Source organism: Heteronotia binoei, chromosome 15 (assembly GCF_032191835.1).
Source record: "Heteronotia binoei isolate CCM8104 ecotype False Entrance Well chromosome 15, APGP_CSIRO_Hbin_v1, whole genome shotgun sequence".
NCBI classification, from domain to species: domain Eukaryota; kingdom Metazoa; phylum Chordata; class Lepidosauria; order Squamata; family Gekkonidae; genus Heteronotia; species Heteronotia binoei.
Genome location: NC_083237.1, coordinates 18,901,656 through 18,955,782, shown reverse-complemented (window position 1 = coordinate 18,955,782; position 54,127 = coordinate 18,901,656). Strand labels below are relative to the sequence as shown.

Below are 54,127 nucleotides of genomic sequence, written 5' to 3'. Positions count from 1 at the left end.
CTATCTGATTTCAGATATTGCCAAGCTTTAAGGGGAGGAGGGAAGGCTTGTACAGTGTGATTTTGCCAAATATCTAATTGAGTTTTCAGACAGACATTGTCAGGGGTCGTTTTGTAGAAAATAGGTGATGGAGCTCATTAGCATAACTCATTAGCATATAGGGTTGCCAAGTCCAATTCAAGAAATATCTGGGGACTTTGGGGTGGAGCCAAGATCAAGGCTGTGACAAGCATAATTGAACTCCAAAGGGAGTTCTGGCCGTCACATTTAAAGGGACGGCACACCTTTTCAGAGCCTTCCTTCCATAGGAAATAATGAAAGATAGGGGCACCTTCTTTTGGGGCTCATAGAATTGGACCCCCTGGTCCAATCTGTTTGAAACTTGGGGGGTATTTTGGGGAGAGGCACTAGATGCTATACTGAAAATTTGGTGCATCTACCCCCTAAAACAGCCCCCCCCGAGCCCCAGATACCCACGGATCAATTCTCCATGACTTTCTACGGGAATAAATCTCCATAGGGAATAATAGAGTTCCCAGCAGACATTTCTCTCCCCCCCCCCCCGCTTTCTGACGACCCTGAAGCGGGGGGAGGGTCTCCAAACCTGGGGATTGGCAACCTTATTAGCATATGCCCCCCCAGCCAAAAGCAACTTGATACAAGAAAGGAGAGCCCCGGGCGAGTGAGGGCTGCTTGGGCTGGCTAGAGCTCACCCGGGACTCTCCTGGGCCACCCACCCCCAGTCAAAAGGCCAGCAAGTCACCCGCTGCCCAAAATCACATAAGAAATGGAGAAAGGGTGACGCAAGCTTCTCTAGGGGTTAATGAGGGCTGCTGGGGGCGTGGCAAAGCCCCTGATGGCTGGATGGCTGCCCCCTCTCCTAATCCAGGAATTGTTATGCGGCTGCGCCTGCTATTCAATGGACAAGGTAGATGGAGAGGAAGAGGGGGAACCTTCAGAAAGGTTCAGGAACTGCGCTCTTGTGAGCTCCTGCTGAATCTGAGGCCTGGACATTGTACAGATCAGACAGCTGAAGCTAGGATGTAAAGCTCTGCTACTCGTGCACACACATGACAAGCACACACAGAGACTGTGACATCTATACAGGCAATGCTGTGTGTATGGGGGAGCAGGATCACACCAAGTGGCCTTGCTCCCAGCCTGTGCGGATTCAGTCTAATATTAGCTCAGAGCATTATTGTGTGGAAATATACACACCTAAGTTCTGTCCTGGCTGTAGGGAACAGTGTTTTTTCAGGTTTCCTGATCTAAAGGTTAGAGTCTACACACGCATAAAACTCGTATATAGGTGGGGATGGGTCAGTGGCAGAGATTCTGCTCCTTTCTCTGTTTGCATTAACCCTAAAGATAAAGATAGTCCCCTGTGCAAGCATCAGTCGTTTTCGACTCTGGGGTGACGTCACATCACAACGTTTTCATGGCAGACTTTTTTACGGGGTGGTTTGCCATTGCCTTCCCCAGTCATCTACACTCCCCCCCCCCCAGCAAGCTGGATACTCATTTTACCAACCTCAGACGGATGGAAGGCTGATAGGGTTGCCAAATCCAACCCCAGAAATATCTGGGGACTTTGGGGGTGGAGCCAGGAGACTTTGGGGATGGAGCCAGGAGACACTGGGGTGGAGCTAGGAGGGAGGGGGGAAACAGCGCCGGGGAGCGTGGCAAGCCGCCCCGCAGCTGCTGCCTCTGCTCCGCTCGCCGTGGCTGCTCCTCTGAGATGGGCTCAGCCTGAGCCCATCTTGGAGGAGCAGCCACGGCGAGCAGAGTAGAGGCGGCAGCGGCGCGGCAGCCTCGCCCGCTCCACCTCTGGGATAGAAGCAGAGGGGGGGGTGTGAAGGCGGCCCGGGAGCGTGGCCAGCCGCAAGTCCGGGTCCTAGAAGGGCCCGGATTCGCGGCTCGCCATGCTCCTGGCCTGCCTCGCCCTCCCCTGCACTGCTGCCGCCTCTTGGCTGCTCCACCGAGATGGGCTCAGCCTGGGCTCATCTCGGAGGAGAAACTGCGGTGGGTGGGGAGGGGGCGGCAGCGGCGCGGTGGCCTCGCCGGCTCCAGGATCCGGTGGCTTGGCGCCATTCCCCCCTCTCCCCCTGCTTCCATTTTTTGGGGGAGCGGGGGAAGAGGGTGGAAATCCTGGAGTCCCCCGCCAGGGCGGGAGGGTTGGGAAGCCTAAAGGCTGAGTCTACTTGGAGCCGGCTACCTGAACCCAGCTTCTGCCGGGATCGAACTCAGATCGTGAGCAGAGAGTTCGGACTGCAGTACTGCAGCTTTACCACTCTGCCCCATGGGGGTCTTCTGCATTTACCCTACATAGATATGTATTGGGTACTGACAAAATGGTTTGTGATATATTTAAAATGGGAAGTTATAGGAGTTGTTCAATTATTTTATCCTTAACAGGGACCCAACACACCTTAAACATTCAAAATAGGAGAAAATACAATTTAAGCAAAACAACACCGCAGTACATCATATCCTGACACAGTTGTAGACGTGCTCCCCAGCTCACTTAAGGTATCTGAGACAAGTCAAAGCAATGCATGCTATATGAGCAAAATAGACTAGCTTAATGAGAAACACAAATTCAATATCCCCCTTGGGATTTTTGGAAGCAGCCCAAATCTCTAATCTAATCTAGAGAGGCTGTCAAGACATCTGATTCTGAAATCTGCCACCTGCGGCATCTACTTTCTTAGAAATTTCCTGTCCATGTTCTGAATCTCAACATGACTGCCTGCCAGGAATGCTGCCGTTATACTCCACATGTACACCCTTCCCCAGAGCAACCTGGCAGCAAGCGCAGTCTGGAATGTGGGTGGAGGAACACTGATAAATCTATCAGTGGGGCAAGGGCCAATTTATGGCAGGCTTGGCAACTTTGGGTCCCACCACCTGGGAGAGGGCAGCTGCCTCACCTCAAGAGATCTTGACACCTGTCTTGTCAAGAAGATAAATTCATGGGGATAAAGCAATAGAACAAAATTTGAGTCCAGTGGCATCTTGAAGATGAATAAAGTTTAATTCTGAGTATAACCTTTCGTGTACATGCACAAAAAAGCTTATACATAGAATTAAGCCAGGGGTGGCCAAACTGTTGCTTGGGAGCCACACGTGGCTCTTTCACACACATTGTGTCACTCTAGAAGCCCCTATCGCACTGTTGGCCAGCTTGGAGAAGGCATATCTTTTTAAATTACTTTGCCAAGCCAAGTTATTTATTATTTCGCCAAGCCAAGTGACTTGCACTTAAAGTTAAAGTTGCTTTCTTTCCACTTCTCTCTTTGTGATTAACACATGGAATTCATTGCCAGAGGAGGTGGTGGCGGCTGCAAGCATAGACAGCTTCAAGAGGGGATTGGATAAACATATGGAGCAGAGGTCCATCAGTGGCTATTAGCCACAGCATATTATTGGAATTCTCTGTCTGGGGCAGTGATGCTCTGTATTCTTGGTGCTTGGGGGGGGCACAGTGGGAGGACTTCTGGTGTCCTGGTCCCACTGATGGACGTCCTGATGGTGCCTCTTTTTTTGGCCACTGTGTGACACAGAGTGCTGGATTGAATGGGCCATTGGCCTGATTCAACATGGCTTCTTTTATGTTCTTATGTTCCTCCCCTATCTATTTTCCTTCTTTCCTTCTCTCAAACACAGGATTGGATCTACATGTTTTTTGAGGGGAGGGGGGTTAAAAAATGATGCCCTCTTATGGGCCATTCTATCTTATGGTCCCCATAGAATTCAATGGATTCCATACCCAATTTGGCACCCCCCCTCTGTCAGCGCCCGGGGCAAGCACCCCCTCTGCTCCCCCCTAGATCTGGCCCTGCTCAAATATTTGACATTCATGTCTTGTTGTGGCTTTCAGACATCTGACATTTATTCTATGTAACTCTTATGTTAAGTAAGTTTGGTCACACCTGAATTAAACTTTGTTTGTCTTAAAGGTGGCCAATGGACTTAAACTTTGCTTGCTCTAAGCCTTAAGGAACATGTGTAATTTGGGCAAAAAGGTTTTGTGAGTGTACAATATTCAGCCCCTACAGTCTTCAGTTTCCTTTTTTTGATACTATGGTTCCTGGGGTGAAGGGTAGGTGTTAACTGAAGACCTGAAAGAGTTGGTAGAACTAGAGGACAAAACAGTTCATTCTTACTGTTTTGGGTCAGGATGGTTTCATCCATGAAGTTTCAAGGGGACTCTTTAATTTTTGTGGATATGCAACATTAAGTATTGCAGTTTAAACACCTGAGAATCTGGAATCCTTAAGGCTTCGAACAGGGAAAAGCCCTTAGCAGAACAATGTTTGATAACCTTCTCTGTATTCTGCTTTCCCCCACCTCAAGCCTTTTGCTTCTAATAAAGTAGTTTGGCCACTCCTGAATTAAACTTTGTTGCATATTCTGCTATCCATTTCCCCCTTTATCTTTTGTTCAACAGACTGAAAAAATGAAGAGATGCTCTTTGAAGCTTCTGTATCAAGGCAGTGCTGAGGTTTATGGAAAACACTCATATGGTGTAAATGTTAACCAAACTTATTCTACATGCATCTAAATAAGGTTTGCCTGAGGGTGTGTTCTGCAGTTTTGCTTTCCCAAGAATTATAGAAGTTGCAGCCCCCATATTTGATACATCCTGAATAAGTCTGATTAGATGTGGAGAAGAAAATGACTTAAATATATATACTCCATTAACATTTCTATCCTTTAGGGATACAGGTTTAAGAACTTAATACACTTTTAATACACTGTTGTTACCTGCCCAAAGCCCATTTGGGAAAGGGCGGGCTATAAATTGAAAATAATAAATAAAAAGCATGCTATTTTTATGACTGATACTATATTGCTAGGGATTGTTATTAGGGATTTCTTGTTTACATGCTTTGCCATTGCAAGAGCCCTGTGGTGCAGAGTGTTAAAGCTGCAGTACTGCAGTCCTAAACTCTTCTCACAACCTGAGTTCGATCCCCAGAGGAAGCTGGGTTTTCAGGTAGCCGGCTCCAGGTTGAATCAGCCTTCCATCCTTCGGAGGTTGGTAAAACGAGTACCCAGCTTGCTGGAGGGAAAGCGTAGATGACTGGGGAAGGCAATGGCAAACCACCCTGTAAAAAGTCTGCAGTGAAAACCTGAAAGCAACGTCACCCCAGAGTCGGAAACGACTGGTACTTGCACAGGGGACCTTTCCTTCCTTGACATTGCCTTCCCCAGTCATCTACACTTCCCCCCCAGAAAGCTGGATACTCATTTTACCGACCTCGGAAGGATGGAAGGCTGAGTCAACCTGAGCCGGCTACCTGAACCAGCTTCCACTGGGATCGAGCTCAGGTCGTGAGCAGGAAGTTTGGACTGCAGTTCTGCAGCTTTACCACTCTGCGCCTCCGGGTTCTTTTTGTTAATAACCAACTACAAAAAGAATTATGTTCTCAACTTGTAAAATTAGATTTTACTTGGGGCAGGGTCCATAATTTTGATTTTCAAAATTAAATAGAATTGAGCACCGGTTTGTTGCAAATGCTGCTTTAGTGCATAGACACGTTTTCTTACAGCAAGGAAAACAAGTACTGGATTTAAATACATTCAGGTGGGTAGCCCTGTTTGAAGCAATAGAACGAAGTTTGAGTCCAGTGGCACCATTTAAGATCTAGAGTTTAAATCTGGGTATTTCGTGTGCAGGAGGTGTGCAATGCAGACGAAATCTTATACCCAGAATTAAAACTTTCTTGGTCGTAAATGGTGCCACTGGACTCTAACTTTGTTCAACTGGACTTAAATGTCGCTTTGGATTATACCAGTTTTGCGTGGACTTTGCAACTGCCTTTTTTGGAAGCTAAGGGACGGCAATATTTCATGGGTGGGGTGAAGAAGACGCAGGGCGAGGGAAACAAGTCCTCAACGCGAGGGGGAGGGGAGTTAACGCGGCGATTTTATTTCCTTGATTGAACCCCACTTTCTTTCAACCAATGGTACGGCCCACCCGAGCCCCCTCCTCTCTCCTGCGTTAATTTTCCGAGCGCCTCAGGTGAAGCGTTAGGAGAGGAAAGCGCGGGAAGCTTTGAAAAGCGGAGGGGGACTGGCGCGAGGTGCGCCCGTTAGCTAAACCAAGGGGAGGGTTGAATTTGGCGGGAAGCGTGAGCGTTTGAGCAACTGCCCGCCTGTATCATGCGTCATTTCCAATTTCCGCCTTTTCTTGACACATGTTTTCCCTGGAATATATATAGATTTAAAAGCAGTATGTGAAGGGGGAAACCATAGGTGTAATAGCGTCTTTGGACAGTCCAGCCTTCCTTCCTCACAAGCCCACATCTTGCTATAAATATTTTTTTTGCAGTTGTTACACAGGAACAGATTGCGTCCAGAACCACCCCCCCCCCCCAAAACCCCCAACCCTGCAGGATAAATAATAATTGTAATATAACACCTAAGATCACGGATGAGGGGCTTCTGACAGTGGCGGGGTGCTGGCTGAAGTTGAAACAGGTGGTGAACTTTCATAAACCAACCCACAGCAAGAACACACTAAAATACAGATATCCTGGATCTTTTGTGTGTGTATATTCCCTCCCTTATCAAAATCCTAAAAAAAAAAAAAAATCTGCAAACCTTAGCATTAATATATCTTTCATTCCTTAGGTGCATGGTTAATCGTACATTACTGTCCCACAGGGAGCGCTTGTACATCTTTCTCACTGGCCCACCAGCATGTCCGTCTGTGAAGATATGCTTCTTTGCAATTACCGCAAATGTAGAGTCAAGCTTTCAGGCTATGCGTGGGTCACAGCCTGCTCCCATATCTTCTGTGACCAGCATGGTAGTGGGGAGTTCAGCCGTTCACCGGCAGTCTGCCCTGCTTGCAACAGTGCCCTGTCCGGCAAGTTAGATATTGTTCGGACAGAACTCAACCCTTCTGAAGAATATAAAGCGATGGTCCTCGCAGGACTTCGTCCAGAGATTATTCTAGACATCAGCTCCAGGGCCCTGGCCTTCTGGACATACCAGGTAAAGTTACTGGTTAATTTTGTTAGCTTTTGAGGTGCCAACAAGATTCTTTCTTAACTTCTTTAGATTTGGTTGCAGTTTTCTCACATAATGCTGTAGGGTGAAAAATAAAATAGCTCTTTGAAGAAGTGAGCAGTGACTTGCGAAAGCTTATCCCCTGCCACAAATGTTGTTAATATTGAAAGTGCTACTGGACGCTTGCTCTTTTCTACTGATACAAACAGACTAACACAGCTATTCATCTTGCTCTAGCTGTTTGGTGAGTAGAGGAGGCCTATGTGCGGAAATACACCTTCAGATCCAACCCATTATATTTAGTCATCTCTTATTCTGTTCTATGAAATCCAACAAGCCCATAAGCAAAGTCCTGTTTTGGTAATAAGCTCGGGAAATATTTATTTTTGCCACAAAATCCGAATGTACATATTATTCATTTCCACAAACCCGTTTTCACAAACCCAGACCAAGATCTTGATATCTCAAATTGGACCACTGGAAACCAGATTTTTTTCCTCTAGGCTGCACAGCAAATTTTACTGCAATTATCAACATCAGTTTTCATCTATGCTCATCCTTTATGGCTTCAAATGTAGCAGATATAGAAATTTTTTAAATCTACAAATGTTTTAAATCTACAAATGTGTACTATGAACAAATCAGTAAGGGATGGGGAATAGGGAAAGGAAAGGTCCCCTATACAAGCACCAGTTGTTTCCGACTTTGGAGTGACGTTGCTTTCACAACGTTTTCACAGCAGACTTTTTATGGGGTGGTTTGCCATTGCCTTCCCCAGTCATCTACGCTTTCCCCCCAGCAAGCTGGGTACTCATTTTACCAACCTCGGAAGGATGGAAGGCTGAGTCAACTTCGAGCCAGCTACCTGAAAACCCAGCTTCAACTGAGGATCAAACTCAGGTCATGAGCGGAGTTTAGGGACTGCAGTACTGTAGCTTTAACACTCTGTGCCACGGTGGCATTAAATTGTGGAAGTTACTGCCAATACCAGCCATGGTTAAAGGGATCCTCCAGATCCAGAGGTAACAAACCTACCAGTGTGAGGATGCAACATACATTGTATATACATACAAATGTGTATGTATATAACAATTGTTTAGATTTTTAACTGTAAATTATGAAATGTTAATTTTAATGTTTAATTTTAGATTTCATGTTAGTTTATATGTTGTAAGCCGCCCTGAGCCACCTAGTGGGAAGGGCGGGATATAAATCTTAGATAAATAAAAATAAATAAATAAAAAAACATCAAGGGAAGGCCTTGGCTTCTATGCCTGGTTTGTTGATCCCCCAGAGCAACTGGCTGCTTGCTGTATGAAACAGGATTTTGGACCATTGATATTTTCATGGTGAAAATAAGAACAGGTAATAGTTGTGCAACTGTTTCTTCTCTACAGCTACGATGTTCAGAAACATGTTCTTAAAATGAAAAAAGCAGAAATAATTGAAGACTGAATTCAAAAATTTAAGAACACCATTATGATCCCTGCTTTTGCTTCTGTCGTGGCAGGTTCATCAAGAAAGGTTGTACCAAGAATACACCTACAGCAAGGCTGAGGGCCACCTGAAACAGATGGAAAAAGTTTACACCCAGCAACTCCAAAGCAAGGATGTGGAGCTGACATCTATGAAGAGTGAGGTTTCCTCCTTGAAGAAAGTGCTGGAGGAATACAAAAAGAAATTCACGGAACTTTCTGAGAAACTCATGGAGCGCAACCGTCAATATCAGAAACTTCAGGGCCTCTATGACAGTCTACGCTTGCGTAATATTGCTGTAGCCAGTCAGGAGGCAGCTCATGAGCCTCCTATGATGCCTCAGCCAGCTGTCTTTGGTTTCCCTTTGGGTAAGGATTGTGGCTTCACAGTTTGGGATAGGGTTGCCAAGTCCAATTCAAGAAATATCTGGGGTCTTTGGGGGTGGAGCCAGGAGACTTTGGGGGTGGAGTCAGGAGACATTAGGGGTGGAGCTAAGATCAAGGCTGTGACAAGCATAATTGAACTCCAAAGGGAGTTCTGGCCATCACATTTAAAGGGACGGCACACCTTTTCAATTCCTTCCATAGGAAATAATGAAGGATAGGGGCACCTTCTTTTGGGGCTCATAGAATTGGACCCCCTGGTCCAATCTTTTTGAAACTTGGGGGATATTTTGGGAAGAGGCACTAGATGCTATACGGAAAATTTGGTGCCTCTACCCAAAAGGACAGCCCCCTCCAGAGCCCCAGATACCCGCGGATCAATTCTCCATGATTTTCTATGGGAATAAATCTCCATAGGGAATAACAAGAGTTCCCAGCAGACCTTTCCCTCCCCTCCCGCTTCTGACGACCCCAAAGCGGGGGGACGGCCTCTAAACCGGGGGATCCCCTGCCCCCACCTGGGGATTGGCAACCCTAGTTTGGGAGCTGAAGTGTTCTGTCATAGTCAGTTACAAGGTGTTGCGCTAAAATGTAATAAGCTTTTCCACACAGTGAAGTCTGAAAGTGCCTCCTTTTAACTGCCTCTGCTTCTTGTCTCCCTGTACTTCCATAACCCCCTTCACCTAACCTTTCTTTCTTCCTTCCTGTCCTCTGGTCCAGCTACCCTGCCCAGTCTTTTCTCTCCTGCCACTCTCACCCATCCCTTCATTGGCTTCCTCCTACTGCAGCAAATGTGGCTTCTCCATCCCTGTTCTTTCCCCACTTCTGCTCCCTGTCGTTTGCCTCTTTCTTTTGCAGAATTATTGAGTGCTGGTTTGTGTCCCCACACAATGCATTTTTTTTAAATGACCTATCTGCATGTGCAGATGGTACTGTTACTATTTTGGTGGCTTTTAGTCCCACAATATTAAAAAGTTGCATTTTTCTGAAACTTTGGGGTTTCCTCAGGTTTGCAAAAACCTGTGCCTTAGCCCTGGATGATTCTCTCTAGCTGATATTAAAAATATCACATGCAGGCACACTTTTAGATGCATAATATTATGTGTGTTAACATATTAGTATAACTAATAATGCTTTGTAGATCAAGGGATCTATCCTTAACAGGGCTACTCAGAAGTAATTCCTATATTATTCAGGGCTTACTGCCAGAAATGTGTATAGGATTGCAGCTTAATTCTCTCTGCCCCCCAAGATTAATCTCTCTCTCTCTTGCATGTCGTAGGAAATGCTGCCAGGTTCTCTGGGGATACAACACCTCACCAGGGCCAGCATGGTGAAGGGGACTTCCATTTCAAACCCTTCTTTGCTTCCTCTCCACCAGTGGGCGAGTCTGGCAACTGCTTCTTTTCTTTTGCTTCACCTGGCAATGATCTGGACCAGTGCCACGGAGGCAACAGAGCCTATAAAATTAAGAGAATGTAGTCTAGAATTCATATTGACACTTCATTAGACCTTTCTGAAGACAATGGACAAGAAGCTATTTTAATAGAGCTGAGAGTTTCACAAAAATTTGCAGCCCAGACCTAAGAGAAATCCAGTGGGTGCTAATTTATAACTCCCCAAATTGCACCATAGAAAACATCAAAACAAGGGGTTCTGCAAGAAGAACTGAAAGAATGAATAATCAGCCGCAACCCAATTCTGTTCATGACAGCTCTCTCTCTCCACATGGACACAACAACATCAGCCTATCTTTCTTGCTCTGGCTATGATCTTAATCTCATTGTATTTAAAAATGAAATGTGTTAAGAATCAAGTATCAGGGCTTTTTTGTATCCTGTTATATTGCAAGTTGTTATTACAACACATGATGGTTGTATCTGTAGTATATTGTAATATTTCCTTTCATTTTGATTGTTGCTTTGAATGCTCTTTGATGCATGTCATAGGGATGTGTTTTCCTCTGATTATGTGCATAAAAATGTTCTCAAGATTGCATTGTTTTGTTTATCACTTGTAGGTACAGGTGTGCAGGGGGAAATGTTTTTATTTGCCTATATGTTGACTTTGATCTTTGTGAATACATTTCCTTGGGTATGCACCACTGTATTCTTGTTTTTGCTACTGGGCTATATTTTGTCAGCTCTTCCATCTTCTGCTTTATCTCTTATATTTACATCCCATTTTCCAGGTAGATGGGTTTGCAAAGTGGCCTATATTTCAAATCAACAAAGACACACAATTGAAATAAGGACAGAAATCCTTTGAGAACTTTGTGGAGAATTCAGTCGATAAATAAATGCTGCTGTGGAAGCAACCTGTAGAACTCTGTCTGCCTGATGGAGTAACAGGGATTTGTCTCTGGAGAGAAGACAATGTGAGCTTATTTGGGGAGATGGCATTCTTCCATTACTGAACTGCTGAAAATAGGGAAGGTATTGTTAAAGGATGGCACCTTTGTTATTGTTCCCACTGCCAAATGTTCAGTTCTCTCTCCAAGACTCCCATTGCTACAGTTGCTGCTTTTAAACATTACACCACCCTATGCTGACTGTTCAATTAATTAATTTTTTTAACCCTATTCACTGCAGTGAACAAAATTATCATTCCTGTCTTTTAATGTTGCAATATGTATTTATATATCAGTATATCTAATTCTCAGCATAGCCCCATTGTGGAGAAATGTGGGTAAAATGAATAAATATAGCCAGGGCTTTTTTTGTAGAAAAAGCCCAGCAGGAACTCATTTGTATATTAGGCCACACCACCTGACATCACCATTGCTTCACACAGCTTTTTTGTAGAAAAAGCCCAACAGGAAGATATTTGCATATTAGGCCACACCCCTGACACCAAGCCAGCCGGAACTGCGTTCCTGCTCAAAAAAAGTCCTAAATATAGCTGAAGATTGGGGGGCAGATAAAAGGTGTAGGTTAATTGATAGGTAGGAAGGAGAGAAAGAAGCAGGGAAAGGTAAGGAATTTGGGAGTCACTTACATTCACCTTACACCATTTTCTTCCCCGTTTTATCCTTACAAAAACCCCATGGGGTGAGTTAGACTGAAACGGTGTAACTGGCTTGTGGACATCCAGCAAGCTTTCATGGCTGTTGAACAGTAGCAATTAGCCAAACCTGGGTGAATCATGCAAGTGGCATGGTATCTATCAGGTCATCCAGTGATTGCTGCCTGGCCTAGCCCTAATGTGTTCTCCTTCAAAGGCTTTCCCCCTGCTTTTTAGTAACAGAAACTTGGGCTTGAAGGCTGGCAATACTGTTGGGGTTGCCTAGCAACTCCACAATGGCCACTGAGAGGGCATTTGTTTCTTAAATCTACATGAACTACTATTACTTGGGGTGCTTTTAACCCCCTAATATATTTTTTCAACTTCTGTCTGTCTTCACTGTTCATCATTCCAGTCTTGGTATTTAAAGTATCCACAGATTTGGCCACATTTAGAATCAGATATATTTATTTAGGATTACCAGCAATTGACTGCAAAAATTCTAGCGAGGCTGGCTCTGCTGTCAAAAACAGACTTCCGAAAACAAAGCCTCAGGGCATGTACAGAATGCTTTTCCTTAACAGAGAAAACCAGCTTCTTTGTGTTTGTTTTGCAGCAGACCTTAGGTGTCAGAATATTGCTTTATTTTTTAAAAATGTCATGGAAGGTGGGGGAAACTACCTGAGTGGAGAGCTCAGCGAACTTTTCTCGCTGCCTCAAAGTACTACTACTCCATTATGATGATCTCTTCCTGAGACAGAGGCGTAGTGTGTCCTCCTGGCCTTTAGATGTCCTCGCAGGTGCGTCGGGTCTCTGGTTGCAGGGAAGGAAATCTCAGGAAGAGGAGGAGGGTGGGCAAAAATCATGGCCGAGGAAGAAGAAGATAACCCGCAGGCTCGGCAAAGCCTACAGGTACGGCGAGCCAAAGTTCTCCCCATCGAAATTAACCCCGCAACGAGAAACTGCAGCAAGCTGGGCTTGTGTTTTGCCCTGTGACTGGTTGTTTCGGCATTCACACGCGCAAAGATAGGGACGTTGAACCACGGGGGAGGAGTGGGCTGCTCCTTTAGCCTTCTTCGCCAGCTTCCTGCTTTACTCAGTGCTTTTTGCTTTGTTGGCTCCCAATGCAATGGAGGAGGGGCGTGTGGAAGTAGTAAAGGGACAGAAGGGGCATTTGCGGGGTGAAGATACCCTCGCGCCTGACTACTAGTTGTGGCAACGCGGCCCCTTGTGAAGCAGTTCACTGAGAACGAGGAGTAAAGCTGGGTTTCGAGCCGGGGTAGTACGTGAAGATCTCCTTCCGCACTGTGCAGTGTGTGATTCGGAGCCGTCTGCAGGCTGCTGTGGTTCAGGCCAGCCTTTTGAACAATGCAGCCCTGGGGTGGCTTATTCCAGGTGCAGTTGTTCGACAAGCTGTTGAATAGCGACAAAAAAGCACCGCACACATGCTCAGGTGCTCCCTTTTACTTAGCACATTTCAGAGCTTCTCTTATCCCTGGCTTTCCCTATAACTGGGTACCACTAGCCTGCCCTGACCATATCAATTGGGGTGCCTCATTAAGAGGACAAGAAAAGCCCCCTTGAATTATAGGAATGGCGCATGAGCGACCTTGAGCCAGTTGCTGACTCTGAGCCTAACCTACCTAAGAGGGTTGCTGTGAAGATATAGGCTGCCTTGGGTCTTGACAGGGAAGAAAGTTGTAGTATAAATGATGTAAATAAATAAATGGAGGGCAGCAATTTGTTTCATATTGTGGCCAGTCATTGCTTTCAGGAAGCCCCAAGAGAAGGTCATAGCTTCCCCCTGCTTGGTAGCTAGTTAGCAGTATCTCTGATTAGGGTAGATCCTGTCAATAGCCTCTGATTGTCCTGTCCTCTATGGATTTTTCTAGTCCTGCTTTAAGGTCATCTGTGCTATGGGACGATGAATAGATCCAGGTGGGCAGCTGTGTTGGTCTGAAGCCATAGAACAAAGTTGGTCCAGTAGCACCTTCAAGACCAAAAGTTTTGTTGAGAATGTAAGCTTGCGTGTGCTAGAAGCGCACTTCATCACACAATGAAATGGGGTGCAGTTAGCAGTGCTAAATATAGCTTGTGAGTAGGGTTAAGCTTGCCAAATTCTACAAAGTTAGAATCCAATGACAAAATAGTGAAATTAACAAACGGAAAGAATAGCAGTTTGGTCTGGATAGTATAAGTTGTGTGGGAAAACAGCAAAAAGGTAATAAACATGTCAGAATTGGAGATTGATGGTGAGAATGGCAGTAAATGCAGTCAGTTAATTGCTTATGGACAGTGAAGTCCATAAGTCATATATTGTATGAAGAAGTACACTTTTAGTGAGTGACTCCAAGTTATGGTGTTAATGGAAAGGAAGGGGGAAAAGATACCTACTTCTACTTTCTGTGCATGGCACAGTTTTATTTACACTATCATGTACCTTCTTAGTTCCTTTTAAAATTTTTCTAAGTCTGATTTATCTCAAATATCATTGAGAGTCACTATACCAGGGGTGGGGAACCTTTTTTCTGCCAAGGGCCATATGGATATCTATAGCATCATTCGCGGGCCATAAAAAATTATCAACTTAAAAAACAGTACTCTGCCGAAGGAGAATGATTCAGGCCAGCAAAATTAATGCAAATAATTGTTTTTCTATTTGAAGTCATGTGGGGAGAGCCTGATCTGGTGCACACACACACACACACCTGGCCTGCCCCCCTAGGCAAATGCGTAGGTCCAAGGCTTTTTTGTAGAAAAAAACCCCAGCAGGAACTCAATAGCATATTAGACCACATCCCCTAATATTAGCATATTAGGTCTCACCATCTGGGATAATCAAGTGCAAACTGAACTGTGACAGTAACTTTTCCAGGCCCTGCAGCAATTCTGGCCGGCCAGCCAGGCCCCAGGGAGGCTGCCACATAACTCAGTTCGATCCAGCAATCCCCGAGGGCCACATCAAGTGACCTTGAGGACCGTATACGCCCCTCAGGACAGAGGTTCCCCACCCCTGCTCTAAATAGCTAGATAGTGATCTGACTCTAGAGTTTATACCCCTGGCTACAATCTTCTTTCCAAAAGAATGGAGTATGTTAACTTTTCATGCCAGTGAACAGGTGTATTGACAAGATGTGGTTGACATTATCTCATAAGTAAAACAGGAATCGGGTGGCACTTTGGAGACTAGCAAAATTCGTTCTGGCATAAGCTTTGGTGCATTAGAGCTCACTTCATCAGGAATGTGAAGTGTACATCTAACAGGCTGGTATATATACACAACAGAAAGGTGGGGGTGGAAGCTGGTTCAAAGCAAGATGCAATGTAAAAAGTAATCATTTCATTTGGAGAGGGTGTGAGACTCCTAAATGTTGGCAAAACATAACATCTAGTGCAGGGGTGGCCAAACTTGCTTAATGTAAGAGCCACGTAAAATAAACATCATATGTTTGAGAGCAGGAAGGGAAAATAGATGAAGGGAGGGAGGATGGAGGGAGAGGTGGAAAAAAACGCAATTTTAAATGCATTCTCCAAGTCGCCAACTGGCTTGGTTTGGAGAAGTGATATAAAATGTCTTCTCCAAGCCGGCTGATGGGGCGGTGGAGGCTGCAGGAGCCACACAATATGTGTGAAAGAGCCACATGTGGCTCCTGAGCTGCAGTTTGGCCACCCCTGATCTGGTGGAAGGTTAAATGTGAAGCAGATACAGTCACAAGATGCAGGGGGTAGACTAGGCAAGATGTTGATGGTGGAGACCACTGCCAAGTGGCAGCCAGCTTATACCTGCCCTGTTTGGTTTCCAAGGCAAGAGACCTTTAGAGATGGCTTGCCATTGCCTGCTTCTTCATAGCAACCCTGCACTTCCTTGGTGGTCTCTGATCCAGGGTTCACCAGGGCTGAACCTCCTTAGCTTCTAAAATCTCATGAGAATGGGCCAGTCTGGACCATCCGGGTCAGGGTTAGAGCAAGATATTAACATCTGGAATTCTCTAATGGTAAGATGTCTTGTTTGGGCAACTTTCTGATAGGAGCTAGTTGACCAGCTGTACCATTTCCGAGACCATTACTTTGAGAGCCACAGTGTAGAGGATGCTGGGAAAAAGCAGCAGGATGTGCGGGAGGAGATGGAGAAGACTCTGAAGGCGATGGAAACAATAGAAGGTAATTCCCATGAAAACTTTTAACTCCTTTTTTGTGTTCTATCCAGCCTCTTTTTCTCTCACTTTGCCTAAATATGTCTCATGGCTTCCTCTGAACCGTCCAATATGTTTCTTTCTTTGTTATCCATTAAAGTTAACCATGGTGATAATATCGGACCCTTTCAGACGTTGAACTTCCTGTGGGACAGGGACAGGGACAGGTTTCTGTTTTTGTAGCAGGAACACCTTTGATATATTAAGCCACACACCCCTGATGTAGCCAATCCTCCAAGACCTTACAGGACTCTTAGTAGAGGGCCTACTGTAAGCTCCAGGAGTATTGGCTACATCAGGGGGCGGGTAGTCTACTATGCAAAGGAGCTTCTACAAAAAAACCCCCTTGGACAGGGCTTAATTTTTTTTTTTGCAAGGAGTCACAAATCATGCTTTTCTGAATGTTGTTGTACTTAAAAAAAAAATACAAGTTGGACAAATGTTGTGTTGTGTTTGATGATGTACAGAGTGACCAGTAACAATGTGAAAGGTGGCCTGGGGAGTTGCAGCTCCTGGGACCCTTCAGGGCCTGACCAAGCAGGCTCATTCCAGTCTCCCCACCAAAGGCATTCCCTGCAGACTCACACCTGAACACACGAAGCTGCCTTATACTGAACCATACCCTTGGCACATCAAGCTCAGTGCCATCCGTTCAGATTGGCAGTGGCTTCACAGGGTATTAGGCAGAGGTCTTTCACATCGCTTGCCACCTGATACTTTAACTGGAGATGCTGGGATTGAACCTGGGACCTTCTGCATGCCAAGCAGATGCACACCTACTGAGCCACAACTCCTCTGATGCTGGGCTCCACAGAGTCTTCACCCTTGCAAAAGTCTCCACATGCTTAAAATACTGTTTTCTTCTCAGTTTCTTGTATTAAGAGCATAAGAGAAGCCATGTTGGGTCAGGCCAATGGCCCACCCAGTCCAACGCTCTGCGTCACACAGTGGCCAAAAAACCCAGGTGCCATCAGGAGGTCCATCAGTGGGGCCAGGACACTAGAAGTCCTCCCACTGTTGCCCCTCCCAAGGAATATTGTGTGGAATATGGAGCAGACTTGCCTGGTTGTTTGTTAAGACCGAACTTTGTTGTTTGTTAAGAGTGGACTTGCCTGGTTGTTTCAGCAGGATCTGCCATAGCTTGTGGACCAACAAAGTGTGAGCTGAGGCCTGCATTGCCATCTTTTTATCTCTTGTTCTTAGTTTTAAAATATCCCTTATTCCAGTTAAAGCTTTGGAGTGCATAATGGAATGTTGTGTGTGATTCCTCTGCATTACTTTTTACAGATTCCCAGTTCTGAGGATTTTCTACCATTTGGGGTACTCTGCTAAATAGCCTCAGCTGTCCATTTAACATGCACGCACATGAGGAAAATGCCTGAATGTGTTGTAGGGGGCATGTGCTGTGTGTAAGAATTAACAACTGCTTACCACCTTTAGAGATGCTCATGACCTGAGTTAGATCCCAGGTGGAAGCTGGCTTTTCAGGTCGCTGGCTTGAGGTTGACTCAGCCTTCTGAGGTCGGTAAAATGAGTACTCAGCTTGCTGGGGGGAAAGTGTAGATGACTGGGGAAGGCAATGGCAAACCACCCCATAAAAAGTCTGCCATGAAAACGTTGTGAAAGCAACGTCACCCCAGAGTCGGAGACGACTGGTGTTTGCACAGGGGACCTTTCCTTTTCCTACCACCTTTAAGGAGGGCCCTGCTGTGCTCTGGTGGGTGGAGTTCATTGAACTGGAGTGCAAAGATAGTTTTTTTTCCTTCCTTCCTCGGCCAGGCCTGCAGCAGGGACAAGCCCACACACTGATGCTGAAAGGGAAAGCTCTGAATGCGTCTCCAGATTACAGCGCCCAAGCTGAAGAGCTGCTCTCCAAAGCGGTCAAGTTGGACCCAGAGCTGGTCGAGGCCTGGAATCAGTTAGGGGAAGTTTACTGGAAAAAGGGTGACGTCCCTGCTGCGCATACCTGCTTCTCTGGAGCCCTGAGCCATGTAAGTCTCCCATAGTTCCTCCGTGTGAGAGGAAGGGTGGTGGGTTTTTGGTTTGAATGACTATCTGGTGGTACTTCTCAATTTTTCGAAAGGTTATTTCCATCGGTAGGGGATCAGACAGATACCATTGCACTTCAGTGGAAGGGCATCTCCCCATAAAAGTACTTTTTGGGAAATGGGCAGGGCTGTGCTAGTGGTTTTGGTGAGATTTTGGCCTATGCATAGATCTTGTCACGGAGGGTCCTAACGTCCGCCAAACCTGGTTCTCTCTTCTCCCGCCTGCCCCCTTTCCTGTAGTGCAAAAACAAGGTGTCCTTGCAGAACCTCTCTATGGTGCTACGGCAGCTGCGCACCACCTCCGCCGACGAGCACGCGCAGAACGTCATGGATAGCGTGCGGCAGGCCAAGCTGGCCGTGCAGATGGACGTGCGTGATGGCCGCTCCTGGTGTGAGTCTGCCGTGCTCTTTTTAGCCACTCCCTGAGGGTGAGAGGCTCTGGGAAGGAAGGGGATGGCGGTGTTCTCAGTAATTCCCATTCTCTGTCTTTCCACAGATGTCCTGGGCAACGCCTACCTCTCTTTGTTCTTCAACTCAGGACAGAATCCCAAGATCTCTCAGCAGGCACTGAGTGCCTACGCTCAAGCAGTAGGTGCTGGAAGGGGCTCTGGAAGAAGCTGCAGTCTGGGGAGGAAGGGGCGGTGGGCTCGGTTGGGCCTCTCTGTGTGACGTCAGAAACTTGGGTGGAAAGAGCTGCTCTCGCAGAGGGATTAAGGGCGGTGGTGGGAAGGGCTCTTTTCTGCATAAAATTGTGGTTTTGACTCACCCAGGCTCCCAAGATAGCAGTGGGATTTGTAAGCCCTGCGGGAGGAGGTGTAGAGAAAGCAATGCTCACACCTTTCTCTTGGTCTTCTTTCTGTAGGAGAAAGTGGACCCCACGGCCTCGTGTAATCCTGACCTGCACCTCAATCGAGCCACGGTGAGCTGAAAGGAAAGGGGGCCTGGTGCCCCTGGGAAACCTAAAGCGGCTTTCATTGTTCTCTCCTATGTTTTATTACAACAACCCGGTGAGGCTAGGCTGTGAGTGTGTGTGACAGGCCCAAGGCCACCCAGTGAGCTCCCATGGCAGGAAAAGGATTCCATCCTGGGTTTCCCAGATCCTAGTCCAACACTTTACCCACTTTGCTACGCTGGTTTAACCCATCTGAAAGGACTCTGGAACGTTCGGTGGCAACCTTCTAATGGTCAAAAGGGATTTCTTTCTTTCTTTCTTTCTTCTTCTTTCTTTCTTTCTTTCTTTCTTTCTTTCTTTCTTTCTTTCTTTCTTTCTTTCTTTCTTTCTTTCTTTCTTTCTTTCTTTCTTTCTTCTTCTTTCTTTCTTTCTTTCTTTCTTTCTTTCTTTCTTTCTTTCTTCCTTCCTTCCTTCCTTCCTTCCTTCCTTCCTTCCTTCCTTCCTTCCTTCCTTCCTTCCTTCCTTCCCTTCCTTCCTTCCTTCCTTCCTTCCTTCCTTCCTTCTTTCTTTCTTTCTTTCTTTCTTTCTTTCTTTTCTTTCTTTCTTTCTTTCTTTCTTTCTTCTTTCTTTCTTTCTTTCTTTCTTTCTTTCTTTCTTTCCCCCCCCCTCCCCCTCCTTTCCCTGGACCTTGGTGTTTTGACACCTTTACATGTCCCACCCCTCTTCCTTGCTTCATTTAGGGAGGAACGGTAGCTCAGTGGTAGAGCATCTGCTTGGGAAGCAGAAGGTTCCAGGTTCAATTCCTGGCATCTCCAAAAAAAGGGTCCAGGCAAATAGGTGTGAAAAACCTCAGCTTGAGACCCTGGAGAGCCGCTGCCAGTCTGAGAAGACAATACTGACTTTGATGGACCAGGGGTCTGATTCAGTATAAGGCAGCTTCATATGTTCATATTTACAGTGCTACAAGTTCTAATTCCTTTGGGAATTTCCCCCTCTTTTCTAACCCATCACTCTGTGCTTTGTTCTTTTTGGGTAGCTCTATAAGTATGAAGAAAACTACACGGCGGCTCTGGAGGGTTTTGCGCAGGCCGGAGCCCTCGACCCAGCTTGGCCAGAACCACGTCAACGGAAGCAACCACCTTGTCGATTTCCTGGAGAGGCTCACCAGCCTCCTTGAAAATAAGGTATCGTGGCAACGAGACCAGATGCCTTGCCCTTCCGCAGCCTTGTGTGTTTAGGAACGCAGTCCCCTCAGCCACACTGACGAAACCTGCTGCTCTCTCCCTTTCAGGGAAAGGTGAAAGGGAAGAGGCTGCAAAGCATGCTGGGAAGCCTGCGTCCCTCTCAGCTAGGCCCCTGTGGGGATGGACGTTACCAGGGCCCTTCGGGTCAGAAGGTGGAGCTGAAGCAGCGGCCCCTGAACACCCTGAGGGCTGGGGTTAACCCAGGCACTGTGGTGCTGGGAAAAGTTCTCTTCAGCCTGACCACAGAGGAGAAGGTGCCTTTGTGAGTATCCATCCCACATGTGTCAATCTCTCCATGGCCCCCCTGTACGCGTAGCTTTTGCCTTTGCTAATTTCATTCTCTTTTTCTTATTCAACTAGCCCTTTGGCTGTCCTCCGAGGGTTGGTGCCTCTGGCTTTACCCAGCCTTTAGGTCTACAGGCAAGGGACAAAAAACACAGCTGAGAACTGCAACCGGCAGGAGCTCTCCCCAGTTCCCCTTTTTTCACTCTTCTAATGTTTGCTTGCTTAAATAAAAAGAAATATGTTGACTTTGATTCCGAAATGTGTTCAGGCTAAGGTTTCAGTAGACCTCCAAGCAAAGGCAGTTCCAACAAGAATAATCTACCAAGAGCTCCCCTCTAGGTACCCTTGGCATTCAAATGGGGTGGATGGTGCGTTTTGATGTGTTTTAGAGTCAGTTTGGTGTAGTGGTGAAGTGTGCAGACTCTTATCTGGGATAACCGGGTTTGATTCCCCACTCCTCCATTTGTAGCTACTGGAATGGCCTGGGGTCAGCCATAGCTCTCGGAGGAGTTGTCCTTGAAAGGGCAGCTGCTGTGAGAGCTCTCTCAGCCCCACCCACCTCACAGGATCTGTTGTGGGGGGAGAAGATATAGGAGATTGTAAGCCGCTTTGAGTCTCTGATTCAGAGAGAAGGGCAGGGTATAAATCTGCAATTCTTCTTCTTTATAACAGGACATTTTTAGCTCAGTTTAGGCATCAGTTCTAGAACTTCATAGGACACAACCAGCTTCTTGAATCTTTTATTTGTTATTTGTTTAAAATATTTATATTCTGCTTTTCCTCAAAGTAGGGACTCAACACAAGAGAAACAGTTAAGAGCTCCATTCAGCTTAAACAAAACAAACCTCACCCAAGCGTCATCAGTTTGTCATTGTGTATTATGCGGGAATGCTTGTCTCTCCACTCACCCTCACTGATGCACCTGGATGCTTTTTCGTCCTTTCCTTTCTATTTCTTTACAGCACTTTTGGCTTGACGGACTCCGCTGAGGGCTCCTGTTTTGCTGTGACCGTTTACAACATGGCCCAAAGCTGGGGGGTTCTGATTGGGGACTCGGTGGCTATTCCCGAGCCTCACCTTCGGCACCATCACATCCAGCATCAAGGCAAGGTGAGCCTGGGTTGCCCTCTCCTTCACCCTGCCTTTCCGTGCTCCAGCACCTAGCATGAGCAAGGGGCCTCATATAATCCCAGACCCCCGAAGTTGCATAGTTGGGGCAGGCTGAACTGAATTCCTTGAGTATTGGAAACAACCAACTCTTAAAACAGGGGAAACAATGCAAAACTTGCCGTTTGCCCCCCCCCCCCCCCCATACGGCTGCTGTGGCTCAACCATGGATCAGTTGTTGCTGAGTGAAAATTGTTCCCTGGGGACATATTTTGCAAGCAGGAATGGCTCAGTGGAAGAACCTGTGCTTGACATGCAGAAGGTCCCAGGTTCAACTTCAATCCTCGGCATCTCCATTTGAAAGGACCATGCAGTATTTGATGTGAAATATGTCTGCCTGAGACTCTGCAGGAGCCACTGCCGGTTAGAATAGACAAGACTGATCTTTGATGGACCAGTGGTCTGGTTTAGTATAAGGCAGCTCATCTGGGTTAAAAACAGCTTTCAGGCCTCTAGCCTTCATTTTAAATGAGAAGAGAAGAAGAGTTTGGATTTCTACTCTGCCCTTCACTTGGAGTCTCAGAGCGGCTTACGATCTTCTTTCTCATTCCCTCCCCGCAACAGACACCCTGTGAGCAGTGCTCCCTCTAAGCTGTGGAGTCTTGTGAGCTACAAGCATTAAAAGGTTGTGAGTGAGCATAATTAGTTTGCTCCGGGACCATCCTTCCTGAGCCAAGACAAAAACATGTGAGCTGGAGGCTAAAAAACTGTGAGCTAGCTCACACTAACTGCTTAGAGGGAACACTGCCTGTGAGGGAGGTGGGGCTGAGAGAGCTCTGACAGAAACTGCTCTTGAGGAAACAGTTCTGCCAGAACTGTGGCTTGCCAAAGGTCACCCAGCCGTTGCATGTGGAGGAATGAGGAATCAAATCCGGTTCTCCCATATAAGAGTCCATGCACTTAACCACTACACCAAACCAGTGCTTTTACAACTTTCTTTCAGTTGTCAAAAAACGCAGAAGTCCCATTCCTCTTTCACAGTGCAGTAACTGTTACGATTCCCAGGGGAGCAGGTCCTAATTTGACTGGGTGGAAGATTCAGTCTCCCCCTCTCTCCTTTTTCCTTTCCAGACATTCGCCTTCTCGAGCATCCGTGTGGAGACCCCCCTGCTGCTGGTGGTGAATGGCAAGGTGCAGGGATCCCAGAGCCAGGCTGCTGCCACGGTGGCTTACCAGGCACAGAGTGAATGACTGGGGTGGGTGGGGGGAGGAATGAAGGTGCGCCTCCCCTCACTGCCTATCTAGCAGAGTTTGCCTTCTGGCCTGTATTGAGGGTGGCACTTAGCAGACCGAGACGAACCGTGACTTAGGATAATGGCGCTGGTTGTGTCTCCTGTTTGGGCATTGTAGAGCTGAAGGGAAGAGATGGGGGAAGGAAATGCCGTTTGAGCGTGTGCTCCGCCTGGAGAATAGCTTTGCTCGGCTCCTCGAAAGCATTCCAGTCCTGCCTGTGCTTGGATTGACCATTTTGAACAAAACAAGGCTTTATCGGTCAGGAAAAAAAAAAGAGAGAGGGGGCCTGTGATGCCCCTCCTTGTCTGTTCTTTCAAAGTCATGCTAGGTGTGACGTTGAGGATCTGCAGTCAGATCCCCAAATACGTAGCTGAGCCTTAAAAATCAGCTGCAGCAGGTCCTGAATGAAGTCACCATTTAAAAACCAAAAACCCTGTGTGATTTCCCATGTCAGACTTCCTGGAAGGGAAAAGCAGCAGCCAAGAGAAGATGCCTTTCATATTTCCCCTGCCTGGGGAAGGTGGACGGTGATGGTTTCCAGGTGTTTTTTTTGGTAGCAGGAGCTCCTTTGCATATTAGGCCACACACCCCTGATATAGCCAATCCTGGAGCTTACAGTAAGCCCTGTGAGTTCTTGGAGGATTGGCTACATCAGGGTGTGTGGCCTAATATGCAAAGGAGGTCCTGTTACCAAAAAAGGCCTGAGGGTTTTGATTAGGGGAAATAGCTGCAGCTTTCCAAGGGAATCCAGTGATTCCCAAGCTAGCATTTGCCCTCAGACTTCTCCCACTTTCAAGACATTGTTTTAGTCTTCACTGTTGGAGGCCAGTTGCTCACTCCGGTTCAGTTGAGTTTGGGCCCTTCAAATCCTTGGGCTCGAAGCCTTTTGCAAAACCCTGATTGCTTAAGGTCTGTTATCCTCGTGTGTGAGTGAATGCGTGTGTGTATATATGTATAGGAGATAACCCGTATTTATTTGGCAAAAGTTTGAGTTCGCTTTTGTAAGGTTTTTTAATACATTTTTCAGACTGTTCTCCCTAGGCAATAAATATTTGTTTTTTGCCCTCGGTGTGGTGTCCTTTGTCGGGATTCCCAGATGTCAGAAGGACATCGTATTGGATTTAGAAGTTGCTCGAGAGAGGTTTAAGACATGGCATTGAATTTTGTCTGTGTAGCAGCCCTGGGAGAGAGACCAGGGCAGTGGTTCTTAACTTTTAATCCCGCTACTGCTCATCAAACACACTGATAAATGAAAAATCAGGACATACAAACAGCACCAGAGGCGAGGCAGCTTTATCTGTAGAGGTATGTTTGTGATATATTCATATGATACACGCCCTCTGAGGTGTACATCAGGGCTGTAGCCAGCATGGGGGACATGGGGCACTGCTCCCTATAGATTTTGTAAGCCCCAGGAGGGGTTACAATTGAAGATTTTGCAGCACCTCATCCAGTCTTCTCCAGCCTTCAATTTCACTGAAGAGTGGATGGGGGCATGGCTTTTTTTGGTAGCAGGAACTCCTTTCCCTATTAGGCCACACCCCCATGAGGTAACCAGTCTTCCTGGGGCTTACAGTAGCCCTGTAAGAAGAGCCCTGGAAGCTCCAGGAGGATTGGCTACATCAGGGCTGTGTGGTCTAATATGCAAAGGAGCTGCTGCTACAAGAAAAGCCTTGGTGGGGCTCCTGCAGATTCTACAGGGGCATCACCCCTGTGCCCCCTTGTTGGGTATGGCCCTGGTTAGGACTTTTTTTGTAGCAGGAACTCCTTTGCATATTAGGCCGCACACCCCTGATGTAGCCAGTCCTTCTGGAGCTGACGGTAGGCCCTGTAAGAAGAGCCCTGAAAGCTCTTGGAGGATTGGCTACATCAGGGGTGTGTGGCCTAATATGCAAAGGAGCCCCTGCTAGAATTCCAAGCTCTTGGAGGATTGGCTACATCAGGGGTGTGTGGCCTAATATGCAAAGGAGCCCCTGCTACCAAAAAAAGCCCTGGCCCTGGTGTTCATTCTGTGAAACTTTTGTGCCCTGATAACTGTTAACCAACTTTTATTGCTGTGCACCTCTTTTGGAAGGCCTGAGTGAGAAATCTTCAGAGTGAGCTGAGTGGTATAAAACAGTTCTCCTCCACTCTCCTCAGAAGCACAGAGAAAGACCTGCCTGAAAGCCTGAATGTTCCCTTTTTGCCCCTCACAAGTTCTAAACGCCTCTTCCTCCTGATTTGCAATCATCCGCTGAGGGAGGTTGTGTGACCCCTGCAAAGAACCAGCGGGCCAGCAGAGTGCAAGAGAGATCCTTGCTTCAGGGCTAGAGGTTTGGGAATGAGCGGGCTTGGCCTGTCTTCTGTATTTTGACAAGAGCTCCCAGTGGGCAGTAGCAGCCTGTGGGTGTGGTCAACGCCTCCCTGGCAAGATTAGCTGGCCTCTGATGGCCCTACCATCTGTTAACAAAAATGCCCATAGTTTCTATTACAAAGTGTGTGTGTGGAGTTACAGCTGTAAATAAAAAGGAGGGGCTTTTCCAGCTGTAAGAAAGAAGGGAGTTGTGCACTGAGTTGTGAACAAGCCTGTCTATGAGTGTGTAACAGTGTGCACATCTTCTCATTTGTACAGTTGTGTGTGAATGCCTGTGCTTCTTAACTAGGAATCCCTTCTAGGTGTCTCTGGTATTTATTGTGGAGCCTGGCCGCTTGGCCAGGGGCCTCAGTGTTTGAGACAAAGCCTGTCTCTGGCCCTTGGAGGATGGAGTGGTCCCTGAGGGTCCTGAAGCTGGTCTCATCCTAGAGCAGGGGTGGCCAAACTTGCTTAACGTAAGAGCCACATAGACTAAGCCTCAGATGTTTGAGAGCCGAAAGGCAGGCTGGCAGGCAGGCAGGCAAATGGAGGGGGAGAGGTGGAAAGAAAACAACTTTAAATATATTCTCCAAGCAGCCAGCTGGCTTGGCTTGGAGAAGTGGTTTAAAGAGAGAAATGCCTTCTCCAAGCCGGCCGATGGGGCAGTGGGGGCTTTGAGAGCCACACAATACGTGTGAAAGAGCCACAGTTTGGCCACCCCGTCCTAGAGGAATTAGAAAGGGGCCCTGGAAGGACAGAAAGGGGCCCTGCTGGGAAGGCCTTTGCTTCTTATTCTGTGTGCTGCATCAGCTGCTTGCACCAATCCTACAAGTCTCGCTGTCTGTTATGAGGCCTGCTGGCATTTCACCAGGAGGCTTAAGCGATGAGTGTGACTTTCAGGAATGAGTGGGCTGGAAATCAAGGAACATCTTCCCTTCCACTTCCCCATCCTTTACACACTGCTGCCCCCTGGTGTCCTCTTTAAGATCTGAGTTCAATTTCATAGACTCCTGAAGGTCATTTGTAAGTGTGAGATGTGGAACTTCAGGGCTGAACGACATGTGACACGAGGCTGCATTCTTGACAGCAAGACTGGGAGGTCATAACTTGGCTTCACCCCCCCTCCCTGCCCCCTGCAGCTTTACTTTTGCCATATGGGGAAAAGATACTGGGACTGTAACTTCTCATGGAAGAGGAAAAAGTAGATAACTGCCTGCAATTGTGAGCAGGAAAAATAAACAGCTGGGACAGAGTTAAGCATATCCCCTCTACTATACCAGCCAGTTTTCTGTTCAGCATTTAAATATATTGGCATGTAGTTCCCACAAAATTTCATAGAAGGTGTAACATGACCCAAAATCTGAGTTTCCCTCTCACTGGTTGTGTGAATGCTGATGAGGGGGGGGGACTAGAAAGCCTCCCTTCTTTTTTTTGCTGTCCAGTCACAGCTGACTTATGGTGACCCCTGGTGGGGTTTCCAAGACGAGAGGTGCAAAGGTGGTTTGCCATTGCTTGCCTCCAGGTCACGATCCTGGTATTCCTTGGTGGTCTCCAGTGTTCTCTCTAAGCTGAGCTAGTGCGAGCTAGCTCACAGTTTTTTAGCCTCTGGCACACACATTTTTGTCATAGCTCAGGGAAAATAGCCCAAGAGCAAACTAATTGATGCAGTAGCTCACCACTTTAATGCCAGTAGCTCACAAAGTAGAATTTTAGCTCACAGGTCTGCACAGCTAAGAGGGAGCATCAGTGGTCTCCCAAATACTGACCAGGACCAAACCCTGCTTAGCTTCTGAGATATGATGAGATCAGGCTAGCCTGGTTAGGGCATAGAAAGCACTAAAGGCACATTTTAAAATCAAAGGCACATCCCAGCCAAAATGAGCTGCACTTCTATGTTATCCACACGGGAATGGAAGAAAGTGTTCCCGCTAAGTTGTGGAGTCTTGTGAGCAAAAATTCTACCTTGTGAGTGACTGGAATTAAGGTTGTGAGCTCCTGGCATTAAAATTGTGAGCTCCTCCATAAATTAGTTTGCTCTGGGACCATTTTCCCTGAGCTAAGACGAGGCTAAAAAACTGAGCTGGCTCATACCAACTCAGCTTAGAGGGAACACTGGAAATGCCTTTGAGAGCAAAGGGGCCATGCAGTCGCAGGATACACAAGGGCCTTCTGCTTGCAAGACCTGCCCTCCTTCTCTTCATTCCCACTCCATTATCCTAATAATTTGTCCCCCCCCCACCGCCAACTATACCAGCTAACCTTCCCTCTACCTTTTGCTAATAGCTAGAATTGCCAGTTTCTGTACAGAACTTTTTATCAGTCGTGCACAGAAGAAAATTCCAACAGGTTAACTTCTTCTACTGCTAGGGATGCCAGCCTCCAGGTGGCGCCTGGGGATCCCCCCTCCCAGAGTTAGAGCTCATCTCCAGACTATAGAGATCAGAAAATGGCTGCTTTGGAGGGTGGACTCTGGCATCATACTCCATTCAGGTCCCCGTCCTCCCCTGGCTCCATCCCCAAACCTCCAGAAATTTCCCAACCTGGACCACAATTTAAGAAGGATATAGACAAGCTGGAACGGGTCCAGAGGAGGGCGCTGAAGATGGTGAGGGGTCTGGAGACCAAGTCCTATGAGGAAAGGTTGAAGGAGCTGGGCATGTTTAGCCTGGAGAGGAGACGGCTGAGCGGTGATATGATCACCATCTTCAAGGACTTGGAAGGGCTTTCATATAGAGGAGGGTGTAGAATTGTTTTCTGTGGCCGCAGAAAGTAGAACCAGAACCAATGCGTTGAAATTAAATCAAAAGAATTTCTGGCTCAACATTAGGAAGAACTTCCTGACCGTTAGAGCGATTCCTCAGTGGAACAGGCTTCTTTGGGAGGTGGTGGGTTCTCCTTCCTTGGGGGTTTTTAAACAGAGGCTAGATGGCCGTCTGACAGCAATGAAGATCATGTGGATTTAGGGGGAGGTGTTTGTGGGTTTCCTGCATTGTGCAGGGGGGTTGGACTAGATGACCCTGGAGGTCCCTTCCAACTGTATGATTCTATGATCTGTACTCTTCCAGCTGAGGGGAAATGGTTGCAGCAGACATTTCTCCCTTCTGTGCCATTTCAAGCTTCCCCTTCTCCCCAAGGCTTTAAGGAGCCTTGTTAAATTTGAACAAAGAATCAACCAAGGATCACCCTGCTAGCGGACAACTAAAGAAATACAAATTCTGCCCTGGGCTCACCTCCCTGCGACCTCTCTCGACTTAGCCTGGCAAAGCCTGCCACCTAATTGCCCAGCTTCAGCAAGTGTTGCAACCAGCCAGCTCATTTTCTTAATTGGCTCCTGTGGGGGAAGGCCAAGCAAGCGAGCCGGGGAAGTTCAGAGACAAAACAACGTTAATGATGCTGAAGTGGCTTTCTTCTTTTCCTGGTGTAAGTCTGGTGGAATTCCCTGAAACAGTGTCGTCCTGAGGTGGCAGGCTCCCTATAAAAAAATTGTGATGTGAAACAACGTAAGCTGCAGCTGCTTACCATCATAGGATGGGGAAGGGGTGGGTTTGGAGAGGTGGGACCCTCCGGTCCTGTCCCTGCTTCTGGGAAGAAGTCACGATAGAGTTGACACTAAGCAGGCCTGGGGTCTGGTGAGTGCTTGAATGAGAGACCCCTTTGTCTGCTGCCAAGATTCCTGGTGGCAGGAGGGCCCAGTGTAAATGTGGTTAAATATGTTAATGGCATTCATTTTTTAAAAAAAATAATCGTTTGTTAGGTTTAAAATGCTCTTAAGCCATATACCCATAAAATAGCGAGTTTAAAATTATAGTAAAACAGAAATTTGCCATGTCTACTATACAGTCATGACAGGGGCTATTTAACACCGAATCACAGAATGGCACTCACCCAGACACTTACAGATCAAGATTGGAAAACACTCTTCATTGCTACTAAGTCGACATGCTCGCCAATTCATCTAGGGATCTGATTTTCAGCCAAATTTCAAACACCATTCTATCTATATGTGTCGGCTATCCCCAAATTAAGAAGTGCATATATAAGGGGTGGCCAATGATAGCTCTCCAGATGTTTTTTGCCTACAACTCCCATCAGCCCCAGTCATCAGTCATGCTGGCTGGGGCTGATGGGAGTTGTAGGCAAAAAACATCTGGCGAGCTACCGTTGGCCACCCCTGGCATATACGATGGCCTGTTGTAATGCCCTTCTGACTGTGCAGATATGTTAATGACATTGCAATTGGAGCAAGAGAACTGGGTCTGTTTCCCATTTTGCAGTGGTCCTGAGCAAGTCCTTGAGCTAGTGCCAATCTCAGTGGCTGACTAATTATGAATAGTAGTCATTTCATGGTCAATTCTCCCAAATAGAAGAGGCATTAAAACTCATTGCAGTATACAAACTAGCCCAAGAGACAGGGAACTGGCCAGCAGTGCCATCCAAACCACTGACTTCAGTGGATGTAGAAGAACGTAACTTAGCTTGGGATGTCGCAGTAAGCCTAGAGTGATTACTGAGTGAGCTTTGATGGTAGTCTGATTTTAGATTGCTTCTTAACACTAGAGTAGCTCCCGAGCCTTCATTGCATTGAACCCACACAATACAAACCCCAAACATCGGCACCATTCCAGCTGCTTGCCTCCTGGTTCTTTGGCTGTGGCCGTCCTCACGAGGGATTTTTTGTGGACACTTTTTGTCTTCGCTGCACTGACACTTGGAGTGGGTCACATCAACACACCTACCAGGCTTCTCACCTTCCAGGTGCCGTCAAGTTGCTTCTGACTTAGAATCATAGAGTTGGAGGGGATCTCCAAGGTCATCTAGTCCAACACCTGCTGCAATGCAGGAAATTCACATGTCCCCCCCCCCCTCCCGCCCCAGTTACCCCTGCCAATCCTCCAAGAGCTTACAAGGCTCTTTTTTGCAAGCTCTGGAAGGACTGGCTACATCAGGTGGGTGTGGCCTAATACGCAAAGGAGCTCCTGCTAGAATTCCATCCCTGGTGATCAGCATCCTGGGTGTGTAAGAGCCACAAGAATTAAGCACTGATGCCACGCTTCCTGCCTTCCCTTTCATGATCAGTCTAAGTTCCACAGAATCCTCATTGCTGTCAGATGGCCATCTAGCCTCTGTTGGAAAACCTCCAAAGAAGGAGAGCCCACCACCTTCTGAGGAAGCCTGTTCCACTGAGGAACTGCTCTTAACTCTCAATAAGTTCTTCCTAACGTTTAGCTGAAAACTTTCTGGGGCAACAGAAAAGAACTCAGCACCTTCCTCTATATGACAGCCCTTCAAGTACTTGAAGATGGTGATCATATCCCCTTTCAGTCGTCTTCTCTCCAGGCTAAACATACCCAGCTCCTTCAAGCTTTCCTCATAGGATGGTCTCCTGACCCCTCACCATCTATCTCCATCGCCCTCCTCTGGACACATTCCAGCTTGTTCTGCATCCTTCTTAAATTGTGGTGCCTAAAACTGAACACAATACTCTAGGTGAGGACTGACCTGAGGGGAGTAAAGCAATACCATCACTTCAGGCAGTGTTCCCTCTAAGCTGAGTTAGCATGAGCTAGCTCACAGATTTTTAGCTTCCAGCTCACACATTTTTGTCTTAGCTCAGGAAGGATGTCCCCAGAGCATACTAATTTATGCAGCAGCTCATAACTAGAATGTCAGTAGCTCACAGCTTTAATGTTAGTAGCTCATAAAGTAGAATTTTTGCTCACAAGACTCTGTAGCTGTGAGGGAACATTGACTTCGAATAATCTGGACACTACTGTCAATACAGTCCAAAATCACATTTGCCTTTTTAGCCGCCATGTCACGTTGCTGACTCATGTTCAGGGTTTCGCACATTCTACTGCCAAGACAAGTCTCCCCCATCCTATAATGATGGATTTGATTTTTCCTATCTAAATGCAGAGCTTTACATTTAAAATTCATTTTATTTGTTTTAACCCTGTTTCCCAGCTATTGGATTTATGGCAACCCTGTGAATTAATGTCCTCTAAAACGTTCTAACATAACAGCCTCGCTTCGGTCTTGCAGTTGTGGGTTGTGACTTCCTTTACTGAGTCAATCCATCTCATGTTGGGTCCATTTCATAGAACACATACACACACGCACAAATAAACACACAGAGTATAACAGCATCCATTTTATTGTACCATTGCTTAATATTAAGTTTCAGGGTACTTGCCTAGCTAATTTTTCACATTATTTATATTTTCATGACTTGTCTTTTGTTTCTCAGTATAAGTGGGAAAATGTCTCGTTTTGGTATATTGTTGCCGAGAAACCAACAAGCTGTTCCCTGACTTAGTTCCAAACCTTGATTTGGGGCATCTAGTCCAGGTCACGGATAGCCACTAGCTCCTGGAAGCTAAGGAGGATCAGTACTTGGATGGGAGACTACCAAGGAAGGGTGGGCAGAGAAGGCCAATAGCAAGCCACATCTGCTTAATTATTTGGTTTCAAATCCACTTGTTGGTGTTGCCGTAAGTCGGTTGCGACTTGGTGGCACATACATATATCGTACAGGTTGTAAAAACCCATGAGGAAACAACTCCCCCCCACCACACACAATTGCCCTAATTTTCCAGAAGGTTCTCCCCACCCCCCCTTTCTTTCATTTTCCTGTCCTTCCCCTTTATTTACATCATTGTCTTTCTCTTCAGAAGCCTAACCAGTGCTTCTTTCACCTGATCGTTCCTCAGGCAGTAAATCATAGGGTTAAGAAAAGGTGTCACCGCAGTGTAGAAAAGTGTTACAGCCTTAGTTATTGCTGATTGGTTTTCTCCACCTGGGATCAAGTACATCCCTGCCACCGAGCCATAGAAAAGCGTCACCACCAACAAGTGAAACGATATGGTAGAGAAGGCCTTCATCCGACCGCCTTGGCTAGAGGTCTTCATTAGAGTGTTAACCACGGTGCTGTAGGACAGCACGACAAAGAACATATTGCCAATGATGAGAGCGTTCAGGCAAAACTGGCTGATGATGGGGGCAATTCCTAGCGGAGGGCAGGCCAGGGACAGAATGGGCCCAGCGTCACACAAAAAGTGGTCGATGACGTTGGAGCTGCAGAAGGACAACCTGGAGATCAAAACAGCTGGGATGAGATACCACAGGAAGCCAATGATCCAACAAGAACCCACCAGACCATAGCAGGAGTTTGGGGACATGATTTGCGGGTAGCGCAGTGGGTGGCAGATGGCCAAGTACCGGTCTAGGGCCATGGCTGAAAGGTAGAAGCACTCAGTGCTGCCAAGAGCAAAGAAGACGTAGAACTGGATGAAGCAGTTGCGGAAGGAGATGATCCCTCGAGGCGACGTGAGGTCAAAGAGCATCCGGGGGACCGTCGCACTCACATAACACATCTCTATCCAAGAGAAGTTGCTCAGCAGGATGTACATGGGAAGGCGGGCCAGGTGGGTGTCGAGAAGCACCAGGGTGATGATGGTGATGTTCTCAGCCAGAGTGAGCCCATAGAGGATGGTGAAAAAGACCAGAAGCAGGAACCGTTTCTGCTGCCCAACCTCAAATCCCAGCAAAATGAATTGCTCCACTCCAGTCCCGTTGGCTGGATCCATCTGGAATTAGAGAGCAGAATTATTGTTTAGACGCCACCATGTGGCTGAAACCACCAAAACCATGAGAAATCTGTCTCTGTCTCTCTCATCATCTATCATCTATCTACTGTTCGTCTCTCTCTCTCATCTATCTATCGTCTTTCTACCATTTACCTACCTGTCTCTCTATCTGTCTGTCTATCTGGAGTCTAATTTTATCTATGTGGTGCTGGAGAAGAATCTTGAGAGTCCCTTGGACTGCAAGAAGATCAAATCAGTCAGTCCCAAGGGAAATCAACCCAGACAGTTCCCTGGAAGGTCAGATGCTGAAGCTGAAGCTCAAATGAGAAGGGAGCACTCACTGGAGACGAAAGACCCTGATGCTGGGAAAGACAGAAGGCAAAAGAAGAAGGGGATGGCAAAAGATGAGATGGCTGGACAGAGTTACTGATGTAACAAACACGAATTTGAGCAGACTTCAGAGGATGGTGGAAGACAGGAGGGCCTTGCGTGACTTTGTCCATGGGGCCACAAAGAGTCGGACTTGACTGTGAAACTGAACAACAACAACTCTATCATCTATCTACCATTTACCTATCTGTCTCTCTATCTAGAGATGGATAGATAGATGGATGGATAGATAGATGATAGATAGATGATAGATGGGGAGAGAGAGAGAGAGAGAGAGAGAGAGAGAGGAACAACCATTAGTTGTCTAAGATGGTTCTGTCTCTTTCTTTTCATTTCCTGCTTTAATACATTTGAAAATGCATACAGTGTTTTCACTCAGGTATTTAAAGGACTTCATGTAATATCCCAGACTCCTTCAAAAGGACCACATAAAGTACATTGATATTATGAACCCCCATAAAACTGGTGATATTCCAATTAAATGAAGACTGGCATCTTGCCTACATTCCCCTCATGAGCTGAGCTTGGATTTGAACCAGAGACTTCCACAAGATGAAAAATAAGGAGGCTGCTGACATTGAAAGGGGCCTTAACTTGGCATTTAAGCACTGGTTTGCATGCAGAAGGTCTAAGCTTCAGTCCCTGACATCTCCAGTTAAGCAAAAAGATCAGGTAGGAAGACTTGAAGAAGACTTCCTTGGCACCAGAAAGTCCCATTTACATTCAGTGTTCTCAAGGGGAGGGGGGCAGTGTTTGATGAGACTGAGAAACCATTTTAATTCAACTCAGGCCTGGGTTTGGGACTGAACCTGCCAGATGCTCTACAGCAAGACAAGGAGCTAGTCCATGTTGATTCTCCTGTCCTTCTGGCTTTCAGCACCACTGAGCATGGTATCCTGCTGGAATGGTGTTTGAGTGTAGGTCAAGACACCACATTCCAATGTTTTAATTCCTGGCTAGCTCAGAAGAGGGTGTGGAGAAACTCCTGTTCAAGTAGACAACAGTCAGAGTAGACAACAATGACCTTGATAGACCTGTGGACTGATTTAGTAGATGGAAGCTTCGTGTGTTTATTGTCCAACTATCAAAAGGAGCCTCCCTTGGCTAACTATTACTGCAGGATGTATTAGAAGTATGGAAAAGGTGTAGGCTGCTTGCCTGAAGTGATCTTATGTTCTTATACATCTGGAGCAGAGGTCCATCAGTGGCTATTAGTCACAGGGTATTGATGGAACTCTCTGTCTGGGGCAGTGATGCTCTGTATTCTTGGTGCTTGGGAGGGGCAACAGTGGGAGGGCTTCTAGTGTCCTAGTCTCACTGGTGGACCTCCTGATGGCACCTGGATTTTTTGGCCACTGTGTGACACAGAGTGTTGGACTGGATGGGCCACTGGCCTGATCCAACATGGCTTCTCTGGTGTTCTTATGATTCAGTAACCTGTTTATTTAAAACTTTTCTATTTCACCTTATCTCTTCAGACCTTATGTGTCCTACAGTAACTATGGTGATAGTTCTCAACATTGCTAAATGATACAAGAAACTTCTTTGACGTTCTTGACATAGCTGGATATACATAATTTATTCTACAGTTATTGACCAAATGCACAAAAGAAGAGTTAAAGATCCCATATCAGCCAGCACATCATCAAAATTCATACAGAACTGGACATTTTTAGATAAAACTGCGAGGGCTTTAGATAAGGTCTCGTATTCTGGGACAGCAGGGAACATGCGTTTTGCCTTCCTCTGTGAGGCAGCCCTTGAGGTATCTGGGGGATGCCTTGCTTTCCCCTTCACCCGAAACATACCCAGTTCCTTCAGCATTTCCTCACAGGTCTGATCTGCATGATCATCTTCACTGCCCTCTTCTGCTACTGTTCCAGTGTGCTGAATTATTCTCAAATTGCTGAGCTCAGAAGTGAACATGTTGCATCAAAGTAAGTCGATCCTTCTTCTACTTTTCATTTATTACATGCATCCTCCACACCCCTTGGAAGCTTACTGTTGCTTACATGGCCCGCCCCCCCCCCCCCCGGCACTGTCCCAGGTAGGGGACACCTGCTTAGCTTATTTCATTCAGAACGTTCTCTGGCGTCATTGCTGTGCATTTTGGCATAGTACTTAGATTTTGACAGACTATTATTGTTTTTCCAAATGCCACCAGATTTGCACTTTGCCACATTGATGCCCTCTCAGCAGTGTGCTGAATTATATAAAATAGCTCCCTATTTCCTCTTTTTAACTGATCCTCACCAAAGAAGAGCACTCATGCTGGCTAGATTCAATGCATCACCATCGGCCATCCTTTTTGGAAGATACCACAGAATCCCCCACAATCTTAGACGATGCCCTTGCAGCCAAGGAGTCATCGAAACGGTCCCTCATGTCCTTCTGGACTGCTCTTTCTATAGCAGCCCATGAGCAAGATACCTAGATGCACTGCTCTCCGACCATCAAGGCCTTTCTGACAATGCCAAGGTCCGCTTTTTACTCCACGGGAAACACAACTTTGTCACTACTCATGTTGCTTGCTTTTTACAGGTTGCGATCCAAATCAGAGAGGCTTTTACTCATGCATAGCCCACAGCTAGTTTATGTCATTTAACTTTTGCTGGTTTTTAAGGTTTTATTATATTCTATAGTGTTACTGTTGGTTTCAAACTATACTGTATTCTTACATTAATGCCAATAAAGGTCATCTCTCTCTCTATATATAAAAAGGCAACAAAATGGGTTGTCCTCGACTTCATTTTTACTTATTTATGTGTCATCAAGTCTGCACCGAATTATGGCAACCCCAGCAAGGCAAGAAAGAATCAGAGGGGGTTTGCCATTGCCTTCCTCTGCAGAGCCTTCCTTGGTGGTCTGCTTTCCATGTACCAACTGTGCTTAGCTTCCACGATCTGACTGTACCTGGGGTGGCCAAATGGTGGCTTGCAAGCCACATGGGGCTCTTTTACACATATTGTGTGGCTCTTGAAGCCCCCACTGCCCTGTCAGCCAGATTGGAGAAGGCATTTGTCTCTTTAAATCACTTCTCCAAGTCAAGCCAACGGGTGGCTTGGAGAATGCATTTAAAGCTGAAGTTGCATTCTTTCCACCTCTCCCTCCTCCCATCTATTTTCCTTCCTTCCTTCCTTCCTTCCTTCCTTCCTTCCTTCCTTCCTTCCTTCCTTCCTTCCTTCCTTCCTTCCTACCTACCTACCTACCTACCTACCTACATCTGACATTCATGTCTTGTGGCTCTCAAACTTCTGATGGTTATACTATGTGGCTTTCACGTTGAGCAAGTTTGGCCACCCCTGGGTTATACCATGCTGCCTTCCCTCCTGCCTTTATTATTAACTGTTAAAATCTAGGATGCCAACAAGAATCACAGGTATGTCATAAGCCCTCCCTTCCACTCTTTCAACAGCCTTACCTTTGTAATGCTGTGTTGTAGTTTCTCTGATGATGCTCACATCTGTTTATTGAACGTGACACCCATTCAAATCCATCCTTCTAGGGTTCCATCCTGCTTTCTGCAACCTTTCCCCCATTTCTGTACCTTAGTAGTGTCTAAAATGCTGCTCCATCCTGTAAAAGCTTCATCATAAATTTGGGATCAAATCTTGTGAGGAGATATGTTGTTTTTCCTTTTGTTGGATGATGATGACCAATTGTAACATTAGGTGATCATGTGGTCAAAGAGAGGGAAGATAGAGAGGCTATGTGGGAAGAACAAAGTGGAATGCTACTGATAAATATCTGGTGACCCTTGAGAAAGCCTCCCTGTTGAGCAGCATCAACAGAAGGAGGCAGGTTAGCTCCTCCTGGTATAGTAAAGCAGGCAGTTTCCATCGGAAACCCTCTACCCCTGGAATTCTATAATTTAAAACAATTTTATTGGTAACATATGGTAATAAATCTATATCTTACATCTTTAAAAACTTCTTTTATCTACCCCATATCTTACTTTCTACCCACCCCTCCCCCCGTTACTTGACCCCCGCCAGTGTTATTTACTTAAAAAGCAAATATTTAAAGGTACCCTTAACTATTAAAACAAAAATTTATATTCTTCTTTGTAAAACTTAATCATCATCAAAAATTGTCCAATGTCCTTTTATTTTCCACTCTTTTTCTACATATCTTCTAAACTTTTTCCACTCCGTCTTAAAAACTTCCAAATCATAGTCTCTTAATATTCTTGTTAATTTGACCATTTCACTCCATGTCATAACTTTTATAATCCAATCCCATTTCTCTGGTATTTTTTCTTGCTTCCACAACTGCACATACAATGTCCTAGCAGCTGAGAGCAAGTACCAGATTAAAGTTCTATCTTCTTTTGGAAATTTTTTCCATTTGTAATCCCAACAAAAATGTCTCTGCAGCTTTATTAAACTCATATCCGAAGATCTTAGAAATCTCTTGCTGAATCATCTGCCAAAACATTTTAGCTCTTTCACAAGTCCACCACATATGGTAGAAAGAACCTTCATGTTTTTTACATTTCCAACGTCTGGCATCTTGTTATTCATCTTTGCCAATTTTTTGCCCTGTAAGTGATGTCAGTCCTCTCTAGGAATCAGCAAAAATGTTATGAGGCCAACAGCGACCCCCCCCCCCCCCCATATTCCTGCCACTGTATCTAGGATAAGGCTAGAATGAGGAAACAACATGAGGACAAAACTCCCATAGAGTGTCTGATACAAAGGCTTGTGTTCTTCCCCAACAAACATGAGCATTTTGTAATGTGTAGATGGAGCCTTATATGGCATGGGCTTTGAACTCAACAAAGGAGTCATGTTCTCATTTTTGAAAAGAGTGCAGTTTGCAAATCTGGAATTGTATCGATCCATTTGCTTATTCAAATTAAGAATGTGTCTGGGAATGCCTAGAAAAGTGTCCCTGCTTTGAGAAAAATAATTTATACCGGAGGAAGTGAGTATGTCCAGGCCTCAGATTCAGCAGGAGCTCACAGGAGCACAGTTCCTGAACCTTTCTGAGGGTCCCCCCTCCTCCTCCCCACCTTGTCCTTTGAATAGTAGGTGCAGCTGCATAACAATCCCTGGGTGAGCTCCACCACCTATTTTTCTACAAAGGACCCCTGAGTATGTCCTTTCAGCTATCTGTGTTTCCATGGCCAAGGTTATTACACAATTGCTATATGGCTCCCAGTTATGTATACCTGCCAGCTGTTTTTTGCCATCAAGTTGCAGCTGATTTATGGGGTTCTGCTACTGCCTGCCTTTGCGTAGCAGCCCTGGATTTCCTTGATTTCTCTCCTCCAAATACTAACCTTGGCTGACCCTGCTTAGCTGCCAAGATCTGATGAAACTGGGCTAGCCTAAGCTATCCACATCATGGACAGCTTTAGACCCTTTGAAACCATTCAGACCAAATTCCTGAGAGCCATACTTACAGTCCCCCTGCTGTGTCCCTGGTACAGTGTTGCATGTAGAAGTGGGTTTAATTTCTCTGGAAGCTTGTGCATGGATACTCAGGACTAATTCCTGGCTGAAGCTTGGGTTTCCCCCCTCCTGTTGTTGCTATTATTATTTGTTTATTTATATTCCACCCATTCCCCCGTAGGGGCTCAGGGCAGAGCACAACATAAATAACAAAATCACAATAAAATCACAGCAGCATAACAATAAAAAAAGCCAATTACAATATTTGATTCATATATTCTTGCACCTTTAACACTTAACAGACACATTTCAGTCAAAATGGAAAAGGTCCCTTGGATCTATTGGAGACTCTACTAGTAACTTAATAGCCTTAGGTTATTCCAAACTAAATCTGAAATCAAGTAAAGGGTTTGGGACATCAACTTTCAACACCATTTAGGTTCTCCTGCACAATTCCATTACTTCCAGGAACAAGAAACTGGTGTTGTCAAATTATTTAGTGAATTGGTTGATTCCTAAACACATGGCAGCTTCCACCGCGACTTGGCTCAATATTCTCCCATCTGCTTTATTAGAAGGGAGATACTGTGGTGTGCCGCTCAAGGAGCATCTATGTCCTTGCTACTGAGGAAATTGAATCAGTAGGTCATTCATGTGTTGCTGCACTTCCTCCTATATTGATCTTAGGTACATATGTATTACACGTATCCTTCAAAATTCCTGGGAAGATTTGAGATATGATTTGCTTCTTTTCTTCTGGTAGACCTTGAACAAGAAACCTGAGATAGAGTTGATTTGGATAACATTGGGGCCGCAGAAGGACATATCAGAGATCAAAATTACTGGGATGACATACACTAGGCATCCAAGGAACCAACAAACAGTTATCAGAACATAACAATATTGATCCAAACAGACCTATTTCCTACAAGAGAATTAGAGGGAAAAACAAATAAAACTTGCTTTCTGCACACAGTTCTTCTGAATATATTTGATGGAATACCTAAAAACTATACAGCTGAGGCTGCTGTATAAGAATAGATCATGCCTCTCGTTTTAAGTATTACAGAAGACTTGCACAACAGAGAGCTCTTGGTAATATTGGATTTCAAATGTTTGCAAATTTGGGTTCTGGTTCACAAAGCGATCAGAGAAATTTCTTGAGGGGGAGCTCTGAATTTCCAAGAAAGCAACAAACTAGGCTCTTCCTCCAGCTTAACTGGAAGGCTTTTTGACTGGCAATCCAAGAAATACTGGTCAGAGAAATAGAACATTTGAGTCTAGTGGAACTTTTAAGATCAACAAGTTTGTGTGCAAGCACACTTCTTCAGATACAGTGTGTGTGTGCACGCGGAAGCTTATATCCAGAATTAAACTTATTGGTCTTCAAAGTTTGGACTCAAACTTCGTTCCATTGCTTCAGACCAACATGGCTGCCCACCTGAATTTATGAGCAGCGAAAGGTACTCTTTTTTAAAAAAAAACAAATTTTATTTCATGCTTACAATTACAACCACGACATGTCCGTACAGTTCACATAGATAAGATCAATCTAATGTTGAAAACAAAGTACAAAGTCTAAAAGTCAGTTGTGCAGAATAGACAAAATAACTCCAAATCAAAAATAAATCAGTTTTCCGTAAAATGAATTCTGAGATACAATATCATGTTCCATTAAATATGATCTTAAAGGAAACCAAACAGAAACAACACAACAACTCTTCTTGTCCAATGATGAGTACATTAATGTTGGTAAGCTGAGTGTTCCTTCCTTATCTTCTTCTCTCCTCTCTACACTGTCACTCTGCTCTCCAGTAATATTGTCTTTCTCTGCCACAGCCTTCCCAGTGCCTCCTTCACCTGATCGTTCCTCAGACAATAGATCATGGGGTTGATAAATGGTGTCACAGCAGTGTAGAAGAGGGTTATCACCTTAATGACCTTCATCTCACTTTCTCCAACCGGGACGACATAAGACCCTGCCACGGGGCCATAGAAAAGTGCCACCACCAGTAAGTGGAAAGATATGGTGGAGAAAGACTTCATTCGGTTACTTTGGCAAGAGGTTTTCATCAGGGTGAGAATCACAGCCCCGTAGGAGAGCACAACAAAGAACATATTGCCTAGGCAAACAACAACATTCATGGCAGTCTGAAGGACAATGGGAGCATTCGCTAATGGAGGACAAGCCAGGGACAGAATTGGTCCAGGATCACACAAAAAATGGTCAATAACATTGGGGCCACAGAAGGACATATTGGAGATCAAAATGACTGGGATGACGTATACTAGGAATCCAAGGAGCCAGCAAGCAGTTACCAAAACATAACAAGAATCTGGGGACATCATTTGGGGATAGCGCAAGGGGTGACAAATGGCCAAGTACCGGTCCAAGGCCATGGCGGAGAGGAAGAAGCATTCTGTTGTGCCCAGTGAGAAGAAGATGTAGAACTGGAGGAAGCAAGCAGGGAAGGAGATGATGCCACGAAGGGAAGCCAGGTCGAAGAGCATGCGGGGGACAGTGGTGCTCACGTAACAGATCTCCAGCCAGGAGAAGTTGCTCAGCAGGATGTACATAGGAAACCGGGACAAGTGGGTGTCCACAACCACCAGTGTGATGATGGTGAAGTTCTCAGCCAACACATAGAGAATGTCAACACATAGAGAATGCTGAAGAAGACGAGAAGGAGGAAACGCTTCTGCTGCCCAAGCTCAAATCCCAGCAAAATGAATTCCTGAACTCTCGTCCCATTGACTAGCTCCATCTATAAATAGATAAGCAAACTAGCATTACATATGACACACTTTTATTGCCTGTTATTTGTATCCCTAGAAAAAGAAATACTAAAGAGACATGCCATTCGGTTAGGGAAGGAGAACAGTCCTCCTGTGTTTTCAGATCTCATAAGAACTTAAGAACATAAAAGAAGCCATGTTGGATCAGGCCAGTGGTCCCTCCAGTCCAACACTCTGAGTCACATAAGAACATAAGAGAAGCCATGTTGGATCAGGCCAATGGCCCATCCAGTCCAACACTCTGAGTCACATAAGAACATAAGAGAAGCCATGTTGGATCAGGCCAATGGTCCCTCCAGTCCAACACTCTGTGTCACACAGTGGCCAATATATGTGTGTGTGTGTGTATATATACACACACACACATATACATACATACATATATACACACACACATATATATACTGTGGCTAATAGCGTGAATTTTCTACAGAAACAACTGCTCCACTGAGTAGCGATGCACTGTGAAGCCTGAAGAGTAACTTGAGGTCACATCGTCTTGCATATTATGTTTTTGAACCTGGCTGGGAACCATTCCCTTCCTATATTGCATATGTTAATTTTTTTCATGTCTTGGCTGACTGAAGGCCAAAATAATGCCAGTGAGGCTAAGCTGGAATATACAACTTCCACAACATAGGTGAGTTTTATTACATAAAATTACATTTTTTTTGGTGGTGGTGGTGGGAGGGAACCCCTCATGTAACAAAACTCACCTATGTTGTGATAAAACCAAAGTCCCAATTAAATCATATGAAATGCTTTTTCCAGTGCTTCTTTTGTAGAAAAAGCCCAGCAGGAATAATTTGCATATTCGGCCACACCCTCTGATGTCACCAGCGTTCTGCACAGGGATTTTTGTAGAAAAAGCTCAGCAGGAACTTATTTGCATATTAGGCCATGCCCCCTGACACCAAACCAGCCGGAACTGCGTTCCTGTGAGTTCCTGCTTAAAAATGTTTTAGGAGCCATACAGATTACTCTGAATACAGATTTAAAAAAAAAAAATCATTGCCTGCCTTTGCATAGAGTTTATCGTCTCCCATCCAAGTTCTAACCAGGGCCGATCCTGATTCAGGCTAGCTTGGACCATCTAAGTCAGGGCAAGCCAGCATGATGAACCCCATAAGATAGATCTGACCGGAAGAAAACAGTCAGTTTAGTTAAACTGGTTAACAAGGTTTAATTTAGTTAAAATCAATAAAACATTAATCATGGTTTAATTTAGTTAAAGTCAATTAAACCAGCGAAGAATCACAGATGCAAAACATGAACTCTTCCTTCTAGTCTCTCTTCAGACAGTTGGCAGGGGAATTAACACAGCAATGGGTGCACAACCAGATTAAAGTGTAGATAAAGGTTTATGTAGGAATTAACATATTTCACAAGAAAGAAGAGAGATAAAGATAGGTTCCTGTTCCCTCTAAGGCTGAGTGAATGTGAGCTAGCTCACAGTTTTTTAGCCTCCGGCTCACACATTTTTGTCTTAACTCAGGAAAAATGGCTCCAGAGCAAAGTAATTTGTGCAGTAGCTTACAACTTTAATGCCAGTGGCTCACAAAGCAGAAGTTTTGCTCACAAGACTCCACAGTGTAGAGGGAGCATTAGTTCCTAACTATATCTCTAGCTGAGAATAATTAATAAGTGTCATATGGCAGCGTGGGTAGTATAGCCAGGAGATCCTAAGGCTGTCTGGTAGCCACAAATTCTAGCTCTTTTGGAGGTGGTGAGCTAGACTTTTGTTTTTTTTTTAAGGCAAGAGATGTTTCAGAGGTGGTTTGCGTCATGACCCTGGTAATCCAAATATTAGCCCAGGTTGACCCTGCTTACCTTCTGAGATCTGATGATAGCCTGGGCTATCAAAGTCAGGTCTAACTGAGCATCAAACTTGTCCTAAAAGTAGCAATCTGGAGACAGAGAAAGAATAACACTTAAAAGAAGAGATGATGCTGACCTCATTATCCTATCTAATTGTCTTCTTGCTGCCCTCTGCAGGGCCTTCTCTTCTTTGTACATCAGACACCCTTTTCCAATACAGACATACTTTTATAATAGTCCACCATAATTTCTCGATGAAGCCCACATCTACTGAATTCAGGCAATGTTCTCTTGAATCCACCCCTTCATGGCTCCATCCTGATGTTTGTTATCTTCTTAAGATCCCTATTTATGTTCCTCAGCAGTGTTCAAAATGCTTCTTTGCCCAGCAAAAACTTCATCAGAAGCGGTAGACCAAATTTTGGGAAAATGGATGTTGGTCTGACAGTGATGTTTACTTATAGCTTTGGTCATGGGGCTGGCTGGGTGGGAAGTGAGAGAACAAACTGAAACATTACTGATACATTATCGGTGTCCTGTGGGAAATGGTCCCTTGGCATTAGAGGCCTATACTCTGAAGACAGCTTAGCTTCCTTTTATTAAGATATGCAGACAATTGCCATGAGTAATCTGTTTTTCCTTCCAGAAAGTTGTGTTTGGTAAACATGGAGTGTCTCCTGTTGATAGGTCTGTCGAGGAAAGACCTACCTCCACAGAATCAAAACAGCAACAAGAATACTTTCTAGTACATAGAAAATGGGGATATTAGGGAGCTATCTGGGCTAGATGCTTAGCTGGTCTCTAAAGGACCGAGGCTGAAAAGGGACGGAGGTCATTCTGTTTATGAGGATGGCTCTCGGCTACAGATGGACACTGAGATTTAGATCCATGCAGCTTTTCTGTGGTTGAAACAGGAAGGACAGATACCTTTAACCATCAAGAAAAGGCTATGCTGGGGATCATAGGACTAATATGAATGTAAGTCTTGTGGCATAGGGACTGTGGAAAGGAGGGGACTTGAGTGAGACAGAGTGAGAAACCTGTCTGGATCCAACTGTTCTCTGGTACAAATGGAAATAAACTTATGTAAGTGAATTTTCCTGCCCTCCTCTTGCTGCAGCCCCAGTGGTCTTGGAACCCCTTTGGACAGTTGAGGGGAGAAGAGGGGTCTGTAGTAGGAAGGAGAAGTGGAGAAAATTGCCTTCTCATGGTGAGGCTCTAAGTCCAAATCTTTCCTCTTTCTTTTATCTCCAAATATGGCTAACAGTCCATACTCATAAAGCGTTTCTGTATTCCAAACACCCTAGAGTAACCCTAGGGTTGATGATGATGATAGTGGATTTATATCCTGCCCTATACTCTGAATCTCAGAGCGGTCGCAATCTCCTCTACCTTCCCCCCCCCCACAACAACCACCCTGTGAGGTAGGTGGGGCTGAGAAGGCTCTCATAGCAGCTGCCCTTTCAAGGACAACCTCTGCGAGAGCTATGGCTGACCCAAGGCCATTCCAGCAGCTGCAAGTGGAGGAGTGGGAAATCAAACCCGGTTCTCCCAGAGTCCCAGATAAGAGTCTGGGCACTTAACCACTACACCAAACTGGCTCTCCGTTTGCCAGCTCTGAGTTGGGAAAATCCTGGAGTATTGGGGAATGGAGACCGGGGATAGTTGGGAGGAGCCTCAGAGAGTTATAAAACCAGTCTACTCTCTGAAGCTGCCATTTTGTCTCAGATGAACTGATCTTTGTGGTCTGGAGATCAGTTGTAGCTCTGGGAGATCTCTGGGCCCCACTAGGATGCTGGCAACCCTATTTACATAGGACTCGAGTGCAGGGCATGGCCTTCTCCTCCTCCCAGTGGGAATAATGCATCCCTGATGTTTAAGGTTGTGATGCAACAGGAGCATAATGGTCAAATGAATGTGTGAGGAGGAGAAGTGTTGGATTTGAACTTCATTAGTGATGGGCACGAACTGAACCACAAACCTCTCCCTGCAGGATCGGCTGCTTTGCAAGCTCTGCTGGGCTGCCCGGTTTCAACTGGGCACCCCAGCAGAGCCCGAGTTGGGAAGAGGTCTCCTCGATCTTTATTCACTTCCACAGCCAGCCTGCCAAGAAAGATTGGGGAGAGATCTCTCCATCATATCCTATGGGCCCATAGGATACAGTGGAGAGCTCTTGACCTGCAGAAGGGAGCCATAACGAACCACAAATCCCCCAAACATGAATTCTTCAGGGATTTGTGGGGTTTTTGTTGGTTCGTTTTCATTTGGTTAGTGACATCAACGAACCGCAAAATGAAATTAACCAGCCTTTCCCCCGGTTCATGTCCATCCCTAAACTCTACCCTTTACTTGAAGCCTCAGAGCAGCTTACAATCTCCTTTCCCTTCCCTTTCCCACAACAGACACCCTGAGAGGTAGGCGGGGCTGAGAGAGCTCTTTGAGAACTGCTCTTGAGAGAGCTGTGACCGACTCAAGGTCACCTAGCTGGCTACATGTGGAGCAGCAGTGGGGAATCAAATCCAGTTCTCCCAGATTAGAGTCCGTTACTCTCAGCCACTGCACCAGGCTGGCTCTACACCAAAGTAGGAGGGTAGGAGAAAGAGTTGCTACCAGGTGGACAGCTTTGCAAAGGGGATGTTAATTCTTTTAAGAACATATAGAGCAGAGGTGGTCAAACTGTGGCTCAGAAGCCGCACGTGGCTCTTTCAAACATATTGTGCAGCTCTGGAAGCCCCCACTGCCTATCAGCCAACTTGGAGAAGGCATTTAAAGTTAAAGTTCCTTCCTCCCTCCCTCCCTCCCTCCCCCCCTCCCTCCCTTCTTCTGACATTTATTCTATGTGGCTCTTAGGTTAAGCAAGTTTGGCCACCCCTGAAATAGAGGAAGCACACATTTTACTCTTGAAGGAAGAAAATCAAATTAAAAAATTAAAAATAGAGTGGAGGGAAGGCAGTTGCTGTAAAGGTGGGGGTAGCCTGGTACTAATCTTTTAAAACACTTTAATATATATATTTTTTTAAGTAACCAAGCACAACCGCTAAGATATAATGTAAAATATCACAAGCAACAATATCCAGTCACATGAGTGAGAGGTAGGAGATTGTCCATGGTCGTTTTCGCACTCACCTCCAGCCGACGCGACCCCCCTCTTCACCGCGCAGGATCTGCGCGGATTTCGCACTGAATGCCGTGGAGCAGCCTTTTGCGCCGGAAACTCCCGGCGCAAAAGCCGCTCAAACGTAAATTGCCAAAAAGCAGTTTGGTGTTTGCGCGGGTTTTGCGACGGGAGTTTCCGGCGCAAAAGGCTGCTCCGTGGCATTTAGTGCGAAATCCGCGCAGATCCTGCGCGGTGAAGAGGGGGGTCGCGCCGGCTGGAGGTGAGTGCGAAAACGACCCATGAGAAAAAAAGGTCAAAGGATTTGGGTTTTTTCAATTTTGGCAGCTGAGAGGTCACCACATGCACAGTGTGCATGCACACAAAAGCTTATATCCAGAATTAAACTTTGTTGGTCTTACTGGACTCCAAGTTTGTAGCATCCTTAGAGACATCTATTATGGATGGAATCAAAAGGTTCTGCTCTGCTTATGATGGACTCTGTGGAGCAAGGAACATGGCTTGAGTGGAAGAAAATCATCCTGCGGTGGGAAAATCATCCTGCGGTGGGAGGGTCCTCCTTACATTGGACAAAGGGTCTGCTGATAGTGGAACAGAACTTTCAGACCCCCACCCTATGACTGCATTAATGGCTATAATTAAGACTGGCACATGTCAAAGAGAAACAATGACTTCATCTGTAGAGCATTGTAGAAAATGTTTACTCTATTGGAATAGAAATAATTACAGGGTGATCCCTGGGCCTAAAGAGGTCAGGACTTTTACAGTCCTGCTGTCAACCTGGAGGAACGCTCTCCTGGAAGACACCTGGGCCCTGCAGGATCTTTTATGGTTGCACAGGGTCTATAAAGCAGAGTTGTTCCACCAGGCTTTTGCTTGAGGACAGCAACGGTTGTCCCCCCCCCCCCGAGGGGGGTCCCCAGCCCTGATACAGAACCTAGAAGGCCCTGATACAGAATCTAGAAAGATTGGTAGCAAGTTATAACGTATGTAATTGGGTTGAAATTTGTTTTTAAGTTAACTGATTTTATTGATGATTACTTGTATTTTACTATTGTACCTTGCCTAAAGCCCGGCTTTGGCCAGTATAAGGCAATTCAACCACCACCACCACAACAACAGGCTCAATGGCCTCTTTTCGTTCATAAGTGCATTAGAAGAGTCTTGGTAGGTTGGACCAAATGTACACCTGGCAAAAACCTTCTAGTTTAGAATCCTCTAGCCTTGTTATCTTTTTGCTAAAATTGACTCCCCTGTCTTAATTCATTTTATAGTCAGTGTCAGTATCTAGGAGCTCAGGTTTTGTTTAATTAATTTTAATTTCCAAATCACACCTGGCAATCACGTGGCATTATCTTGACTGCACTTCATGGAGCACATGAAAACCATCCAATTGTGACTGTCATAAGAAGGAACAGATTATTCATTTCACTTTGTGTATTACATAATGTGTCCTACAAGGGGATCTACATAACATTGCATTTGAAATGTTGTGGCCTTGGGTTCTGTTGCACAAAGAGAACATCTTTGATGCAGCCTCTACCAGGGAAATGACAAAGCTTATTTGGGGGCTGCTTACCTGAGCAATCCAAGAAACACTGAACAGGGAAAGGTTCTCTTCTTGTATGGGTTAATACAGTAGACATACCTTTGATGGAAATGTCAGGTGTTTTGTTTTATATTTCTTCTAGCTTTCTTCTTTTTTACACTTTAGTAGCACTTTAAAGACCAAAAAGGTGTCCAAGCTATGAGTTGGAAAGCAGGCCTTTTTTTGTAGCAGGAACTCCTTTGCATATTAGGCCACGCCCCCCAATGTAGCCAATCCTCCTAGAGCTTACAGTAGGCCCTGTACTAAGAGCCCTGTACGCTCTTGGAGGATTGGCTACATCAGGGGTGTGTGGCCTAATATGCAAAGGAGTGCTTGCTACAAAAAAAAACCCTGCTGGAAAGTACTCTAGAAATCTTGTTGGTCCTTAAGGTGCTACTGGACTCAATTTTTTGTCTTCTATTGCAGACAAATATGGCCGCCTACCTAAAACCACTGTTTTTACACTGTCACTTTTTAATGCAAAAATACGATGTTTCTTCTCCACAGCCTGCATAGTGCTTCCTTTACCTGATCATTCCTCAGGCAGTAAATCATGGGGTTAAGGACGGGTGTTATGGCAGTATAGAATACTGTCACTATCTTAATGACATTTGAATCAATTTCTCCACTTGGCATGACATATAACCCAGCCACTGGGCCATAGAAAAGAGTCACCACCGTTAAGTGAAAGGATATGGTGGAGAAGGATTTTAACCGATTACCTTTGCTAGAGTTTTTCATCAAGGTGACAATCACAGAGCCATAGGACAGCACAACAAACACAATATTACCCAGGATCACCAAAACATCCATGAAAATCTGACTAATGAGAGGAGCAGTTGCTAGAGGAGGGCAAGCCAAAGCCAGAATGGGCCCAGGATCACACACAAAATGGTCAATCAGGTTAGGACCACAGAAGGACATCTTGGAGATCAGTGTCACTGGGACAATGTACGTCACGAAGCCAAGGACCCAACAAACAGTTATCAGGGCATAGCAAAAATTTGGGGACATGATTTGTGGATAGCGCAGTGGATGGCAGATGGCCAAGTACCGATCCAAGGCCATGGCTGACAGAAAGAAACATTCAGTGCTGCCGAGAGAGAAGAAGACGTAGAACTGGACGAAGCAGGAACTGAAGGAGATGATCTTGTGGGATGATGCCAGGTCGAAGAGCATGCGGGGCACAGTGGTGCTCACATAGCAGATCTCCAGCCAGGAGAAGTTGCTCAGCAGGATGTACATGGGAAACCGGGACAAGTGGGTGTCAAGATGCACCAGCGTGATGATGGTGATGTTCTCAGCCACGGCGAGCAGGTAAAGGAGAGTGAAAAAGCTGAGGAGCAGGAGTCGTTGCAGCCGCCCAGTTTCAAAGCCCACCAAAATGAATTCCTGAACTGCAGTCCTGTTGGTGAACTCCATCTGGAATTAGAGAACAGAATTATCCTTCCATTCAATATGCTGTTGTCATCTGGCTATCTGTCTCCATAGAAAGATGAACGCTCAAGTGATGTGCTATTTAGTTAGAGAAAGAGGGTACGTCACCTGCCCCAAGCCATGTACTACCCAAGTTCTGTAGGGTTAAGGTTTGAATATGCTGGTAGAAAAAGAAGATATTGGATTTAAATCCCACCCTTCACTCTGAATCTCAGAGTGGCTCACAATCTCCTTTATCTCCCTCCCCCACAACACCCTGTGAGGTGGGTGGGGCTGAGAGAGCTCTCCCAGAAGATGCCCTTTCAAGGACAACTCTGGAAGAGCTATGGCTGACCCAAGGCCATTCCATCAGCTGCAAGTGGAGGAGTTGGGAATCAAACCCAGTTCTTCCAGATAAGAGTCTGCACATTTAACCACTACACCGAATGTAGCGATATTCAGTAGAAAGCAATCAGAAGAAAATAACTGTGTTGTATTCATCATGCTGTATCTGGCTGGTTTAAGGGATTCAAGGTGACATGGTACAGCTAGGCAAGGCTGGTACCTAGATTGGAGATCACCATGAAAGACTCTGCAGAGGAAGGCAGTGGCAAACACTTCTCAGTTGCCCTACTGAGGTAGCCGTGAGTCCCTTGCAATATGAAGGCACTTTGATATGTACATAGCTGGCTGGTTTAATGCAACTTGATATCTGAGTGCAAGAATCCACGGATTGGGTAAAGGAGTTACCCAATAGAAAAAAAAGAAAACGAGGCCAAGGGCTATCACGGTGGTGAAAAGTGTCATGAGGTCACAGCCGATTTATGGTGACCCCGTTGGGTTTTCGTGGCAAGAGACATTCAGAAGTGTCTTTCTATTGCCTGCCTCCGTATTACGATGCTGGTATTCCTTGGTGGTCTCCCATCCAAGCATTGACTAGAGCTGGCCCTGCTTAGATTCTGAGATCTGATGAGACTGGGCTAGTCTGGGCTCTCCAGGACACACAGCTAAGTTTATGTATCACGACGTGGGAGAAAATAGAGCAATGCGTCTCTTTCCTATGAAAACCTGTATATGACTCTCGCGTTCAAACTGCAGCTTATACCTGGTTCACCGGAACCATCTAATGTAATATTAAGAAGACTGCAGATTTATACCCCGCCCTTCTCTCTGAATCAGAGTGTCAGAGCGGCTTACAATCTCCCATATCTTCCTCCCCCACAACAGACACTCTGTGAGGTGGATGGGGCTGAGAGAGCTCTTCCAGCAGCTGCCCTTTCAGGGACAACTCCTACGAGAGCTATGGCTGACCCAAGGTCATTAAAGAGTGAGGGTCAGGGCTTTTTTTTTTTGAGCAGGAATGCAGTTCTGGCTGGCTTGGCATAGAGAAGTGTGGCCTAATATGCAAACGAATCCCTGCAGAGCTTTTTCCTACAAAAAAAAAAAAGCCCTGTGCGAAACAATGGTGATGTCAGGGGGTGTGGTCTAATATGCAAATGAGCTCCTGCTGGGATTTTGCTACAAACAAACACCATTTCTTTAGGATGGGAATATGGAAACTGTTGCAGTGAAACACGGTCATCCGGTGCAATGGAAAACTGCACTTAAATCCCACTGGCCCCTGGCAAATGTAGCATCGATTGATGGACTCAGAGAGAAGGGCAGGGTATAAACCTGCAGTCTTCTTCTTAATAGCAATAACATAATTACATGCAAAGAAAACCATCACATTAGCAATATGTATCGAAAGGAGATACAGTACATCTATAGATTCCACACACTTCACAGGCTAATTTCATGGGTGGGGAGGAATCTATTAAAGATGAACCCAGAAAGCCTGGATTTGGCTAGGCCCACCACAGGCAAACATGTTTCCGTGAGAGTGCAACATGACAGCTATCTGATATTGATGAAGAGGAAAGAGTAGGTGAGGGGATTTCAGAGAGGTGGTAGTTTGATGATATGTTAGTGTGATAGCTTCAAATGGACATGAGATTCAACTGTGTTGAGAATATGGTACTATAGCTTACATGAAGCTGCCTTATACCGGTCCATCAAAGTCAGTGTTGTTTACTCAGACTGCCAGCAGCTCTCCAGGATCTCAGACAGGTCTTTCATGTTACTTTCTACCTGGTTCTCTTAGCTGGAGATGCTGGGGATTGAACCTGGAACCTTCTGCACACCAAGCAGATGCTCTACTACTGAGCCACGGCAGAAAGGGGAAAGTAATAAATGGTATACATTTGAAATACAATTCTAGGTTTCTTAGCCGATGCTAGTTACTCTTGTGAGATCTGGGGGTAGAACAACTAAGGGTATAAATGGAAAAAATATTTTAATTTGAATTAAGGATGCCAACACATAGTTTGGGATGCTCTTAAACTGTTATTGCAGGGAAAATATAATAGTTTGACTTCCTTTTACAGGATAGGAAAGGAAAGGAAAGGAAAGGAAGACAGAACTTCTAACTTATTGTCCAAAATACCTGAATTGGAATTTAGGTACAAATAAATAAACAATTTGATACACATTGTGTTTAAATGAAAAAGATGAGCTCTTCATAACATTTATGACAGATCTATTTATGCAAGAAGGAGTAATACCCAGTATCTGGAACAGTAACTGTGATTCCTACATTGGGCAGAATATTTGTTCTACCAAACTCATAGAAAAGAATCTCAAGATCTACTAGAAGCTGTTCATTATTTTTTTAAAAATAACATGCATATATAGTACATGCATCATGTTGATTTCTTTAATTTTCCTAATCTTGTGAATGATCAGGAAGTGTTTTGAAAGGGAAGGGTCTGGATTTTCTCTTATGAAACCCAGAGAGGCTGAGAAAGAGCTCTCCAACATTCTGATAAAAGATTCGGGGATGGCAGGGGTCTCCGTACATTTTGAAGAAAGACTCAGTTTCCCAGTAGTAATAATTATGTGACACCACGATTGCTTTTGGGCAAGATGTCTTTGGACAAATCTGGAATTTTTAGGGTCTCACTAAAGAAAAGCACTTTGACAACAATTTAGTAAAAATTATCGATGCAGCTAACAATCGAAAAATAATGATTTCCACAGTCATGGCAGCAAGAATTCCTCTTTCTGGTCCTCATTTTATTAAACATCCTTGTAATTTCTAATAAGAAGCCTAATCCACCCCTTCAGGTTCCCATATCTCCATTGCTATTGTAATTGTTCCCATTACTGTACCTCAATAGTTTGAAAGGGCCACTCCATCTATTGCAGCTTCCTGAGGCCATCCGTGGTGATCTGTGTGAAAGGCTTTCTGTGCAGAACAAGTGGGTCATGAGTGAGCACTGAAGTTAGAAAGCTTCTGATAAATCTTTGATGGCCCTTGAGATTGTATCCCTCAAGAACAGTGTCTGTATGCGTCATCACTTTAGAAACAGGTTGCCTTCCTCTGCCATGGTGAAAGATGTACTTTTAAACCTTTATTTATGTAAACAGACATAAGGGGAGGGACAGTGGCTCAGTGGTAGAGCATCTGCTTGGTAAGCAGAAGGTCCCAGGTTCAGTCCCTGGAATCCCAAACAAAAAAGGGTCCAGGCAAGTAGGCATGCAAAACCTCAGCTGTGGAGACCTTGGAGAGCCACTGCGAGTCTGAGTAGACAATATTGACTTTGATGAACCGAGGGTCTGATTCAGTAGAAGGCAGCTTAATATTTTCATATATGTTCATTTGTCTTTATTTTGGGATTAGGCACTGATATGCAGAACAACAGGATTCCACTTTTAAAAACCCTGTGAACAATCTATCCTGCAGATGTTTTCCCCAAAGGAACACCTTCATGATGTTCCTTTGGGAGAAACATCTGGATCCATACACAAGGTCCATACAAAAGACTGTCCCCACATACAGAAAGCTGGTATGTCAAGATGAAATGTGGACTAGGTTTCAACCACTGGACACCAACATTTTCTCCCATGGGGCCCAGTTGCCCTAATCTCTAGGATGGTGCTAGGTCCCATCTCACAAAAAGAACATGATTTAGGATCCAATGTGTGTATCTGGATGGGAGGCTGGATGAATTCTAGCCATGATGTGGACCCCTAACAGTTCAGGAGAGTACCAAATCCTTCTTAAAAGACAGCAGAAGTCAAGTGATTTACTTGCAGACATGGCTGGAAGGTGGTGCACCAGATGTTGTGTTGTATTTATTTATATTTATTTTATTTATTGCACTTATGTCCTGCACTATCCCATGGTAGGTTCAGGGTGGCTCAAAACATTTGAAAAAAACCACCATAAGCATGTAATTAGAAACCAGTAGAAGAAAGCAAATTTTAAAAAAAGATGGCAGCAAAAAACATGCATTGTTCCAGAGTAGTCCCATATACCTTCTGTTAGATGTTAGCAGGAATAGTAAGAATCTGTAGGCCTACTATGGCTAGGGGAGATGGAGATGGTGACCAATGTTCCCTCTAAGCTGCAGAGTCTTGTGAGCAAAAATTCTACTTTGTGAGCTACTGACATTAAAGTTTCTGAGCTGCTGCATAAATTATTGTGCTCTAGGATCATGCTTCCTGAGCTAAGACAAAAATCTGTGAACTGGAGGCTAAAAATCTGTGAGCTAGCTCACGTAAACTCAGCTTAGAGGGAACACTGGTGGTGACATCCACCACCTCAAGCAAAGGTCTGGTGAAACAGCTCCATTTAGCAGGCCCTGCAGAACTGTAACCGGTGGCTCAAAAACAATGATAAAAAATCGTGACACGTAGCTCCTC

General features: G+C 45.4%; 4 protein-coding genes and 1 pseudogene across 4 annotated transcripts; 2 read left to right on the top strand and 3 right to left on the bottom strand.

The window, feature by feature from the left end:
• Positions 1-6,639: 6,639 nt before the first annotated feature.
• Positions 6,640-10,986, top strand: CCNB1IP1 (cyclin B1 interacting protein 1). The gene is made up of 3 exons (XM_060255582.1): positions 6,640-7,005; positions 8,531-8,864; positions 10,162-10,986. Exons 1-3 carry the CDS (start codon positions 6,709-6,711, stop codon positions 10,359-10,361), a joined length of 831 nt encoding a protein of 276 aa, XP_060111565.1. The 5' UTR covers positions 6,640-6,708; the 3' UTR covers positions 10,362-10,986.
• A 1,666-nt stretch (positions 10,987-12,652) lies between these two features.
• On the top strand, positions 12,653-24,011 carry LOC132583863 (tetratricopeptide repeat protein 5-like). The gene is given in 12 exon segments (XM_060255581.1): positions 12,653-12,794; positions 15,911-16,043; positions 17,855-18,066; positions 18,364-18,514; positions 18,620-18,711; positions 18,986-19,042; positions 20,052-20,150; positions 20,152-20,199; positions 20,307-20,521; positions 21,507-21,654; positions 22,783-23,485; positions 23,600-24,011. Coding segments are annotated over 11 exon segments (1,323 nt in total). The 5' UTR covers positions 12,653-12,746; the 3' UTR covers positions 22,903-23,485; positions 23,600-24,011.
• Positions 24,012-31,923: 7,912 nt separating this feature from the next.
• On the bottom strand, positions 31,924-32,862 carry LOC132584410 (olfactory receptor 11G2-like). Its single transcript, XM_060256282.1, has one exon. The coding sequence runs from the start codon at positions 32,860-32,862 to the stop codon at positions 31,924-31,926; it is 939 nt and encodes a 312-aa protein (XP_060112265.1).
• Positions 32,863-40,439: 7,577 nt separating this feature from the next.
• On the bottom strand, positions 40,440-41,413 carry LOC132583275 (olfactory receptor 11H6-like; annotated as a pseudogene).
• Positions 41,414-48,439: 7,026 nt separating this feature from the next.
• LOC132583274 (olfactory receptor 11G2-like) lies at positions 48,440-49,387 on the bottom strand. The gene has a single exon (XM_060254940.1). The coding sequence runs from the start codon at positions 49,385-49,387 to the stop codon at positions 48,440-48,442; it is 948 nt and encodes a 315-aa protein (XP_060110923.1).
• Positions 49,388-54,127: the final 4,740 nt, after the last annotated feature.

Coding starts and splice junctions, on each gene's coding strand:
- CCNB1IP1 (XM_060255582.1), top strand. CDS start 6,709: ATGTCCGTCTGTGAAGATATGCTTCTTTGCAATTACCGCAAATGTAGA. Junction 7,006..8,530: donor TGGCCTTCTGGACATACCAG/GTAAAGTTACTG, acceptor CTGTCGTGGCAG/GTTCATCAAGAAAGGTTGTA. Junction 8,865..10,161: donor TGTCTTTGGTTTCCCTTTGG/GTAAGGATTGTG, acceptor TGCATGTCGTAG/GAAATGCTGCCAGGTTCTCT.
- LOC132584410 (XM_060256282.1), bottom strand. CDS start 32,862: ATGGATCCAGCCAACGGGACTGGAGTGGAGCAATTCATTTTGCTGGGA.
- LOC132583274 (XM_060254940.1), bottom strand. CDS start 49,387: ATGGAGTTCACCAACAGGACTGCAGTTCAGGAATTCATTTTGGTGGGC.